The following is a 61,744-nucleotide window of genomic DNA, read 5'->3' as shown; positions in this document are numbered from 1 at the left end:
CATAAAACTTATCCATAAACTTAACTAATTGTCTTGTAAGAACAATTCAATTGATAGTTGCAAAAGATATTAAATTATTGTAAGTGGCCATTTTGAACTCGTAACATTCTATATATTTATCATTAAGGGATAAAAATTTGATCATTAGAATAATTTACCAAACAGATGTAGTTATCGTACTAAACACTACACATTTAATTAGTAGCCTATTTGTTACAAATTTTATTGCTACACCCGTCCATAAATATATATATTTTAAAAATGAAAATTTCTCTATAGACCTCCCAACCTTCTAGTCCACCTATGGTGAAAAACCCAAACTACCCCTGACTTTGGAAGTTCATTTCCGAAATGCAAGAAAAAGGCGTTTTCGGAGATGCATCTCCGAAAGCGCCTTTTTTTTTGAAAAAATTGTCTTATTTCGGAAGTTCATTTCCGAAAACAGCATTTCGGAAGTTCACTTCCGAAATACTGCGCGTTCTGCAGATTTAACAAAACACTCCCCCTCCCCCATTCATTTACCCTAACTCAAATCAAAACACAACCCCTCTTCAAATTTTCTGCCGAAATCAAGTGTAAGATCAAAGAGCATTCCCAAGTCTTCTTCCAAACTCATCATCAAACACTAATTGGTAAGTTCTACATTGTTTTTTCAAGTTTTAGATCTATTTGAATAAACTCTAATAGGGTGTTTAGAAACTGAAAAAATCACATTAAGATAGGTTAGTACTGATATTAGGATGTTTAGTAGGCATAAAAGTAGTTTTGGTTTAGGTTTTTTGGGTCTGCCATTGGAGGCTGTATTGAAGGTCTGCGCAGGGGTGTTTCGGAAGTTCATTTCCGAAAACACCTCCATCCCAGTTTCGGAAATGAACTTCCGAACTGTATCAGAAGTGCATTTTTTGTTTGTTTTTTCATTTGTCTCGCATATTAATCGATTTCAATTGTTTACAGGAACATGTCAGGCAACCAGCCAGCACGCATCAGACAGGGCAGGGAGTTCCAGACTGCGTCGGCTAGACGCGAGCGGGAGGCGACGCAGCTGGCGTCGACACGCGGGCGGGGCCGGGGACGCCGTGTGCGCGTTCCACAGGACTTGGTGGAGAGTTCATCTGCTTCAGGCTCTAGGAGTAGGCTGGCTCGGGTATCTTCTTCACGCCAGCGAGAGGAGGAGGATGAGGATGAGGAGGAGGTGATACCGGATGTTGACCCTCCAGTCGGGGAGGAGGAGGAGCAGGAGGTGGATAGCTATCCAGGAGGGCCTTTTGACACTTCCCTGCTGATTCACTACCAGGATCACGTCGCTCGGCGGATCTGGGAGGGAGAGGTATTTTTTTTAACTTAGCCGTTTATTTGTCACCATTTTTTATAATTTTACCGTTTATTTCTCGCTTATTTGTTTTTTTTTGTAACAGGAGAGAGAGCCATTGAAAATGGTGAACCACTCCAGGAAGATTTTCGGTCTGTTTAAACCAGCAACTCAGTGGTTTAACGACCATGTGCGAGGTTCAGGGCTTAGCGGGCTCTGCATGACCGGGTACACCACCATCAGCACCGGCATGCAGGGGGCATTTGTGGAGCGCTGGCACAAGGAGACGTCTTCTTTCCACTTGCCGGTGGGGGAGTTGACGATCACCTTGCATGACGTCCAGTGTCTTCTCCACCTGCCCATCAGGGGGTGGCTGTTGGACCACTCCAGGATCCAGAGGGTCGAGGCCATTGAGTGGATGATGCACTATTTGGGCATGCCGCACGAGGTTGCTCACCTGGAGTGCGTCTCGACTTCTGGGTGTCATGTCCGGTTCAACACACTGAGCCTCTATTTTGAGTTCCACCTGGACGCGGCGGCCGAGGCCGAGCAGGAGGGTAACGACGTATTCAGGGAGTACCACCGCGGCTGCGCTCTCCGGTGCTGATAGATGCATGTGGTAGGCGCTGCATGCTTTGTGGACAAGAGTGCCAGGTACGTCGACGTGGCCTACCTCCGCTATTTCATGGACCTGGATACCGTTCACCAGTGGAACTAGGGGTCAGCTACTCTGGCATATCTCTACCAGAAGCTGAATGAGGCCTCCAACTGGAGGACGAGGCAGTTGGTCGGATCCTGCACACTGCTTACGGTACGTTTTATTTTAATACATTATCGTATTTATTTATTTATATATGTTTCGTATTTAATTTTAATACATTATCTTGTTTCTGTTTCAGAGCTGGATCATCTCCTACTTCTCCCGCATCCACGGCTACCACCTCGATCCTGCGTACGTGGACGCCTTGCCCAGGGCCGCCAGATACGATCTCCAGAGGGGGAACGATGCGGTGGGACCATACCGTGGATACCTGGACCGCACTCTGCACGACGACGTCACCTGGAGGCCGTTCATCGACTACGCTCAGATTGTCCCCTTTGACGGCATTGCACTTTATTCTGGCTGGTTGGCTTGCGGGACCGGCATCATGGTTCGATATCTCCCTGAGCGGTGCATGCGTCAGTTCGGATTCGTGCAGCGGATACCCAGGTCACCCTTTGAGGCTGCTCCCGACACTGTGACCCGAGTGCAGCTCACTGCCATATGGGAGCATTGGGAGGATCATGTGGTACCGCTGGAGTACCGTCTCACTCGGGTCACCCAGGACTGGCACAGTGAGGAGGGATACGTCACATGGTTCTACCGGGTGTCACATCCTCTTCTGAGACCCGACATTCCCGACGCTCCTAGGCCAGCACACGAGGAGATCCTGGAGAACCAGCAGGCCGAGGATGATCACGCCATTGATCTCATGCCGATCTGCCAGCGGATATCGATGATTGGGCGGGACGCGTTGGATCGAGGTATCGTGGAGCGGGGCGGTCCAGAGGCAGTCGCCGTGATGGAGATGATCGTCACTGATGCGGGCCGTGCGGCGACATACAGGCGGCAGAGGAGGTCTCAGGGCGAGAGGTTTAGGCACACCCAGTAGTGGTCGGGTTTATATATTTTTTGTTATCGGATTGTATCTTTAGCACACTATTTTTATTTTTTTCGGTTTGTATATATTATTTTCATCGGATTAGTATTTTTTTTTGTTTATTTATCATATTAGTATTTTCAGTTTATCTATTGCTTATTTTATTTGGCGTTTACGTTTAATTAAAATGCGAGACTGTTTTAGAAAAAACATAAAAAAAACACAGTTTCTGCATAATTCGGAAATGAACTTCCGAAACCCTCCAAAATCTGAACAAAGGTGTTTTCGGAAGTTCATCTCCGCAGACACCCCCCATGAGGTGTTTTCGGAGATGCACTTCCGAATTAAGGAAATTTTTTTTAAAAAAAAAATGCTTCGGAAGTTCATTTCCGAAACAGGGGTATTTTGGGATTTTCGCTGGGGTCACCCTCATAGGGAGGTGGCCAAAGAAAAATTCTTTAAAAATATTACGAAGATTAAGAAAATTGAAAGTGATGTATTAAATTTGTTGGTAATTGATGCTCTCCCTAATAACTATTACAATTTAAAAAGTGGCATTAGTGAGTTCACTATGATAAGTACAAAAGTGACCTTAATCTTAAATCTTAGATGTATAATAAAAGTAAAAGTCAATAATTTTTAAAGTAATTAATGTTTGTGTTATTAGTATAATTTACTAGTATATATTTGATTTAATTCAAAAATATATAATGTTAATATTGATTTATCAAATACTATAACTACGAAACATAACACCTCATAAAAAATGACTGAAATTAAAAAAGTTGATTGAAATAATAAATTTGTTGAGTATTTTGTATAATTTTACAAATTTATTTTTAGAAAAGAGAATTATTTATTATTGTACAATATTATTTAATTTAATGTAATTTGTAGAAAAAGATGCAACTTTATAAGAAGTATAACTTATAAGGATAAAAAATTAATAATTTATTTTGAAATTAGAAAGAATAGAAAAAATTCAAAAGTTCTTATATTACGTAGTAGTAAATTTTATTTCAAATGTATATAAAATCTATAAAATTAATTGTATAACTAACAACTAATTTTGTAATTAAAGAAAAATTAGTTTGTCTTTTAGGTTATGTTTGGATATCATAAAATGAACGGAATGGAGCGGAGGAAAACGAATATACCATTTCATTCTTTGAAAATTTTAAAACGGAACAAGACAAGTTGTTCATTCCGCCCAAATCGAAGGGGAAGGAATATGGTGGTAAGTGGCGGAATGAAATGGAATCCATACCACTTTATTCCACTCCGCTCCATCCGTTTTTAAATTATCCAAACAATACAATATCATTCTATTTTATTTTATTCCACTCCCCCCTATTTGATTCCAAACAAAACCATAAGAGAGAATTGATTTATGTTTTTTTATGATATAATATTTAATGTGTATTGCAAAAAAAAAAATGTAAGAATAAATAGAGTTATGTTGGTAAATAAATAATCAATGTATTTGAAAATTTAAATAAAAAAAATAAAAAGAAAAAAACCGTTGTAAACTCATATAATGTGATGTAACTGAGTACTGTATTTTTCACAGGAAAGGTTTTTAATATTCCATTTACTTTTAAAGAGAGAAATAGAGAGACACCATATAATAAAGTTTCCAACTTTCTTTCTTGTTATAAAGCAAAGATGATTGGTCATTAGCGTCTGTAGCAACAAAAATCATTTATTTTAGTGTATGCATCAATCATCATCATCGTTGAAAATTAATTATTGATCCAAATGAGTCCAACACAAGACCAAATTGATCATCAACTTCACACTGATGATGAACAAGAATCAGAATCAGAATCAGAAGAAGAGGAACCATCACCAAACACACAGAAATGGAAAAAGCACTACTCATCAAAGCACAAAATACTCTTCGTTGGAGAGGGTGACTTCTCTTTCTCTCTTTGTTTAGCCAGAGCTTTTGGTTCTGCTCACAACCTAGTTGCAACTTCCCTTGATTCTCAGGGTAAGAAAAATCAAAACTTTCAACTTTTTTCATCATACCCATTTTGTCATTTTGATGATTTTTTTATTTTCAGAGAAAATTGAAAAGAAGTATAGTAATGGAGTTAGTAATGCGAGGGAACTTGAAGAAAGGGGTTGTATTGTTCTTTATGATGTTGATGTTAAGGTTATGAGTCAGCATTTCTTTCTCAAGACTCAGAGGTTTGATCGTGTTGTTTATAATTTCCCTCATGTTGGATTCATTTACCCTGAGAATAGCTACTGCCAGATTCAGTAATTTTCCTTTTTTTTTCTCTTTTTTCTGTTTTCTTTCTTTCATTTACTATTTTTATACATGTTTATATATCTCATCACTACTTTTATCATGTGATGAAAACCTCACATTGGATAAGATATGTTGAATTTCACTTATAAGCATGTTTTTAGGGTTGACTTAGGTCTGACCTAAATCTGATGTTGGTATGAGAGTCTCTTTAAGATCCATTAGGCCCCTCGTTATTGGTTAGAATTAGAGGTGGCAAACATGCATGTCCGTCCTGTGTAGGTTCATGCTGCCAAACCTCGCCAAAAAATGGGATTGGGCGAACATTGTTGAGGGCGCAGGTCTAAACCTTTAGCCCGCCCTGCGAAAAAATGAGGGTGGGGTGGGCTCGCAGACACTTTATCTTTTTAGGCTAAAATTTGCAAAATTTTATGTTAATGCTTGCACCAGTAAAATCTCGCAAAAAAAACGTGGCGAGGCGAACATATTAGAGGATGCGAGTCTAAAACCTTAGACTGTCCCGCGAAAAAGTGCAAGTTAAAGAGGCATGTCTGACGGACCAGACCAGTTTTGCCATCCTTAGGTATAATTGACGTTGTATAACACTATCATGGTTACATTGTGATCCATGATATTAAGAGTCTCACATCCGATAATATATGACTTGAACATGTGCTTATAAGTGGGGGCAATTCTCATCTTACAAGCCGATTTTGTATGAATGCTTTAGGCTGAAACCACAATTCTTAACATAGTATCAAAAGTCAGGTTTAAGATTAGTTGGATCATCTGCTATCAAGTTTTTGTTATCCGACCACCCACCATTTATTTCTATGTTCTAGATGTTCAGATCCTGAATGTAAAAGAGGGTGTTGAGAGTTCCACACTGGACAATATATAGTTTAGACTCTGGTCTTGGACAATTTTTTAAAACTCTAATTCAAGTATATTCATTCTTAATTGAGGTTGTGAATGGTAACTAATGTATATGAAATTTTGGCCTCCAAACAGGTTGAACAAAAAGTTGATGAAGGGATTTATGGCAAATGCAAAAGCACTATTAAAGAAAGAGGGAGGAGAGATACATGTAACTCACAAAGAAGGTGATCCATACAACAAATGGGATCTTGTAAGGAAAGCAGAAAAGAGAGGGCTGTTGTTGCACCAAGCTGTTCCATTTTGCAAAGATGACTATCCTGGTTATGACAACAAGAGAGCTCATGGGAAGTTATCAGACTTATCTTTCCCCATTGGGGAAGCTAATACTTACAAGTTCAAGCTACAGACATCTCTAATAGCGAAAAGTGTTTCAGAAAAGAAAAGCAAAAACTAGAAATTATTTTGCTTGTGTGAGTATCATGTCAACTTGAAATTGATAATTTGGATCCTGCCTGTGAATATGGCTGTGTTTATCAAGTTTCAAGCTAAAAATACAGTCATTGTTAGCTTTTGGATTGATAATACAGTCAATGTTTGATTCCATCTTTATCTCTATCTCACATTAGTGATCCTTTAACTTTAGAAGTGTGTTTGATTCTACGCAAAAATTGATTATGAATGAAATAATTCCATAAATTTGATTATTATAACAGTGAATTGAATATAAAATGAAAAAGATCCTTATAAAGTAATTTGGTTGTTACAATTAGAGTTAGATTTATCTCAACTTTTAAAAACTAGTTTTCTATAATCTCTCAAGCCGATAAATGTGAATGGCATGATATCAACCTTTAAAAATTAGTTTTCTATAATCTCTCATGCCGATAAATGGTGAATAGTCTGATATCAATTTTTAAAAATTAGTTTTCTATAATCTCTCATGCCGATAAATGGTAAATGGTCAGATATCAACTTTTAAAAACTAGTTTTCTATAATCTCTCATGCCAATAAATGGTGAATGGTCTGATATCAACTTTTAAAAGCTAATTTTTTAAAATCTCATGTCGATAAATGGCGAATGGTTTGATAGGGAATATTTGATAGCAGGTAGTCTAATAAATTTTAAAGGGTTAATTATGCCAGAGGTCCCTACAAAAACGCGACCCTGCACTTTTAGTCCCTGTAAAAAAATTCTTAGAAAAATGGTCCCTGCAAAATTAGACGTCACGATATATTGTCCCTCCCGTTAGTTTTCACTAACGGAGGGTGACGTGGCTTGCCAGCTGTATGTTTTCATTTGACACGTTGGAGCCCCATTATAATAACACGGAAGAAACCCTAATTCTCCCCTCTCACCTATTCATCCTCTTCCTCACCGTCTTCTTCATTCTTCATTGCAAAGCATATTCTTCTTCATCTTTCTGCTTCGTCTTCTTCATTTTCGCGTGAATCTATGGCGTCTTCTTCAAATAGAGGCAATTCGGTTTCAGCAGTTCATTCAATAAGTGTGAGCAATCGTAGATGGAGATTGTGTGTCTACAACGTTCGTATGACATCGTATCATTGCAAAAACGGCCGTAATCGAGGAAGACTCTTCTGGAGATGTCCCTTTTGGCAAAGTGATGAAACGTGCAACATCTTCTAATGGGATGATGATATGGAACCAGGGCATAACATAATGGAGAGTTTAGATGAAGAATGGACAAATGATTCAACTAAGATAAGGGAGATGCAATCTGTTGAAGCCTTGAAGGAGTTATATGAGTCAGCAATGAAGAAGAATGTTGTCTTGCAGATCCAACAGAAGTCAGAGGGATTTTATGGAAAGATGAAGACAATTTTCTTAGCAAATTCGTTCATGGTCAATTTGTATTTGCTAATGAAATGTAAATGTTAAGGATCATGGGCAATTTTGAGTTTTTCTAAACCTGTAATGTGTAACCATTTGTTTCTGAAATTGAATGCAATGTTGTGGCTTGGGTTTAATAATTGTTTGTTAATCATGTTGTTGTTGTTTTAAGAACTATAAGACCTCTAACTTGACTAGTTCCATAGTGACCTATAATCCTGTTGGCAATGTTACAATTTGTGTATGATATGGGTAACCTCTAACTTGACGGGTTCCATTGTAACATAGTTAGTGACCTATAAATTGACTTATATAATTTGATTACATCAACAAATGTATTCCATTATATAAGGCATTTAATTTAGTAGAAATAAGTGTAATTAGACATAACATAATAAGGCATTGTATTTAGTATATGTTTGCAGCATATTAAACTGACTTGAGTTAAACAAAATAATGGTCTCAAAAGATGGTAAATAACCATAACAAACAAGCATAAGCATTTGATTACAAAAAAAGGTTTCCAAAAACTACAAAACAACATGAGGCATGCATCCTTTGTTCACTGAGTTAAGCCTTTGTAGATGTCATCCCATTTCTTCGTCTTGGGGACACCACTTGTTGAATCCTCTATTGCTTCATCCTCCTCAGTGATCACCAATGGGTCATCTGGTTTTTTTCCTGGCCCTGGAATAGCCTTTGTCTTTAGGCTCCTGAGTCCATCACTTTGCCTTTTTTCCAGTTGAAAATCACTTTTACTTTTTTTTGCTTTGGGCCGCACTTCTGTTGAAGATGCTGTAGGTGGTTTGGAAGGAACCTGTCCAACAGATGATGCAGCTGCAGGTTGTTTGAATGGTTTGGTCTTGGGCTTTTTTGGAGCTGGGCCAAAGAAAATTCTGGGTCCATCCTTGGCCTTGGTAGCAGTAGTTGCATTAGATGGTTCAGAATCCTTGGTTGTAGCAATTGGTTCTTTATCCTTTGTTGGTTGAGCATCTTTTTTCTTAATGGGTGAAGCATCCACACGCAAAGGCCTAATGTCCAATATATCATCCAAATCCAGCAAGACCTCTAATGTTTCAGCATCCCATTCATAGTACTTATCAACAGGTGAAGAGTTTGATGGTTGTGTTGTAACACCTGTTCCAGACTTGGAATTCTTTGAAGCTTTGCCCTAGCCATATGCTGCAAGAAAACAAATCAGGATGAGTAATGATTCAGTTATGTAAATAATTCAGTTAAGTCAATTTGAATACCTTTTTCTTGGTATTCACATTTGCTTGGGCTGTTTGACTGGCATGTGTAGGCACATCTTCAGTAGTCACATTATTAGTTGGAACTTCTTCATTTTGCACAGTGTTTGCTGGAACTTCTTCAATTGGTACATTTGTTGGCACACCCATGGCAATAATTTGCTTATTTTTTTGCAAGTCCTTTTGTTGTGACCTAGTTCAAAACAAACTTTGCATCTATGACTAGTATTAGTTCTCTGTCATTTGTTTTGATTAACCTCATCAGCTTCTCTCCTACGTAACTTTTTGGGCCTCCCTGCACCACGTTTGTACAATGGTGGAAACAAAGCTGTCAGTAAAGAGTGCATGGGTAACCTGAAATGAATACCTACCAGCATACGTTGTTGTCCAACTTGCACTCTTCTCAATCTCTCTATCTAATCTCTTTAATGGTTTAGACATTATTTGACCATTGTATCCATCTACTTTTTCTTTAAGGGTTGCAAACCTCCCCATTAAATAATTCCTAATCCACTCAAGCATAGTAATAATTGGCTTGTCCCTTTGCAATAAAATGGTTGCATTAAAAGACTCACTCAAATTTTTCATTAACACATCACACTTTGAGAAGAAAGGGAAAGCATGCTTACACTATTTATTCTTGGGAATTGCCTCCAACCACTCATAAGCTTCCAATTTGGCCTCCTTGATCATAAGCATCTTTGCTTCATGTGCCTCAAAATAGGTAGCCTTGGCAGCTGCCATCATGAGATCCCTGAACAAAGTTCCTCCACCAAAATTCTTTTTGAAGTTTGCATATAAATGTCTTAAACAAAATCTGTGCTCATAAACTGGATACTCCTCTTCAAACACTTGAACCAGTCCCTATTCAAACAACAGGAAACACCAATTTTAAGATACTAAATATTACCTTCAAACAAAAGGAAACACCAATGTTATGAAACTATTAATTAACTAACCAATGTTAAGATACTAAATATTACCTTCTGTTGATCTGATATGAAACACCATCTACCATCTCCAATATCTTCAATAAGTAACTTCATAAAACAGCTCCATGAGTCTTTTGTTTCACTCTCAACTACAGCAAAAGCAACAGGAAGATACTGGTCATTTTGATCTCTGCCCACTGCAATGAGTAAAATACCACCATATTTGTGTTTCAAGTGACATCCATCCAATCCAATAAAGGGCCTGCATGCTTTTGTCAGTGCTTTCTTGGTCCCATCAATACAAATGTAACACCTCTCAAACCTAGGCTTCAATCCTGGGGCAAATGAAGTAGTGTTGATTTTGAATGTATTGCCTGCTGAAGCCCTTCTCAACTCAACACCATAAGACCACAACATACTAAATTGTTTACTTGAATCCCCCTCAACTATTTGTCTTGCAATTTGTCTTGCCCTAAATGCCCTGCACCCTGGGATTTAAGTGGAATACATTTGTCTAATATCTGCAACTACCTCATTCAGTTTCATCTTAGTATTGTTCTTCAAACCATCTACAATAACCTTAGCAACTCATTCTGCCTTAGCACTTTTGTTAAAAAACTTTCTCCCACACTTATGTTTTGCAAATAGTGTCTTTATCCTAAAAGTTGTGAATGTTAATACCCTACTACATAATACTGTATAATTACACTTCTTCTTGTCCTTGCAAACCACCCTGCATCTATTAGAATCATTCTTCTCAAACTTCACATCCCTTCCATTTAGCACATTATGCTCTAGTATGGCATCTTTAAACTGTCTCAAGGAACGAAACTCCATTCCTACTTTGAAGACATAATCCTTGCTCAGTTTATCTTCCTCATTGAACATTATAACACAAGGCCTTTCATCAGAACTATCATCCTCAACCCCATTATCCAACTCGTCTGTCATGTATTCATCTTCAATGACATGTTGCTTCCCCATTTCTTCTGTGACACGCATTTTATTAACTGGTTGACTTGATGCACCAGGATCTGATTGATTTATATGCTCAGCCGCATTTCCATTCACCATATCATCCATTTCTTCAGCAAAACCCTTCATTCTTTCCTCCTCACTATCATCAAAATGCACATCCATTACTGACTCATCACTTGATTCATCCTCACAATTATTCTCATCATCTGCTTTGCCCTTCCCCTTCTCCCTAATCCTATCCATAAAAGTACTACCACCAGGTTTTGGCTCACAATATATCTCAGCATCACATTTATTTGCAACAACAAACATTGTTAACTCAGCAGCATCTGAGTCATCCCTAAATGAAAATATGTCTTCTTCAAAACTACCATTTTCAGGTTTCCACCACATCTTAACAGTTTTTTCATCAAAGTCAGGTTCAATGGTTTTCACTAAGTCACGTGCTTCATAAAACGACCAGTAATCTATGTCTTGGTTATTAAACCCAATTACATCCCCACCTTCGTATCTAATCTCTAGGTCTTTCACAAAAGAACCTTTTGTATAAAACACAACTTTAAAGGTAATCATTTCCTGACCAATACATATTAGGGTAAAAGTTTTAGGTTGACTTCAGATAAAGTATAGACTAAGGAGTATAATACGAAACCCTAACAATTCTAAATTGGGAGAAGTGAGTTTACTTGGGTCCGCGGAGATGGAGACAACAACGATTGTGAGGGACCACGAGGAGACAACAACCAGAGCGAGGGACCACACAGAGGATAGAATATGAAGCACAAAGAAGCTGGGACCACCAATGGAGAACAAAGAACCACACGCAGCTAGGGTTTTGCGTTTGGGGAAGAACGAGAGTGTGACTTGTGGTTACTGAAGATGTGTATTTGATACACTTAAGTTAAAGTTAATCTCCTTTTCCACTGTGGCAATTTTAATTTTTTTCCATGTCAACAATGCCACGTCACCCTCCGTTAGTAAAAACTAACGGGAGGGACAATATATCGTGACGTCTAATTTTGTAGGGACCATTTTTCTAAGAAAATTTTTACAGGGACTAAAAGTGCAGGGTCCCTTATTTATAAGGATTAAAAACATATTTAACCCAATTTTAAATAAAAATAATATTTGATAGCAAGTGGTCTAATAGATTTTAAATAATATAGCTTTGATATCATATTCGATGTGAAACGTTTAACCGCTGTTATTTTTTATTTTTATTTTTTGGTTTGACAAATATGATAATAAACTACTTCAAAAAGAACTTGATTTTTTTGGGTGGGAACTAATGAATGATAATGCCGGTTGAAAGTAAAGATGGAATGGGACAAACTAGTCCAAAGTTGAAACTCTGCATATGTCCATACTCATCTCAAATGATGACTGTCCAAAAAAAAACTTGAATTTTGATGTCGGTGTGTGAAAGAGTTGGTATTCTTATCCAAAGTGGAGATTTCATTTTGCAAATCGACAAAGTCATACTACTGTTTATCAGCTACAATACAATTTCTCTTGGTGTTGTTTTATCAAAGTTTAGTGGAGGAAAAGCAAATGAAATCATTGAGAATGGAATGCTTTTCAGCCTTAGTATGATATCAAATGCTAAAATAGTTAGAATAATCGATTGCCTTAATTCATTCATACAAAATCAGATTATAAGTTAATAGATGTCACTCTATAAATTCTGTAGAAACTTAAAATGTAAATGTAACTAATGTGAAATTTGAGATTTTCTCGATAAGAATTATTAACTTAATAGTATCTCAAATTACTAGATATACGTGATTTAGCTTATCCAAAGACAAGAGTTATATCTACACACTAAGTCAAGCATACAAATAAAAGATATGCATGAAGGTTTTATTCTATGTCTGAAAATTGTATTAAGATAGTCAAAATTGGCAACCATAAAAGACGAGGACCACAAGAAAATGCATGCAATGCATGCACCACTAGCTAAGATAACATGCTTTGTCCAACAACTTGTTGCTCAAAGAACAAAACTTATTATAAATAGGTCTACAGAGTGAAGAGAATGAATAAGATTGAAAAGATGGTGAAAATATCAGCTTTGCTCATTGTTTTCTCATGCCTCTTACTGATGGCATTCACAGTTCTTTCTGCTAATGCAGAAAACTTAAGTGCTCGTACCCCAATAACCCCAATTTCGAAGAACTTGGTTTATTATCCTCAAGGTAAATTATGTTTTTGCACTCATTGTTATCATCAATTTGTAATACCATATTCAAGATTTTACTAAGCTTAAACTAACTTATATATGACATTATTCTGTGAAGGTTGTCGCTGCTGCACGTTCATATTTAAGCCGAGGGTTCAGTGTGGCACAGTATGTTGTGAAGAAGGCTGTTGTGGTTAACCTACGCGTCGCAAAGGTTGAAGCAAAGCACTTACAAGTTCTATATATGGTTTCCTTTCACAGGGAAACATAAAATACTATGCTGCTAAATAATTATGCAGGAAGTCAGATAAATAGATTTTCTGCATAAAAGTTCGTTTTTGTTCTTGATAACTTTAATATAAATTAAACTTTTGTGGTGCTATGTTAATTCCAAACTATTTCAATTAAAAAAATCACTACTTTTGCTTTCAATTACTAAACAACATCCATACTTCAAATTAATAATGTATCTGGTGTCTGACACAAGTCAATGTCTAAAACAAGTCTGTGTCTGACAACGAACATGAAATAAATATGTGTAATAGTGTTTATACAGTCGTCTCTAATATGATACAATGACTTAATAATGATCATATTCTGGGCTACAAACCATGAATCTTTTGAATAATCTAAGCTTAAATACTATAGTAGCTATTCTAGTTCTGGCAGTCTCATAAGAGGGGACAATGAAAAACCCGCTAATGAAACATCTAAATCACATCGAAAGCAAAAAAATCCAATGTAAAGTTAGAAATAATACTAGAACCCGCCACTGATAGGTTGTTTGAGATGCAGATGAATTCAAGCCTTTATCGATAACTCCGACAAGAAAATGACAATCACCAACAGAGGGGTCTAGGAAAGTAACCATACCAAGCCCGTCAAATTCACAGCTTTGTGAATCTTGCATTCTAAGCTGATAGTAACTGTTAAAAGCGTATGATATATTACCCTTCTCGCCAATTTCATTACACGAACCTCCATAGTTAAGTGTCGTGCAATCTGCAACACTACAAGCAATTTTCATATGGTTTACTACGTTCGTCAGATCACTCGAGGGTTTCGCCACACACCATCTAGATGGAAGATACTCAACATTTCTCGCATTTCTCAATTCCTTGTTTCCAAGTCCGAGGTTTAATGAATACTTGGCTTGCCCGTCAAATGAGAATATCCCCCAGTGTCTTTCAAAGTTTCCTGGAAGAGTACTTTTTGCTCCTTCGTCAAGCAGTCCGAAAAGATAAACGTCCATAGGAGGAGCGTTTGGCCTCAAAGGGGTCCCTTTGTTACTCGCAATGTGATAGACAAGGCCTTGGTTGAAAACCCTAGCAGCAGTGATATTTGCACCAACTGCTCCATCCGAAGGCCAACCGATTTCACCAATAACTATAGGCATCTGATTGTATCCGAGTTTACCGAGCGCAGCAACTAGAGTGTCATAGTTTCCATCAAACGCGTTGGTGTACACATTAGAACCATCTGTTACAGCATGACTAGTTCCCTGAAAGAACGCGTAATCTTGAGGGAAATCTCCATTATCGTAAAGGCTAAGAAACGGGTAGATATTAACAACAAATGGAGAACCGTTTGAGTTAAGGAACTGAACAAGTTGAGTCATGATTTGAGTCAGTTCAGAACGAAACGCCCCTTGGGAAGGAAGTCCTCCCGAGGACTCGTACGCATCTGCATTGCAAGGAACAACTATCTTCACATAACCAGCAAGATTGGCTTTAACTAAAGACTGTTGTATATTGGTTACCGCAGGCATGACAAGGTTCACAAATTGACCGTTATAACTCGTAAGAAAGGGTTCATTTCCTACCGCAACATACCTGTATTACATATTAAAAGGTAAGAGGCCTATTAGAAAAGCATCAAAGAAAAGTATATATCACCTATGAAGCACGGACACAGATAGCAGATAGTGAAATTGAATGTAATCACAAGTGTCGGTGTCAGTGTCCTACATTGATCTACATTGACACGGACACATCTTTTTCAGAGGTTTCGGTGCTATATAGCATATCACACCATAGACAGATATTCTGATCTGAATCATTGGTAACAACTATTAATATCATTTCAAAATTGCAACAGAGAACCACAAGATCAACATCACCAACCTATCCATATAACTTCAATAATTAATTAAAACCAACCTATTTTTCATAATTAAAATCATGGTTATTCAAGTTTGAACAATTAATTAACGAGTTTAAAACCAAATCTGAGATATGATTAAAAAAAAACCTGATATCTGCACCCCCTTTAGTGATATAAGCAGAAACATTCTGCCGAACCCAATAATCAGCAGCAACAGAAGAAGAACCCAAAAGAGACAACATTTCATTAGGTATACCAACCATAACCTGAATGCCACTCCCCATCAATGCTTTAAGCACATCAGGATCAGCTTCAAAAAGCTTAACTTTTGAGATCCTGTTGTCTCTCAAAAGATCAACCACTGTAGAGGGTTTCAACCTGTGTGAAGAAAGTGTACCCCAGTTTACACCTATGGCAGATTCTGCCATAGGAACCAAAACCCAACATAGAAACAAGAGGGAAAAGACATCAGTGAAACTAGGTTGTAACATAGGTGAAAGTGAAATGGTTGTGGGATTTTAAGAGTTTGAGATATGTTTCAGTGGTTGAGTTAGAAGAAAAACAGAAACAAAAAGTGTTGTGATGTCAGTGTCACAAAGAGAATTGAGTTGAGTAAAGTTGAAGTTTAGATATATAGAGAATGGAGTGTGTCATCGAGTGCAACGAGGTTTGGTTAATGGTGAAATACTCAAAGGTTTATTATTAAGCGGGATGGATGTGAATTTACCAATATAGTTTAACATTCTATTTGTGTATGTCGGTATCGACAGGAGATTTGTCATTCAAAATTTATTGTTATTTTAGTAGTATGTTTTACTTTTATTCTATTTTACTATGGAGTTTGGTTTATTATACTAACATCAATCCATTGATTATAATGGAGTTTGAGAATTTTTTGTCTCCAAATGGCACAGCTGTAAAAATTAATAACACAAATGTTACGGTTTAAAAAAAAAAAAGGACATACTTTTTTGTCACTCAAGGGGATTTTTGCTAAATGAAATGGCATAAATGATAAATTTATTAAGTTGAAACGTTCTCAGCGTTATCTGTTTTCACTTTCATTTCCAAACACAAGAGAAGAATATCAGTATGTTTGAAGAGACGACGAAACCCAGAATACGGTGAGCTAAAGAGAAACTAATTGCTTTTGAAGTGAATATTTTCATTATTCATCTTCTTCTCGTTTGAAGACTTCATTGTATTTTGATTTCTTCAAAAGATATGAATACTCAAATCTAACTTGTTAAAAATGTATAAAAAAATTGTATTCATCTTCCTTACTGCTTCTTCTACCTTATTTAGCTTGAATATGTCATCGATAGAAGGTTTGAGTGTATTATGCATCATGAGGGTGAGTTTTCTGAGTTTACCAAGTTAAATTATAAAGGATTATAGGAGGTTTGGAATATTGACCTGATTACTGGAGTTATTTTTAAGTGTTGAGTGGTTTAAATATTTAGATTACCCAGTTGTGGAGAGTCTTTGGTATTACGATGAAATGGACTTTAAGAATATTGTTTTGTTGAAAGATGATTTGGGAACTAGGAGGATGAAAATTATTTCAGTGTTGGCTAAGACCATCTATTTATATGTTATGCATCCACTATCACAACCTGACATTATTGAGGAGCAAATGCTTTCCCTAGAATGCAATGTTGTATAACCCAATGATAAAGATGAAGATGTCAAATGTGGAAGTCAACTATGTGGAAGAAGGGAACATTAAATTAGGAAAGAATAATGTAGAAAAAGAAGTTGTGAATGAATAAGTCAATTTGAATGAGGGGTCCACTGTGTTGGAAGATGTTGTGGATGAAGAAGTCAGTTTGAATGAGGGGACCATTGTGTTGGAAGATGTTGTGGATGAAAAAAATAATTTGGATAAGGGGACCACTGTGTTGGAAGATGTTATGAATAATGAACAAGAGAATTTACTTGAGGGACTAGACTGTAACCAGGTAGAAGATGTGAGACTAAACTGTAATAATGAGAAAGATGAATGACTAGATTGTGGTAGTGAAGACAGTGCATTGGATGTAAATTTTAAGATTCTGATAATGGTGTGGGTATGAATAAAGACCTACCAATTGTTGAATAGGAGGTTGGTGAAGAGGATGTTTATGAACAATAATGGAAGGGAAGGGAAATGGGAAGGCAAAGGTAAAGGGAAATGTGAGGGTAAAGGTAAAGGTAAAGGGAAGGATAAAAGTAATACAAAAGGGAAAAGGGAATTTAAAAGACCAACTAAACAATCAAAGTAATGTGAATGTAATGGTGATGAAATTTTTTCTAGGTCGACCACGAAGACCCTGGACGAGCTAATCTTATCGTTTTGTCTTGACTTTCTTTAAAATAAAGGTCTCGTTCCACCACGAATCTTCTAAATGAGTGAAGGTAGTTATTTCTACAATCCTAAGAGATCTCAATTATAAAAGCACATTCAACGGTCATCTGCAAAGAACGAAGAGCAAATGGCTGGTCCTCCCACTATATATAGAGTAGGCGCCAAATCGGGGTAACGAGTTTCAAATATAATTTTCATTTCTCTCTTCTTCTTCATATACTGACTTGAGCATTGGAGTGCTAATCTTGCAGGTACTGCAAATCCAACGCATCGGAGGTTGCGATCCACCATCACCTCCGTTGAAACTTCTCATTTATGGTTCCTAGATGGAACATTAGTGCTATCTATGGAAACCTACTATGGGTTCCTACAATTTTTTGCAAATTCACTTTGTTATTCGATTTTCTGTTTATTGGTGTTTTTAGTTCACTAAATAGATTAACTCAAAAAATATCGAGGACGATTTGTGTAAAAAAACCATAATAAAAGGTGGTAATAGGAAATGAAGATCCACAGTCAAGGGATCAGTTCTGAAGTAAAAAAAAAACATTGGAGTCCCCCTTCGAGTCTCGGAGGAGACCGGGGAAGTTATGCTTTAACCCTGATTCAAGCCAAAATTCACCTGTATAAGGTGCAGCAAAAGCACCTGCTGCCATTACAAATCTTAGAAAGCATGATCCCAAAGTCTATGGATAAATCGCCCAAGCTAGCCGATTATGACAGAATGGAGATCTTGATGAACATGTGAAACTAGTAGACGAGCGATTGAGTTAATTTATGCCAACGACAAATACAAGTGAAAGTTGTATGTCATGACCTTAGTCGGACTAACCCAGTTATTGTTCAACGACTTACCTGATGGATGCATTGATTGCTAGGAAAAATTCGTAAGAGGTTTTCGGCGTATTTCACGGCCCGGAAGCGGCGTCCAATCACTAAGGCCGCTCCGACAGGGATCGTTTAAGGAAGAAAGAAAGCTTACAGTCATAACATCAATCGGTTTACTCAAGTCTTAATTGAAGTAGACGAGGCTCAAGAAGGTCTGTAGTGCTGGATTGTTAAGAACGACCTTTTGAGCGACCATCTTGTTGACCATGCCAAACCTTTTATGATTTTAGAAGAAAAATTGACCACATGATTTAATAACCCTGAATCTAGTGAGTCTCACTCTGGTCGCCCATTTGGAAAATAACTTCATCGATGTCGAGATGACTCTGAATAACACATACAAAGGAAGTATGACAAATACACCCCTCTGACGTTCTCTCGTGAGAGGATCTATCAAGAGTGTGTGAACATTGAATTTCGGAAGGAAAGAATTTAGCCCCCATATCTCGTCAGAGATACATCTCACACGGACATATCAAAATACTGCAGATTCTATAAAAGCCACGATCATAACCCTGATGACTTCGTCAATTTGAAGGATGTGATAAAGAGAGGCCGATTGAGTGAATATGTGAAGGGAGGAAAGAGAGACATGGAAGATTATCCTAAAGGTAAATCCACCACAGCTGGGACAGGCGAGGAGAACAAGAAGGATAACAAAGGAAAAATTTCTATATTGTTGCCATTACAAGAGAGGAACCTTGGGAGAATCTCCCCTTCAAAAGGACGATGAAAAGGAAGATTGCAAAGATGATGGATGTCTACCTAAAGAAGGAAATACGTCTGTAAAAATTCTAGACCATTTTATGTTGGGATTCCAGGACTCAGAAAAATTTAGAGGTATTTTGAATGAGATTTTTCCCTCGTGATCATCATCACAGTTGGGAAGATTGACATCTCAAAGGATCTTCAATGGCAACAACTCTTGTGACATCTTGTATTCACAGCTATTCAAGAATATGAACATGGACCAAAGCAAATTGCTGGTATACGAAGGCTTAAACTTCTAAGCATTCAACATGACCATAACCCGTCCCTAGGGATATGCGGAACTAATAGTTACTGTCAGTAGCGGAGAAGACATCCGGGCAGTAAAATCTCAATTTCTTGTTGTTCCTTACAGGAGTGTATACAATTGCATCTTGGGATGACCTTTTATGGCCATGCTAAATGATGTTGCCTCATCGGTCCATCTCAAACTTATATACCACAACCTACAAGGAGAACCAACCATTATCAATGTTGATTTGGAAGGAGAAAAAAGAATATACCAAACTCTCCAAAAAGATTAGGGATAAGGCGTAACCATGGATCTTAATGTCACTTCCTTCGTCAGAAAGCTCAACAGGATGGGTATCATCCCTTAAAAAGCGGCTAATGAGGCCATAATAAGTGGATAAATAAGTGGTGGTCACCCTGCTTTTTATGTTTCTGGTTCCTCAATCATACTAAGTGCTCTATTAAAGTCATTTACCATTTGTATCCTTATACCATTGTGCGATGAACAAGATAAAATGATGTTTTCTAAGGCATTCTTTTCTTTGTAAATGTGCATAGCAACAGAAAATTCGAGGTATGACCAAAGACATTGATTCTCGAACCACCTGAAGCCATAGGTGTTATCGAAGACACTTTGTATGTTCGGCTAAATTAATCAATTCCCCACATAAAGTCGGGGATGCTCTCGAAGATGCTTTGTACGTCCAACTAAACTATTAATTCCCTACATAAAGTCGGGGATGATGTCGGAGATGCTTTGTACATCCGGCTAAGGTAATCAATTCCCCACATAAAGTCAGGGATGATATCGGAGATGCTTTGTACGTCCGACTAAATCAAACAATTTCCCACATAAAGTCAGAGGTGTTGTTGGAGATGCTTTGTACATCATACTAAAGCAATCCATTCCCCACATAAAGTCAAGCATTTTGTCAAAGATGCTTTGTAGTCCGGCTAAAGCAATCAATTCTCCGCATAAAATCACGACCCACCCCCGTCTGGCAGCTAGCCACTCCAAATGTCATGGTGGGTTGGCCATTCGTCTATCTCTGACCGGGCTTTCACCTGGTGGGGGGAAGAGGAATCCACCCTCCCAGCCCCGGTGACATCCAATAAACTTTGGGAGAGACCTCTCAAGTTCACAGATATGGAGCTATGTATATAGAATCGCACTAAATACCTGAAAACAAGTACCAAAAAGTAATAAATTTGTATCTTTTCTTTCATTGTCATAGTGACGACCAATTAACTTCGAGGGAAGACCTCATTCGCAAAAAGATAAAATCCAGAACCATGCACTTAGGATAATACAAAACACCTCAAATTAACATGTAACAAAGAAATTCCATTTGATATAGAAGTATTCTTCATACATTTTCTATTACATGGTACAAGCAAACAAGTACCAACAAAAAAAGGAAAGAGGCTCTGGCACTCAGGAAAATCTACTTCTATAGAGAAACGACCTTCCCATCAACGACAGTTTGATCCAAAGCATTTTTCAAATGATTGTGAGACCTACTTGTTGCACCCCAAAATTTGCCCACTTATTTATTCCCCGATTGTCCTTCACATTACATTCAGGTGCATACCTCATTTAGGCCATTCATCCATTACATTCATCCATATCATAGTTACTGTTCAAGAAAATTGAAAAAAAGAGCTTCTGTGTGGGAGATATCTTTGGTCAAAATTTAATCAGGAAATAATTTTGAGCATGAAGTATGTGTTGGCCTTGAAGAAATATTCACTGGAGCCTCTTTGGTTGGAAGTTGATTGAGAATTAGATCGGAAACAGATTAATCAGGAAATTCATCTGAAATCAGAAAAATCAGGAAATGTTGACTTTTTGGTCAAAGTCAAAGTCAACTGCTCAATATTGACTTTTGATAGAGAATCGGTCAAAGAAAATCAGAGAAATGATGAAAATCAAGAAATAACTAAAACCTGCCCAAAATGGAAAGTAGTTGAAATGGGAATGTCCAAAAGAGGAAAGTTCTACACTTAAAGAAATTTTGGATAAATTTCATATTGGCTGGGCAGCTGACTTCAAGTCCAATTATCACGTCGAAACTGGCAAAATTTTAAGACAAGATCAACATCAAAAGTGTTCAAATCACAGCCCTCTACAAATTTGCAGTTGGAAGTTTTTCCATTTGAAGCTTGGATCAAGAGATACTGAGGTTTGAAGTTTGAAGGTTCAAATTGTTTCAAGTCATGGTGTTAGGCAAAATGCTGGGCACGCGTGACACATTTTATCAAACAGTTGGCATGCAAACTTTGAGGCTGATTCTAGAGAAACGCAAACATCCATCAGGTTCAAACTTGGCATCATTCTCTTCCTCTATATGCCTTATATCCAACAAGACAAAAATAATGGAATTTGGTTGTGTGTGGAGCCAGATACAAGTTATCAAAGTCAGGGTCTTGGCAAGGTTATGAGTAGACATGGGCACGGGCGGGCAACGGAGGCATTTGATCAAACAGGTGGAGTGCCATATCTAAAGCCCGTTTTAGACAACTACAAGCACTGTTTTGAATAAGTACCAACACAAATATATTAACCTCCATGTCTTCTTTCTAATAATCAAAGAAGCATGGAAATTGGTGGTTTTTGGGTCAAGTTAGAAAGCTCCAAAGTCGCACCCTTAAAAGTTGGTGGTTGAGAAGGCATCGGGCCAAATTTTGCTACCCGCGCGCAGGCACCAGTTCAGTGGTGCCTCTCTATGTTTCAAGTCATTTTCTCCCACTTCCAAGCTTCGTTTTGCCAACCTTCCAACATCAAATTTCCTCTATTCCATGTACTCTCCACATTGGGTCCAAGAGTGAGCTAAAAGATGTCTTAGAGAGGGAGATAGAGATACACGAAGTCAGTATGTTGGCTTAGCATAAGGCTGGTAAGCGTGGACCAGGGCATGCGCAAGAGTGTTTCTTGATATCACCAGGCACATCATTGTATGTACGAAAGCTAACAGATGCTTACGATAAATGAGTAAACTTGCTTGCTAAGAGTAAGAAAAATATCAGCTACACACCATCGTACCATAACACATGAACCCTCACAAGCTCACTCTATAAAAGCCATAAACCTTCACATTTTAAGGGGATTCATTCTTTTTCTTTTTCCAGTTTTGACTCTTCCTCTCATCACTTGATCTCTCTCTCTCTCTCTCTCTCTCTCTCTCTCTCTCTCTCTCTCCATAACAACAACTTCACTTCATCTCTCTCTCTCTATAACAACAACTTCACTTCATCTCTCTCTCTCTCCATAACAACAACAACTTCACTTTCTCTCTCAACCTTCATCTCTCATCTTCAACAAAAGCTCTAACCGTTTTGTAACAAACTCTACCACCACTACAACCTTCATTCTTTTTCAAAGCATCACCACTGAATCTTCTCAGAAATGCATATTGAATCAACCTCGAATATCATCATCATTGCAAGCTACACAATCATCGGCATCATCTCTAAAATCGAAGAAGCTTAAGGAATACAAATTCTCCCCGGAGATTTTGCTCAGGATCTTTCCAAGTAAGTGATTCTTTTCCTTTGCATTAGAAGCATGTATAGGCCTGGGACTCCCATCATCAGGGATTTGGGTTAGGACAATTAGAACCACGATGTTTTCGAATGTTTGTTGCATTTCGTATGATTCTTGGAACGAAAATCTTGCTGTTTGAATGTGTTGGCTGCGTATATGATTTCTACTTGGCACGAGGAGTATTTTAGTGTGATAATCTTGTGTTTTCATTGAGGTAATAGATGTTAGGGTTTAGATTGTGAGCTTAGGTGTGTAATATAGAGGAAGAATCAGGAAAGACCGAGACCGGATTCGGAATCTACGCGAAAAATAGAGTCGGAAAGTGGTAACCTTTTAAGTTTCTGGGCATTTTAATATTTTTCCGGCGAGTGGTTGATCGGAGAAGACGATCGGAACAGTGTTCCGGCGTCTGGTTTTTTTGCATGGGGATAATTCTGTTTTGCACATGTGTCCCGTTCTGATTGGGCTGCTTCCAATTATGTGGTTGCTTTTGTTTTATTCATATCATTAGGAGATAGTGTGTTGTATGCTGATTGGTCTAGTATTCCTTTTTGTCTTATTCTCATTTAAAATCACCTTGACCAATTGATGCTACATTCACATAAATAATCTAGGTCACGTTAAAAGAAACTATAGTTCAATTAATTGGTCACTTTTTGATTTTGATAAAAAAGGACAAATAAAACAAACATTTTTATCAAGTGCTCTTGGATCATGCTTTGGGCTAGGCTTTAGCGCTAATGTCAGTTTCTGCACCCCTTGTATTAGGCCCATTGCGCCAATAAAGAGATTTCAGTTCATCCATAATTGCTTCAACACCCCCAGTTTAGGCAGTTTTTAGGAATTGTTTCAAATTGTTTCCTCTTTAAGTTTTACTTGTTAATTGATTTTTAACTCAAATAAAAAATGAACAAAAATACCTTTTAGATAGATTTAGGTGTTTAGATATTTTTAGTATTTTTTTTTAGATTTTTAGAAATCAGTTTTCTATTTTTAATAAATCATTTCCTCGCATGTGTTTCATTTTGCTTTTATGTTTAGCATGCTTTACAAAATAATTTGATTAAATGCCTTAGGAGTAGAATTTAATTGTCATTTTTTGTATGATATCAGTAGACTAATATACCATATTGTGTGTAAAAAAAAAAGTCTAATTTTATGTTTTGGTTAGGTGTTCATTAGGTTTTCTATACCCGATTAATGTGCATTCCTAAAAGGATAATCATGTGAATTCGACCTATAATTTGCTTTGCATTTATGCCATAGCCTTAGGCCCTTCTTGTACAGTTAATTAGGGATGTTTAGAGGTCCCAAGATCTGGAATTAGATTTTTAAATCGTGTCTTCTCTTTTTACTTGAATTTTCCTTTCTTACATGTAAATAACTTGCTTTTGGTTAACGATTGTACCATAACTTGTCCAAATGACCTATAATTTTGTATGAGACTTCTTGACATGATTCCATGATTGTTTATACACCTATTAGAGGTTATTAGTTACTGACTTCCATCATTTGATTATATTTTTCTAACTTCATTCACAATTTGAAATCGTTTAGTTAGTTTGACCTAGTTTTGTCTAGTTTTTGTTAGAACTTTGTGTTGCTTCAAGCTAATCGACTAACATAGATTGGTATAAGGTCATAGACCTATAAATGAAATGTTATGCTACTGACCACAAGCTTAGGTCATGTGTTCATTTGTTTTTTGATTCGACTAATTGATACATGTTTGTTATTTGTTAAGTGACGATTCATGCGATACTTTGGTAACTTCTTGTGAATATTTTCGTGTGATGCCATGATCCTTTTGTGTTTGATTTAGGACACTAATTTCTTTGGTTTGCTACTGCCCTAGGGCTTTATTCTCCCATTTTTATGCTTTGCCTCTTTTTTCATGTTTTGATTGTTGTTAGTTTAAGAGGCGACGATTGTTTGTTCTTCCTCCACCTTTTGTGGATTGTTTTCTCTTGGGATTCATTGTGTGTAGTCTCTCTAAGGAGTAGACTTGGTTAGGGAATTCATTAAGTCACCTACCTTGCTTTTAGATTTGCTTATCTCTTACCATATGCTTGCCATGTTCCCTTAGGGCGGTGACTCCAATCTTCATTAAGATGAGTCATATAGAACAACTTAGGTTGTAGTCTATGCATGATAACATAGGTAGAGATCCTTTATCCTTGACCTTAGGGCCATTCTTATATGTTAGCATTAGGTTAGAAATGTATGTTCCCCTTTTGCATAACAAACAAAAATCAATAAAACACAATAAAACATTAATAAGGGTTGAAAATTAATAAAAGGGAATGGAAGCTCTCGTCCCTCTTGTTTAAGGGGATCACTTGAGTGGAGATTCCTAAACCTAAAAAAACACAAACCCAGAGTTGATTGAGTCTTCCTTGTTTAAGGTTCACTCGAGACGCTCGACATACTTTTCTCTTTTGCTTTTAAGAGCATGTTACTTCCACTCCAATCCCAGCGTGAGTCTCCAAAGGTTGAGCGGCGGAGTGTGATGTAACTGTTCACTAAAAAACACCAACAAATCCTAAAAAACGTAGAAAATCTTGAGCAGAACTACGGCGCTCTGATTCTTCTTAAGAGGATACGTAGGCATAGAGGCAACTCTAGCGAGCACAATAATTATTAAAAAACTTTAGGTCTAATCATGCATTGCATTAGTGATAGATACACCATTTAGATAGAAACAAACATAGGTGGATACCATCGAGTACGATGGGCGTGAGGGGTGCTAGCACCTTCCCCTTGCGTAACCGACTCCCGTGCCTTGTTCTCTGGTCGAAAGACCTTGTTCTTATTTCGAGTTAGGTTTTCTGGTATTCCTTTCCCGCGATGGGATGAATATATTAGTGGCGACTTTGAGGGGCTCTCCCCAAGTACATCTTGAGGAACTCGCCCAAAGTTTCGCTTAAGGTACTCGCCCCATGGACAAGCTGAAAAGCTCTTTGAAGGTTAGCCCAAGTATGAAGACTGAAAAACAATCAAACTAAATCACCTTGTCTTTTACATGCCTTCTTGCTTGAGGATTGTGTACCACCCTAAGAAAGAACAACCCCATAAAGTAGACAAGATACATTGGTAAGGGAGAGCTTCCCTACAAAGCTCTAAGCCGTCCAAAATGGGCCATGGGATTGTTTGGATCTTAGTAGTCGCCCGCCACTTGATTTTAGCCCACCTGAACTCACTCTCATTACCCACTTGTCCAATAAATGTGGGAGATGACGCGTCCCATCATAACAAACGGGGAGAAAGAGTCAAAGAAGATAAATGTCATCTCCTTGATCTGAAGAAGAATAACTCCCCTACTCTTTACATTTCTAAAAGAGGAGCGGAGGTCACCACTCTTTTGCCATACCTAAAGAATCTCTATAAATACTTCAATTTTAAAATTGAAGAAAAGGGAATCGTTTTCACCATAAAAATAAAAACACTTGTATGGAGTTTGTGATCATTCTGCTTAAGTTAATTCTAAACATCATCATGAGTTCTACCCTTATTGTACTATTTTAACAAGTACAAGCTTAATTATTTCGAAGTATAACGATAATGTCATTCTTATTTTTCTTAATATCATATGATTCCCATCAAACAATAAAAAGAAATGGCGTGCTATTGAATGGTTGGAACACTTTACAAATATACTAATAGAAAGGAAAGTGATACACTATTCCATCTCATTATATTGTTGATTTCATACGCCATTACACAACAATCCATTCATATACACTACACAATAAATTTGACAACTTCACAGTAAAGATCAAAAATGGAAAACACATAAGAAAATTACATCTCTTGCACATGTTTTCAACTGGCTTTAACTTCTCCTAAGCTTTCAATTTGAGTATGTCCAACCTTTTTCCTCAAACAATTGGCTAACTTGACAGCATCTACGCCATCTCCAATTACCAATAGCTTGTCTTTTTCATCTCCCTCTAATCCCACAAAACTCACGCCTGTATTTAACCAATAATAAAACTTTAGTAACATAATAACTAACACTAACTAGAAAAGTTGAATCGACACGAACCGTTTGCTGATGCGACAACCTTAAGTGCCTTTGTGCGACACTTTTGACAGTTCATGGAAACCTTCATCACAATCTTTTGCTGCAAACACAAACACAAACACAAATACATTAAAAAAATGTCACTAGCAAATTTAAAGATTAAATAAAAAAAAAAAAGAATTCACTTAGAAAGTGATGCGATTGTATCTATTATATATACCTTCATGTTTAGAGATATAGATTAAATTGTTAAGAAACTTAAGTTACATTTTGTGCATTTTATATAAGTATGAAACTTGTGAGCAACGCCAATGCAAGTCAAGTCGTGGATGAAACAAACAAGGTAGTTTCATCAATGCAAAAGTCATAGATGTATTAGTTGAAGAATGCATGTCTCATAGTTAAATTTGGAGTTGGTGATGTGATCGCATTGAATTTTAGGCTTGATGTGTTCAATACGCGCAAGAGAATTTTTTTGGATTTTTTTAATTATAAAAGGATTGACATCAAGTCAACCAATAGAGAAAAGGTTTATATATAATAATCGTAAGTTATATAATAAATATATTGTTTTGGCTTTATCCAACAAGAAGCTGGAATAGCTCAGTTGGTTAGAGCGTGTGGCTGTTAACCACAAGGTCGGAGGTTCAACCCCTCCTTCTAGCGTTTCCTTTTTATTTTTTCAATTATATCACACGTGTTTGTTTTCACAGAACTATGACGGAAAGAATGACCGTGGAAAGAAACTTGTATCCAAAAAGGCAAACTGCGCGTGGGTCCCATGACAAATTCAATTCCTTTCCTTCGTGAATGTTCTTTCCAGTTTTCTATAGTCTATATCATACTGTATTTTAATTCACACTCTTTTTTCCATTCAATAAATAATATAGTCATTTTGATTTCTAATTTTTCTTATATATATATATATATATATATATATATATATATATATATATATATATATATATTTAAAACATTTTTTTCATCATTTATCTTTTACTATATATTTATTTTGATTTTTTTTATTTTTTTAAAAGGGAGCAGTATTCCTTATATTATCCAACAATTTATTCAAATGCTCAGTGTTGATATGTTTAAATTTATGATTGATTATAAAAATAAAAATAAAAATGTAAGAACATAATATTTTTAGGAGGCAATCTTTCAACTAAAAATAAAATTAAAAAATAATTAATTAGTAAAAAGACTAATTTCACTCAGTTGATTATAAATTAGATGAGTGTAGACAAAGTTGAACATAAATAAATCAAATCATTCCCAGGTCTATTAAGATCTATCATCGTCTTCAAAATCTTAGACTTAGTTAAAATATGATAAGACTGGACAATTGAGTTTTAATGTCATACTTGGTGTTGATAGCGCCACTAAACAAAGAAAGTGAAGATGGTAAAACTACGACACAAGATAGGTGGGCCATAAAAGACAATAAGTCAATAATTGACTCTCATATCCCAAAGTATAAGGAACACTCACGAATTACTCTTGTAAATAACTTAAAAGAGGCAACATTTTTATAGGTGTTTACTCGTGTTTTTTTGTATGTAAATCACAAGTTTTAGTTCACTTAAAGGATTAAACTCAAAAAAGTTCTAAGGACATTTTGTGCGACAAGTTTGAGAAAATGTATATGTGCTTAAAGGTTTAACGTTTGAATTTAGAGCAATTGGATAGAAATTTCAATAAGTAAAATGTAGAATTGCTTGAAAGGATAAAGTAAATGAAGAAAGATCGTAAAAAACAATTGCATAAAAATGCTTAAATTAAAAGTGGGACACAAGTTCATATATTTTTCACAATTTTTTTATCTTTGTAACTCGAATGTGTGAATTGTAAAGAGAGTAGAATGAAAATGTGAACCTAATTTCAAAAAACGAAATCTACTTATATATATACTAAGTACATTAGTAACTGTCCACGACAATTACTTCTTCAAATTTGACATGCCGCTAATTACACGAGCTTTTGTCTTATGATGTGTTTCCACGTGTGTTTGGTTCTTGAAATGCCTCAAACTGCTATCACCTCGAAATTATCTTCAAACTCTCTAATTGCCTATGTCAAAAAGTCCTCCTGTCAAATCTTATGGTTTGGTGTCGAAAGATATAGCTTAGCAGCCTGCATTTAACACTTATATCTATATCATATCTATATTACTTGTAGAACAACCCGAGTCAAAAATCATATGCTAATAATAGGCAAGAATTTTGTGGTTATTATGATATTTTTCTATATAAATCAATTAAGCTACTTTATGCATTTTATTTTATTTATTTCATTTTATTTTTTATGCATTTCATATTGTAACAACCCAAGACCCCCACACATCATATTTAACACTCTTTAAAGTAGTTAAACAATTCATAATTGAGAGATATAAAGCTCATTCCTCGTCACAATCGATTGAATACAAGGGAATCACTATTGAGAGCTATCAATCAATACTCAGCTAACTTTCATTAAACTAATTTTTTCCCAATGATATTAGAAAGTCCATTACATATTATCTAATATCTCTCACCAAACTCACAATGCATTAGCACGAAACATTGAGAGTTTAACTGACGACAACATAAAGCTTTATGAACTTAAGCTTGTTACAAATTATCCTTGAAAAGAGATCAAACAAAATCAACTAGTATATAACGAAAAGATAGAGCACTCAAAGAGAAAAATTGTTGTAGAGAGGAGCAACAAACAAATAAATGAGTCAACAGAAAGAGGAGGATCCACCGAACGAAGAGAATCATCACACAAAAGAACCACATCAAACCGAACCAATCCATTCCAAACCAAACAGAACATAACCAAATCAAACAAAATAAAACAAACCAAACATAACCATATCAAATCAAATTAAAAAAAGTCAAACAAAATGAATTCAAATCGAGTCAAATCAATTTGAACTAAATCAAATTAACCAAACAAATTCAAACGAAACTAAGTCAAATCATACATAACCAAATCACCATGGAAATAGAAGAAAATGAAGGTTGTACATGACCAATACATAAAGCAACATAGAGAGGGGAAAATGAATGGTATACATTACCGATACTAGAACCAATAATCAGTGAATAACCAAAGTCATATATGATTCAATCTCTGTCTTCAAGCATACCAAATAAGAGATAAAGTGTCGAGAATAATTTAGAGATTAAAAAGAAAGACTATTTTTTATTTAATAGAATCAATCATTAAAAATCAAAATAAACATATTCTCAAAATTTCAAAAACTCAGAAGCGGATGACATCAAGGATTCAAAGGTGATCAAAATAAACTTTAGATACCTTGCTAACAATAGATATTACATAGTAGGGAAGAGAGGAAGAGACTAGAATTTCAATAATATGAATAGTGTAACTTGTAAAATTTAATTTAAAAAAGGAAATTTAATAATAGAAAAACTAATATAAAATGAAATGATTTCTGATAACAATCCTGACTTTCTTTATGTCTGCCTTGTGCTGTGGAGAATAGATTGTTGTAGATGAATATGCAAAAAGCGTCTCCAATAGCACCCCTGTTTTTCTTCGTATCGGGCCTCTATCTCGTCAGATGTACCCCTGAGTTGTTGTTACTACAGGGGTGCATCCTGTACTTTTTTGTGATTTGTGTGTAGTAACGGCGAATCTAGGGTACATCCGACGAGATCAAGGCCTGATACGAAGAAAAGTAGGTGAGTTGTCAGAGACGCTTTGCACGTCTGACTATAACAATAAATTCTCACAATCCAAAGCACGCACAAAGAAAGTAAGGGGTGTTGTCGAAGAAAAATATATTTAAAATTTATCTTTTCATTTTATATTATTTTTTCTATTTTTTAACAAATCAAAATATAATTAATTAATAAATATTTAATTATAAATATTATACTAAAAAAATTTATATATATATATATATATATATATATATATATATATATATATATATATATATATATATATATAAAAGAAGTAAAAAACAAAAAAAAATATTTTTGTATTATTTTTCCTTTTTTAATTAGTTTTCATTATTTATTATATTATTTAATTTTTTAAAACATTAATACATATTAAATAAAAAAAATGGCTCACTTTGAGATGTCTCTACTTTTATGATATAAGAGTTATTTAAAAAAAAAATTTAAGCAAGAATTTAATATAAAGGAGAATTAAGGGTTCTCCAACCTTGATACACAATAAATGGTCAAAAATCTACAAAAGACGATATTACAAATCAATTAAAATTACAACATATAAGACCAAGAGTCTTTGCTAAATTCGTAAAAATTACAATTGAAATATGCAATATCGCCAAAAGGAGACCACCTTCAAACCAATATTTTAATTGTTCAAACCATGTTATTTAATTAAAAAAAGCAAAAAGGTGGCAAAATGCAAATAAATTTTGAGAAGGTGGCATATTGAGAATTTTTTTTCCCAAACATGACATTGCAATCAAAGATTCCATATTTTAAGTGTAGAAAAAAACTGTTTTTTTTTAATGTACACTCCTTTAAGTGTAAAAAAAAAGTTCTTTTTTAATGTATACTTTTAAAATGTTTATGATGATTGAGAAGAGTTTCATCAAAGTATTTATTCCAAAAAAATTATTTTAAAGACAAAATATTATATTATAAAATAAATATGAATAAATAGCCCATTAAAATACAAAGAATGTAATTATTTAGTACAAGATATACCAAATAAAAATATTAATGATAAGAGAAGAGAAATGGATAATGATAAAACTATATCACTAGCAAAAGATAAGAGAACAAAACAAATCACCAGCAAAAGGACAATGTAGTAATAACTGTTTCTGTGAACTCCACACCAAACAAGAATCAAGCTAGATCTCAAGCCAACAACAATACCATCAACAAATCAACCAAGAAAAGAACTAAAACCACAAGCACTCATAGAGTGGACCAAAAAATTTTGATCCACTGTTGGTTGAGTTAGAGGATAAGGTTCTAAAATCATTTTGAAAAGGTGTATGAGTAACGCATTCAAAATCATAAAGGATTCATGAGCGCTAAATCCTAGAACGAAACACAAGCTTGTACGTGACAAACCTATTAGAAAAACTCTGGAATCTACCAGAAAGACAAAAGTATTGTTTTAATTATGATAAAAGATAACCTTGACGATCAAACCCAAAAGTGTTTAAATACATAAAAGAAACCCTAATGGACTTTCAATCCAAAATAGAAATAAAACGAAAAACTGTGGAAAATATTGAAATTCTATTTATGGGCCGGATTCCCTATTCAAAAAGGTATAATAATAGATATTCTGATATCGAACGTCAAACTTGCACAAATCCTATCAAACCTTTCTGACGCGCAACTTCTTTGATACGTGCAACCAGTCTTCCTACATCAATGAGTTCCCTTCCTATCTACCCAAAACCATTTCCAAATAAAAAAAAAATACATTTTTTCTTCCACTTCATTCACGTTTGTCGAACAACCAAAAAGTATAATGTAACTTTAAGTCCTCCAAATGGTCTAAACCATAACATGTCAAATCATAGCAAAAACTCCCTAGTCTTTGACCTACTTCCTAAAGAGAGAAAATTCTCAAAAAGAATAATGAGATCCATAGGAAGTGCTATCTGTAACACCCTTCTAAACCCCGTGAAAATTAATAAAATAACTCAGAGTAAAACATGAAAACAAGGGTGCCACAATTCCATTTAAAATAATTTACCATAAATCCATTGTCATGCTTTCACTAAGGAACAATTCATCATAACTCATAAACATCTCATGTTAACACAGCGGAAAAATCCATCATACGGATAGGCATAACATCATCTATGCAATATCCCACAAAATTAATACAATAACAACATAATAGAGTATCATCTTAGACTCTAACTAGCGTTCCCCAATGTTACAATATCAGAGCATGACACCGACGCTATACTTAAACATACTGGCCTATGAGCTATCCTCACCAAAGCCAAAAGCCATTACTCGCCAATCTAAAAATGTCAACAGTAAGGGTGAGTCTCATCATAATTAACAAATGTTATAAGGTTTTAAAGCGATAACACATCATAGTCGCATTATTCACCAAATTGTTTCATAAACAGACATTCACACAAGTTTCATCATCATAAACAACCAACCAACACATCATCAATATTTATAACACTGGAATACATCCAATCATGTTATAAAAAGCATGCATATGTATGAACTGACACTATGCATGTGGTACCAACATCATCCAATGGGAATAACCCATGACCGATCCAACATCATCAAGATACGGCCCTGCCAGCACAGATTCCACACAATAGGAATCATGCCCTTTACTGATCCAACACATCATCATGGATACAGCATCATCAATGAATATGAATGAATGCAAACATACATGAACATACTTATACCATCGTCAAGTCTATGAGTAACATCATCAAATACTCATTTCATCATCATCATCATCAACATCATCATCATCATCAAAGTATGTTTATATACATTAGCATCATTCAAATACAATCAATCATCATCATCATCATTAAAGAACATACATGTATCCACATCAATCATCATCATCAATAGGGAAGAACATACATGTATCCACATCATTCTAAAACAAAGCAATCATCATTATATAATTCCCAACAAATCATCACATCATAATGTTTTTCAAAACAACATCTTATATTGTCATATTTCATCATATATGTCAACAATACGTCATCCATCCAACAGACAATATATTCACATCATACCCACATCATCACAAAACTATCTCATAAGATTCATCATACCAACAAACAAATCATCACAGGAATCATGTTTTAAACATAGCTTGTATCGTTACATCTCATCATATATATCCACAACACAACATTCATCAAAACAAGCAAAATCGTGATTTAAAAATAATCTTGAGCTACTGCTCATTTCATTATCCTAACATTAAAGAATACTTCATAAACTCCATCCTGCTCGAAACGGCACTTAAAACAGGCCAACGGTTCAAAAGATACGCATCTTTAAACTTTTCAAAATTATTCATTTTTCAAAAACCTTCAGCCGTAACGGGTTACGGAAAAAGCGTAACGGGTTACGAAGAACAATTTTTCCAAAACAGTTTCAGCCGTAACGGGTTACAGAAAAAGCATAACAGGTTACGAAGAACAAATTTTCAAAACACAGTTTCAGCCGTAACGGGTTACAGAAAAAGCGTAACGGGTTACGAAAATAATTTTCAAAAACAGTTTCAGCCGTAACCGGTTACGAACAACACCGTAACCGGTTACAAACTCGTAACCAGCCCAAAAACCCCATTTTTCACAGCCGTAACCGGTTACAAGCCCGACCGTAATCGGTTACATCACCTGTAACAGCAAAATAAGCACTTTTGACAGCAACTTATTCCCATCCAACACAAACCAAATCGAATCATATCGACCATACACGAAAAACAGAATCAATTCACAATTATTCCATGTCATTTCATGCCTCAACAACACATTCAAACACAATCAAACATCACAAACAAGCATTTACACATACTTTATCAATTTGAAATACAACATCATCCAAATTGACTCAAATCCCTAACTCTATCATATGACTCAATCGATACGAATTATACCTCTATTCTATGCTATCAACCCCTAACCCGATAATAGATGTTAACCAGATAAGTCCCCCCTTACCTTAGCCAAATTCTTGAATGGGTCTTCTTCCTCTTTGATTCTCTTTCACATTCTTCAGCTCCTCTTCTCACAACTTCTTGTTTTCACGTTCTAATTCTTTCTCCTCTTGTTTTCCTTATTTTATGAAAAACATAAAATTAGAAATGGGCTCCTTCACACTTACACCCCCATATTACTAATTCCACCATAAGGCCCAACAACTTAACATTTTATATTTCTTTCCACATAATCCCAATAAAATGCTAATTCAAATTAATTAATTTAAAAATTTAATTAAACTAATAAATAAGAAATTTTGGGATGTTACAACTCTCCCCCACTAAAGAGTTTTCGTCCTCGAAAACATACCTCAAGTGAAAAGTTCCGGATAGGAGTCCTTCATCAGACTCTCCAGTTCCCAGGTAACATTTCCCTAGTCGATCCTCAAAATTCATCTGACATAACCAACAAAAGCATGTCTCATGCATTCAATCGCAGCTCTTACGTTGCATTCGACCACCCCAAAGGTGTACCACTCGCTATATCTCCAAAGGTTAACGACAGTGAAACGTCAAGGTGCGATCCATACAATACGCTCAATAATTGAATAATATAATTACACAATTCATGGTATGATCACAATTGATCAATAATGTAGTAATGGATTCCATCTACCGAACGTACCAACCTTAGACACACTTTTCCATCTGAGCGATAAAGTAATACTTACACTTTTCACCAATCGCTTCCTTCAAGAAACTCAATAATAATATTCCTATATCATTGGATTTCAACTATTTGACTCCTCTTAAGTCACACTAGCAATTATCCAACACGTTACATTCCGCTTTTTGTTGCACTACTCTGATTACTCATTACAATCATCATCACCAATTAGATTTTCTTAGTTTTACCCAATTCTGAATCTCTTTACTCATTCATTTAAAATCCTCCTTTACCACACATGGTACTAATTTACCACTTAGCAATACTTACACGCACTAAAAACAAAATTCCTGATTTACTTCCCTTATTAAAACATTCTAACCATCAGAACGAGTACACAGAAGTAATCATGATCACACTCATCAGCCTCAATATACCATTGCTTACAAAATAGCTCAAAATGAGTCTCGCTCTCTACTAAGAATCAAATCAACTTCATCCTTCATAGGGTATAATTCCTCATTATATCTGGAAATCTACATAACACCTTACAACAGCACAGAAATTATTATAGCATCTTATAGTATCAACTTAACGTCTTAACTTCGCCGAATACATACTCGTCAACCTTGTGCAACCACAATAACATATTCATCATCTCGGCAATTATTCAAAAAAGTTCTAATTCTATGATACAACATCGTTACATCCACTAGATCCTAAATCCAACATATAGATCAATACATGTTCTCCACGTAGGCTCCCGACGTATTAATTCCTCACTGCCCACGAGTAGTACTCATAATATTACTCCACCTCACACTTTCGTTGTGCGACTCCGATTACCCGTCTTAAGTCACCGTCCAATACGTTGCACTCTTTCGTAGTCACTTCTTCATAAGTTCCCACAATATGGTGAGTGATTATTCTCACGGCTTAGCATTCATCACATCTTATACCATTAAGGTAACAAACAATCTCACACCATCTATATGATTCCGTCTACTATTAACAAGAGAATAAGGGGGATCAAGTCCTCAATTTGTCAATAGATAGCCGACAATCATATTTAAGCATAAATTGTCGTTACTACATAATAGTGTCCTTTCTGAGTTAGCACTCAAACTTATTAACATCGTCGTAGTCCAATAATTCGCTACGGTGTCCTTCTTCTAGAATACTCTTTCAAAGTTTAGCAACATCAGGAACACAAACGCGGTTCCCAAACTTCATTACACCATTCTAGTCAATTCTGAATTCACCGCCTTTACCTTGGTAATTCAAAGTCAACTTACCGATCAATTCAACATCAGCTTTCTGACCTTCTCTAATCTCGTCAAGAATACCACTACTCAGCTTTAGCATACCCAATCTAACACTATTAGGGGTGTCTTCACATACCAAACTCAAATCTCTAAATTGTTCAGTTAAATCCAACTCTTTCACCATTAGCACCGACATATTTAAAGACTTCCTACGCAACGCATTAGCACAACATTTTCCTTACCAGGATGGTAATTCAAACCAAAATCATAATCCTTAAAAAAATATACTCTAACCATCCCTGCTGCCTCATATTAAGCCCTTTCTGATCAAAGAGGTACTTCAAACTCTTATGATCACTAAACACTTCTAATTTCGAACCATACAACCAATGTCGCCACAACTTCAAAACAAAACCACGGCTGCCAACTCCAAATCATGAGTCGGATAATTCCTTTCATGCCCTTTGAGTTGTCTCGACGCATAAGCTACTACTTGCTGATCTTGCATCAATACACCACCCAAACCCATCAGTGATGCCTCACAAATACGACTTCAACCGTTCTAAAGTTTATCTCACCTTTAATACTAATTCACTTCTCACTAAAATCCATCGACACTCAAATCATATTTATTATCGAACATCTCATCAACTTATTCATCAACAACATGTTCTACTCAACATCGTTTCAAACAATTGCGATAGTAGGCATTCCTATTCAACAAGTTTCACGCTTCCTTAACAGACTTCAGAATATCTCCTCATAGGATCACCCTACTGTATTTATAACTCTCCCATAAGTTAGAACATAATCTCTCCTCTTCGTAGGTTCAAACGACACGTTAATCCGACACTCGGAACTCAAGATATGAATTTTCCATCGTTATCTGAAATGCAACATCGACATCATGCAGCGACGCTCTATACGATATCCCCAAAACTCTTCAAATGGTATATTCAATTCTTAAAATTACTTCTCAACAAACCTTTCAATTATTCCTTCAATCCGTTCAACGCTGACACTGACATCCCGTGCAATACCAATAAACAAGTCTAGTTCTCAGAACAAGAGTAACCGCAACTTCACCTCTTTCCAACATCATTCTGTCACAATTAAATGTGTTACAGCTGCTGCAAACATTTTTATAAAAAATTTCATCTCGTTATCTTTCCGACACTTCAAACGGAACTCAAATCGGATGTCCAGAACTCCAGTTATGAATTTTTGAAGTTTCATAAAGATTCAGCAACTTTCCCGCGTTTTGCTTGTGGAAATTCCACTCCGAAACTCATCCTCTTCAAATCAATCGCATTCTATGCAGCCCCTTATCATATCTCTTTGCTTCCAAAAATTCTTACAACTTGAGCAACACATTCCATCACCGAAGTTCGTTTTCTGAAACATCACGACAGCAATCCTCTTTGCAAACTTGCAACTGAACCTCTTCCGAGACGTAAGGCTACTCAACTGACAACTTCGCAGTACACCAGCAGAGCTGATAAATTTAAACTTTCTAAATTCCCTCTCTTACAGATAGTCATCAATTACATCTAATCATCCTCCTCCAAGATGCTCCAACTTCATTACCAGCCAAGTCTTAATTCCAAGTCACCTTCGATTCGGGAAACAACAACTCCAACAACGCTTGTACTGTTGCTAACAACAGCCTACTGAACTAATCATCTTACAACTGAAACATAACCGAGAAGTGAAGCTTCTCCCCCACTTGTTTCAATCCAACACCTGCAACAAAACAATTAAGTACAGACAATGATTCACTCACATGTCGCGTACCAAAGGATAAAACGCCGACAGTATACAACTGTCGCGCAACTCAACTGACTCGACAATTGGCCGGACGGACCGACCTGCTCTGATACCACTATTGTAACACCCTTCTAAACCCCGCGAAAATTAATAAAATAATTCAGAGTAAAACATGAAAACAAGGGTGCCACAATTCCATTTAAAACAATTTACCATAAATCCATTGTCATGCTTTCACTAAGGAACAATTCATCATAACTCATAAACATCTCATGTTAACACAGCGGAAAAATCCATCATACGGATAGGCATAACATCATCTATGCAATATCCCACAAAATTAATACAATAACAACATAACAGAGTATCATCTTAGACTCTAACTAGCGTTCCCCAATGTTACAATATCAGAGCATGACACCGACGCTATACTTAAACATACTGGCCTATGAGCTATCCTCACCAAAGCCAAAAGCCGCTACTCGCCAATCTGAAAATGTCAACAGTAAGGGTGAGTCTCATCATAATTAACAAATGTTATAAGGTTTTAAAGCGATAACACATCATAGTCGCATTATTCACCAAATTGTTTCATAAACAGACATTCACACAAGTTTCATCATCATAAACAACCAACCAACACATCATCAATATTTATAACACTGGAATACATCCAATCATATTATAAAAAGCATGCATATGTATGAACTGACACTATGCATGTGGTACCAACATCATCCAATGGGAATAACCCATGACCGATCCAACATCATCAAGATACGACCTTGCCAGCACAGATTCCACACAATAGGAATCATGCCCTTTACTGATCCAACACATCATCATGGATACAACATCATCAATGAATATGAATGAATGAAAACATACATGAACATACTTATACCATCGTCAAGTCTATGAGTAACATCATCAAATACTCATTTCATCATCATCATCATCAACATCATCATCATCATCAAAGTATGTTTATATACATTAGCATCATTCAAATACAATCAATCATCATCATCATCATTAAAGAACATACATGTATCCACATCAATCATCATCATCAATAGGGAAGAACATACATGTATCCACATCATTCTAAAACAAAGCAATCATCATCATATAATTCCCAACAAATCATCACATCATAATGTTTTTCAAAACAACATCTTATATTTTCATATTTCATCATATATGTCAACAATACGTCATCCATCCCACAGACAATATATTCACATCATACTCACATCATCACAAAACTATCTCATAGGATTCATCATACCAACAAACAAATCATCACAGGAATCATGTTTTAAACATAGCTTGTATCGTTACATCTCATCATATATGTCCACAACACAACATTCATCAAAACAAGCAAAATCATGATTTAAAAATAATCTCGAGCTACTGCTCATTTCATTATCCTAACATTAAAGAATACTTCATAAACTTCATCCTGCTCGAAACGGCACTTAAAACAGGCCAATGGTTCAAAAGATACGCATCTTTAAACTTTTCAAAATTATTCATTTTTCAAAAACCTTCAGCCGTAACGGGTTACGGAAAAAGCGTAACGGGTTACGATGAACAATTTTTCCAAAACAGTTTCAGCCGTAACGGGTTACAGAAAAAGCGTAACGGGTTACGAAGAACAAATTTTCAAAACACAGTTTCAGCCGTAACGGGTTACAGAAAAAGCGTAACGGGTTACGAAAATAATTTTCAAAAATAGTTTCAGCCGTAACCGGTTACGAACAACACCGTAACCGGTTACAAACTCGTAACCAGCCCAAAAACCCCATTTTTCACAGCCGTAACCGGTTACAAGCCCGACCGTAACCGGTTACATCACCTGTAACAGCAAAATAAGCACTTTTGACAGCAACTTATTCCCATCCAACACAAACCAAATCGAATCATATCGACCATACACGAAAAACAGAATCAATTCACAATTATTCCATGTCATTTCATGCCTCAACAACACATTCAAACACAATCAAACATCACAAACAAGCATTTACACATACTTTATCAATTTGAAATACAACATCATCCAAATTGACTCAAATCCCTAACTCTATCATATGACTCAATCGATACGAATTATACCTCTATTCTATGCTATTAACCCCTAACCCGATAATAGATGTTAACCAGATAAGTCCCCCCTTACCTTAGCCAAATTCTTGAATGGGTCTTCTTCCTCTTTGATTCTCTTTCACGTTCTTCAGCTCCTCTTCTCACAACTTCTTGTTTTCACGTTCTAATTCTTTCTCCTCTTGTTTTCCTTATTTTATGAAAAACATAAAATTAGAAATGGGCTCCTTCACACTTACACCCCCACATTACTAATTCCACCATAAGGCCCAACAACTTAACATTTATATTTCTTTCCACATAATCCCAATAAAATGCTAATTCAAATTAATTAATTTAAAAATTTAATTAAACTAATTAAATAAGAAATTTTGGGATGTTACACTATCTACCACCCCACTTATAGATCATATAACAAATAATACTGACTAAATTATAAGTGACAAACAAGTGGAAATCCAACTCTACCAAACCACCACAAAAAGGGAAAGAGATACCAACTAGATCAACAATCACCCTTCTAATAAAAAGATTATGCCTAAATGGGTACCTATCAAGTAAAAGTTCCCAAGATAAAACAACCACTTTAGAAGGGGCCCAACTTCCCCCAAATGAGTGGAAGGCACAAAATAGTAGGAGAAAGAGAGAGGTTGAAGGAGTTACTAATATCCAACAGAGCATGGTAAGAATAGGACACTAAGAAACTCTCATCTCTAGCAAAATTCCAACTCCATTGATCTTTATCCAATGAAAAATTATTGCCTTGAAAAGCAGAAAGGAAATTAGCAACAACAAGTTCCTTGTGAACAAAAAAAGGCCCCATCCAACTAAAATTCCAAGCAAGAATCCCATATTTCCACTGACCTATCTGACCCACACTCCCCTCAAGAAAACCATAGATAAAAAATAACCTAGAGAAGCCATTTTAAAAGGAATGTCTCAAAACCAAGGGTCCGACCAAAAGGATATATGAAAACTTTATCCCACTTTCTTAGAAACATAATCAACAAACCAATTAGAAAAGGTCTTCTTATTTTGAGCCAAGGAGAGACACTTATTTCCACTAAGATGGAGTGTTTTAGAAACTTGAATCTCTACCATGTAAAATAATAAATAGCTGAAGCACCATATCTAGAAATAAGAATATCAAACCAAATACCAGAGGCTCTAAAGATAAGTCCATGTTTCTATTTAGGAAAAGAGCTTAATTAACTAGACGGAGATCCCTGAACCCCAAAACACCTTTGATCTTAGGTTTTGTTCTGTACTGGGCCGAGCAGGCCCAACCCTTGTTACCAGCCGAGCAGGCCCAATTCCCTTAGGCCCAATTGCTGGGCAACCGTTAAGGGCTGCCCCCGCGCAAAGACTCCGGCCGAGCAGGCCCAAATCTTTTGGGCCCACTCACTGGATAACCACCAAGAGCTATCCACGCGCGAAGACCACGCGTCACGTCTCAGCGAAGGATTCGGTCAACCATCTCCGAACCCTACGCTATGTGCATCCAGAACGTGAGTCTCCTGCTGACTCAGCCCTAGCACGGGACGTTCTGGCAGTTCCCTAGCACGTGGGCCTCCAATTGGATCTGGCCCAATTAGGGAACCTTGGCCCAGCGCTGGGGGCTATAAATACCCTCTTTCACTAGAGGGTCAGGTATTTTATTCTTCACTCTCAACCCTCATTCTCTGATAGCTACTAACTTAAGCATCGGAGAACCTTGCAGGTACCCCCCCCCCATCTTGCTCTCCAAGCCAGATTCTGCTGCCTTGACGATTCTTCTGATCAGGTACGATCAGTGGCGCCGTCTGTGGGAATCTTGCTCCCCCTTCTTTAACAAAGATTAAAGCATAACCTTTCACGATCGTCATGGCTAACAACAACATCCCAAGCTCCGACCCCTTCCTCCTGGAACATCTGATCGAAGATTCCACTCGCGAGGTGACGAATCGCCGCCGGCAAGAAGAACCTCAACATGCCCTTGCCGAACAGGGAAGGTCGAGACAGGAGACTTCGCAACCTAGGAGGCAGCGGGTCCAGAACGTCCAGCAGCTGCAGGGCCTCCAACAGGTTCAGAATGTCGAACAAAACCCTCCTGAGGGAAACGTTCAGAACGGGGAAGACCAGCAGGCCCGAACCCACAATGGGCCTGAGCGCCCCCAGAATGAGAATGAGACCGACGCCAGAGATGGGCACGCTGCTTCCTCATTCACCCACACCTCCGACAGGCGGAGGACCTGTCATGTAGAAGAGGAGGAACCGCTCAACATCCCAGAGGATGCTGACCCCGTCACTGTCCTCCTGCTCAAAGAACTGCAAAAGACTAACAGCCTCCTCCGACTTCAGGACGACCGTATCCACGAGCTGGAAAGGAAACGACGGTACCGCTCCCCTCCGCGGAGACATTACCGGTCGCGCTCCTATTCCTCCTCGCGCTCACCTCCGAGGAGGCACCGCCGGCGCTCCCCATCTTCTTCACGCTCGCCACCCAGAAGACACCGCCGTCGGAGGTCATATTCCCGCTCTCCACCGAGAAAGAGCAGGAAGAACCAGAGACCAGAGGCCACTGAAGCAAGAAGCCTCTCCCCCGAGCAGGGTCATCAGGGCCCCTCCAAGGCTGTGCTGAAACCCCGCGAGCGTCCCTCTCCTCGGGATAATCGCGCCGGTCCCAACAATGACCAGGAAAGACCCCGGCGAGGCAGACATTCAACTTCACCAAGACCAAGCGACGAAGAAGACTTCCGCAGCCCTCTGTCCGAAGACATCCGAAGAGCCCGCCTTCCTCGAGGGATGGAAAAACCCCCGGCGTTGGACCAGTATGATGGAACCACTGACCCTGACGACCATATTCGGAGCATCGAAGCGGTCATGGACTACCACGTCGTCAAGGGCTCTATAAGGTGCCGCATCTTCCCGACCACCCTCAGGAAGGGAGCAATGACTTGGTACAGAAACCTCCGCCCCAACTCCATCCATTCCTGGACCGACCTCAAGGAACTCTTCCTGAGCCATTTCACAGCCTCCCGACGACAACCAAAATCAGAGGCCAATCTCGAGGCCGTGATACAAGGGCCCAACGAACCTCTTCGGGATTATCTCGACAGGTTCAACAAGGAGGCCGTCCAAGTACAAACAGAAGACTACATGAAGAGATACCTCTTAGAACGGGGACTTCTCCCCGGCAGTGACTTTAAGAAGGCCATTAAGATTGAAAAGGTCCACTCCATGAACGCCCTCCTTCGCAAAGCTCAAGCGTTCATCGCGTTCGAGGAAGGAGAGGCCGCTGCCATCAAAGCCTCGCGAGGCAGTGACGCCGCTCGCAGTTCAAACTACGAGCACCCAGGTTCGAAGAGAGGGCATGAAAAAAGGAAAGACGACAGATCTCTCGACATCAAAGAGCGCCGAGGACCATCTGGTCGCTTCAATGACTACACCCCTCTGAACACCTCGCGGGAGAGGATCCTGGCCGAATGCCAGAACACCGACTTCAAGAAATCAAACATCAGGCCCCCAAAGTCGAACCCCGCAAGGCCGGGAACCGACAAATCAAAGTACTGCAAATACCATAGAAGTCACAGCCACCTGACCGAAGACTGCATCCACCTCAAAGATGCAATTGAAACACTGATCAAGGAGGGCCGCCTTTCAAAATACACACAGAAAGGGGAACCTTCCCGAAGGGACGACCACAGAAACTCTGACGAAGGGAATTCACCGGATAACAGGCCCCTACAAGTAGCACTGTCCGTCACTCGTCCAGAGGATTTCGTGCCATCAGCCGGGATCCTCACCGCACTTAGCAAATGGGAGAACTTCCCATTCACCATGGTCGTCTCCAACGACGGGGACCCAGGCTCCCTCACCATCAGTTCAGTCAAGAGAAAGTTCGATGAGCTGCTCAGCGCCAACACAGACCTCGGCCCTACACTACGAAAATTTCGAGGAAAATCTGAACCAATCACCTTCTACCTGGAAGAACTGCCCGGCGGAGCTCCAAACGCCACGATTCCTCTGCTCGTCCGAGCCAGAATGGCGAACTTCGATGTTCGACGAGTCTTAGTCGATGAAGGCAGCTCGGTCGACATCATGTACTCCCATCTCTTCCGGACACTCCAGCTGGACGACTCGCACCTTACTCCCTATGTGGGTTCAGACCTTCAAGGTTTCAACGGAGCTACCACTAAACCATGGGGTTACGTCGAGCTGATTGTCACCTTCGGGGAAGGGGAGGCTTCTAGGCAAGTCAAAACCAGGTTCTTGGTGATCGACTGCAAAACCCTGTACAACTGCATCATCGGACGCCCCACTCTGGCCGAACTGACCGCCGTACCCTCCACTGTCCACCTGAAGATGAAGTTCTACACGAGGACAGGACGAGTGGCCACCATCAACGCCGATATTGAAGCAGCCAGAAGAATCTCCGACGCCTCCATCAAAGGATTAGAACTGATCGCTCCGCCGACCAGCTCCAACAAAAAGCCAAGGGCCGAAGACAAGCATCCTCGAGAAGACCAGCATCAGACAACCAACGTCAGCTCAGTCGACCTGGATGCCCGGTTTGCAGAGGAAGAACTAAAGACTGGGGAAGAGACTCGGTCGAAGTCACCTCACCCCTTCCGACCAGTTCCGGACGGAGATTTCGAGCTGCTCCCCTTGGGCGAAAACCCTGACAAAGCAGTGAAAATCGGTAAAGGGATCCCAGACCTTCCGAGGAAGCAGCTCATAGCCTGCCTTCGAGCCAATGCTGATCTGTTCGCCTGGAGCGCCGCAGAAATGCCCGGACTCGACCCTGAGGTCGCCTGCCACCACCTCTCCATCGATCCAGCCGCAAAGGCCATAGTTCAACGTAGGCGTCGGTAGTCTCCCGAGAAAGCGGAGGCTGCCGAGAAAGCTGTAAAAGACCTCTTAGAGGCAAATTTTATTTCCGAGGCCAAGTATTCAACTTGGCTCTCAAACGTTGTACTTGTTAAGAAATCTAATGGAAAATGGAGAATGTGTGTTGATTATACTGATGTTAACCGGGCATGTCCAAAAGACGCCTATCCTTTACCAAACATTGATAGACTGGTCGACAACTCGGCCGGCTATAAACTATTGTCTTTTATGGATGCTTATTCAGGTTACAACCAGATCCCCATGGCGAGGAGCGACAAGCAGTACACGGCGTTTATGACCGAGTCGGGCAACTATTACTACAACGTAATGCCCTTCGGCCTCAAAAACGCGGGATCCACGTATCAACGGATGATGAACAAAGTGTTTCGTGGGGAGATCGGCGACACCCTCGAGGTATACATGGACGATATGATCGTCAAATCTCGAGAAGACACCGACCACACCTCCCATCTCGAGCGCGTGTTCGAGCAGGCCAGATCCTGCAAGATGCGCTTCAACCCAGAGAAATGCACTTTCGGCGTCCGGGCAGGAAAATTCCTCGGTTTCTATCTGACCGAACGAGGAATAGAAGCCAACCCGGACAAATGCCGAGCATTCTCTGAACTCCCTACTCCTAACAATAAAAAATCCATCCAAATCTTAAACGGGATGCTCACTGCACTTTCACGTTTCGTCGCGAAATCCGCCCAACACGCCCTCCCTTTCTTCAAACTGCTACGCAAAGAAGCAGCCTTCGAATGGTCCGAAGAATGCGAGCAAGCACTTGCACACCTTAAGCAAATACTTTCCGAACCGCCCGTCCTTTCTCGACCAGACGACAACGAGCCTCTGTACCTTTACCTAGCCGTTTCTAATGAGGCCGTCAGCGCGGCACTGATCCGAGAAACCGTAGACGGACAAAAACCCGTATATTTCACCAGCAAAGCCCTACAGGGACCCGAGGTGCGATACCAACAGATCGAGAAAGTCGCCATGGCCCTAGTAATAGCGGCCAGAAGGCTACGATACTACTTCCTCGCCCACACAATCTTTGTTCGGACGGACCAACCCATCAAGCAACTCCTCAGCCGACCAGACATGGCCGGCAGAATGCTAAGATGGTCCCCCGAGCTTTCAGAATTCGACGTACAGTATGAAAGCAGGAAGGCACTAAAAGCACAGGCACTGGCGGACTTCGTAGCCGAGATGACCTTTATCGCCGACTCGCCCGACATGGCCAAAGACAAATGGACCATCTACGTAGATGGCGCCTCGAGCAGCTCGGGCAGCGGGGCAGGCATTATCTTGGAAAACGACGAGGGACTTATCATAGAAATATCCTTAGTCCTATCCTTCAACACATCGAACAACCAGGCCGAGTACGAAGCCCTCCTCGCAGGCCTGAGGCTCGCCGAGGACGTAGGCGCACGAGAGATCAAGATCTATACGGATTCCCAACTCGTCGCATCCCACGTCAGCGGCGACTACCAGGCCAAAAACGACATACTCGCCGAATATCTCGCGCTCGTCAAGGACAAGATGAAGAAATTTGCCAAAGCAGAAGTCGAGCATATTCCCCGAGAGCACAACTCGCGCGCCGACATACTATCCAAACTTGCGAGCACGAGAAAGAAAGGGGGAAACAAATCGGTTATCCAAGAAATTCTGCCCAGGCCAAGTATAGGCGAAAGCGCGCAAGCTCTACAGATATTCGCCATCGGAGACAACCAATGCTGGATGACCCCAGTGTACAACTTCCTCACGAAAGACGAGCTCCCCGCCGACGCGAAAGAAGCTTCAGCAGTTAAAAGACGAGCATGTTCATACACTATCCTCGAAAACAAACTGTACCGACGAGGTTTCTCCATCCCCCTCCTTAAATGTATCGATGCCTCGCAAGCACTGGAGGTGCTCCAAGAGCTCCATGGTGGAATCAACGGCCAGCACCTCGGCGGGCGGTCACTAGCTAGGAAAGCCCTCAGAGCCGGCTATTATTGGCCGACCATGCAGCAGGACGCCAAGGAACACGTCAAGAAATGCGAAAAATGCCAGCGTCACGCCGACATGCACCTGGCTCCGCCGAACGAGCTCAAATCTCTCTCCTCACCTTGGCCTTTCTCCACGTGGGGAATGGACCTCCTCGGACCTTTCCCGGTCGGATCCTATCAAAACAAATACCTGGTGGTCGCTGTGGACTACTTCACGAAATGGATAGAAGCTGAAGCGCTCGCTAAAATCACATCCCAAAACGTACTCCGATTTTACAAGCGGAACATACTCGCTCGATTCGGAGTCCCACAGGCGATAATAACCGACAACGGCACCCAGTTCACGGACAGAAAATTCCAGGAATTCGTGGCCAAACTCGGGACGAGGCAGCACTTCACTTCGGTCGAGCACCCCCAAACCAACGGACAGGCTGAAGCCGCCAACCGGGTCATCCTCCGTGGGTTGAAGAGAAGGCTGGGCGAGGCGAAAAAAGCTTGGGTCGAAGAGCTACACAGCGTCCTCTGGGCGTACAGAATGACCCCACATTCGACCACGGGCGAAACACCGTTCAGGTTAACCTATGGCACCGAAGCCGTGATCCCCGTGGAGATCCGAGAACCATCTCGTCGGACTGAGTCACCTCTCGAGGAAGAACTAAACGACGAAGCTATGAGAGAAGAGCTCGACATGGTCGAGGAAATCCGAACAGGATCCTCCCTCCGTGAAGCAAAACTGAAACAACAGATAGCCTTACGCCATAGCACTAAAGTTATCAAACGCGGATTCGAAATCGGAGACTTGGTCCTCCGCCGAAACATGAAAGATTCGCGCGAAGGCAAACTAGCCCCAAACTGGGAAGGACCGTACCGAGTATACGATAAAACCGAAAACGGTGCGTATTACCTCGAGAACCTTCTCGGCGAAAAACTAGCTCGACCTTGGAATGCTGAAAAACTCAGACGCTACTACAGTTAGAAACAACCTAACGCTACCTGACCGCTCGTGACGAACACGAGGAAAGCTGGGCGAGGACTCGCGCCATGGTACAAGCGCGTATGCTCCACGACAGCTTCAGTCGGATAACCCTACCAGGAGGCAAAGCCGACTACGCGGCGGGCCTTACACGCAGACCCTCCGCGGAAGTACCTGCACGGCAGAACCCTAGCTCGCGATGGGATCGTTCACACCGCGAGCACCTGGCCCCGATCGCGGCCTCGAGCTCGCTTATAGCGCACACCTGCTCTGCGCACCCGGACCGTTCCCCTCACGCCCGGGCCATAAACCTCGGTCGAGCACAAGCATTATTCGAGCATAGACATAAAACATTCAAACGATAAAATCAGATAAGCACAAGTAAATGTTGAAACATAAAGCACAATGACATTAAAATCCGACCAAACTGGCCGGGATATCCAAATATTACAAACATTATCCGGGCATCGCCCCATTAAAAACATTGGCACGCAGGCCACAAAATATTGGCGCGCAGGCCACAAAATTGGCACACAGGCCACAACCAAGAATAAACAGATCAGACATCACCGTCCTCATCCTCGGCACCGTTGTCCTCACCCGGGGGCCCCTGCTCGTCTTCCCAGTCCTCGAACTCCGGGTTTGATTCAATTCGCCCGTCCACGACCTTGTGATATGGACCAATGCCCTTCGTCACCAGGCGCGGGTTGAGAACTTTCAGCTGATCCACGGCAGCTTTAAAACCGACCCCCAAGGTAGCGACACAGTCGATCTCCAGCTCCCGAACCTTGCCCAGAAGCTGAGAACGCGTCACCAAGGCTTTCTCGTCCTCATCCTCCTCGGCAGTAGGGAAATGAGCCCTCTCCAACTCAGCAATTCTCTCGCGGAGCCTTTTTCCCTCGGCCTCCAAGTCCGCAACCTTATTACGCTCTTTTACGAGATCCTCCACTATGCCGCTCTGGACCTCATACTTGTCCTTGTACTGTTCGAACTCGTGCTCCAGCTCATCGTATTTGATCTGGAGAGCATCGTAGTCCTTCTGAGGACAAACATTCTGAGCATTAAGAGCCAAGGCCAAGGCGGCCACCCTCATCATCCCTTCGAGGTCCTCGGACAAATCCTTGTCTCGAGCCACCCGGTCCCGCCTGACGATGTGCCTCACCTCCTCGCGCTCGAGGAAAACATTTTTCTTTGAGAAGATTCCCCTATGCAGAGTACAAGAGGGCAGCACTATGTCTTCCTCGGAGGGGTTGTCAATGATAAGAGGACGAAGCTCCGCGGTCCCTTCATTCTTTTGCTTCTTTCCGGCTGGAGAACCACGCGAGGTCGTCCCAACTGACGAAGGAGAGCCACTGTCAGGGACACCCGCGGCGGCCGCCTTGACCTCCTCGACCCGCGATCGTTTCACAGACACCTTGATGGCCCCTTGTTCTTGGCCCGCATCTTCGTAACTTTGTCATGCAAGTCGGCCATTTTTCCTGCAAAATAAAGAGTTAGAACCAAAAAGGTATTGTTTGAACAAATAATAGCTATCTCACCTAACAAAATCATAGCGTCCCCGTAACTTCCGCACTCGAGGATAGCTTTGGTGTTGATGTGCCGAGGCTCCAGCATAGGGCCTCCATCTTCCTCGAATAGGGGATCCCCGTTGGGATATGTACATATTGCCGGTCTAAACCCGTCCACGAAGGAGGCGAGCCGTTGATACGCCCCAGTATCACGCTCATTGAGGTCCTCGTCACGGAAGATGAAATAGTCGGTCCCGCGCTCGAAGTGGTCAGGCTGCCACTCCAACGGAAACCGAGCAGACGGGCCCACTCTCCTCACCCCATCCTCAATATACTCGCGCTCCTCAAACAAATGATTCTCGGCATCAGGAGTGAGCGGCTTGATTATAAAATACCGACTCTTAAAATGCTTGATAGAGTCCTGGTAAATGGCGAACAGCTTCTTCGGCTGCTTAAACGACACCCAACTCCACTTGCCGTCCGGGTCACGCAACCTCTGCAAATGAAACACTCTGAAGAAAAAGGGCAGAGTTGCTTCGACCTCCAAGTACCCGCATACGATCTCAAAGGCCCTTAAGAACGCTAAAGCGTTGGGATGAAGCTGAGACGGGCAGAGGCGCAACCAACTGAAGACGCTCCGTTGCAAATGAATGAAGGGGAGACGGAGACCAGCCTCCTTAAAAACGAACTCATACATTGCGAAACGGGGACCGGGGAATTGCGAGCAGATCCTCTGGTGAGATTTGGGCACAAAGGCGCCCCAAGAAGGCTCCTCGTCTTGGTCAAGGTCCTCGATGACGTTAAAGGCTTCCTTGGGACGACTCGTGAAGCGCGATGCAATCATCCTCGGAGCAACGGCCACCCATTCTTCAAGTGCCCTAGGGGAGGTCTCGACGACGGGAACGTCCTCTTGCGAGCCAACAGCTTCGTCCCCATCTGAAACGTCGAAGACGACATCATCCTTGTTCTCATCGGCCATTTACCTGAAAAGCAGAGGAAACCGTGAATTCGACTGGTCAAATCCACCCTTCCACCGCAAGTCAAGTGAAAGGGCGAGGAAAAGGGACGAGGAAAATTCCCCCAATCGTCAAATGGCCGACGATCTAAAGCGCCCAGCATAATCGTCGCACGCACCGGAGGTCGGCAAATTCATGCCCTCACCGAGACATGCAACCTCCACTGCTCGTGGCCTTCATACTACTCCCTAGTAATCCTAAAAGCTGGACGTCTCATTCAAACGTTCTAGCTCTGTTCACTCAAAACTCACTCGGCAAACGCATGGGAGAAACGATTATCTTCTAGGTTTCCTCGGTTAATTCATAAACCTTGCTCGTCACACTCATCAATCGCGCCCTCTGCACTCAAAGCTAATACATAAAACTTAAATAAAGATATGAGGGAGACGAGGAACTTACTTGAAGAAAGCGAAGAAGATATGGACGAGACGAGGAGGAGAGCAGTGAGCGAATCTTGAAGGCTTGGAAAATGTTAAGTGTCAAATGAGTGACCTCCTCACTCCTTATATAGGGAAAGAAGGCCAAAGGGTGTCATGATGGCCTAGGCAGCCTAGGAGACGCCATCATTGCCTACACCCCAAAGGCGGCTCCCTCCACGAAAGGCTGCCACGCGTCCCAAAGGTCTTGGGAACTCCAAAAGACGCCGCCTATTTCCATCCCTAAAAACGGCGCAGTAATGATTACAGCCCATACAGCTGACACCTGTCAATCACGCTGACGAGTGGCAACCAAAACGTCAAAAACCAAAGGCAACGGCCGACCAAAATCCTCGAGTAGCCCAAGAATTGGAAACGTTACCCGTGCTCGGCTAAACCTCCTCGTCAAAGTCACCACCCTTATAAGGCTAATGACTTGGGGGGCTCCTGTTCTGGACTGGGCCGAGCAGACCCAACCCTTGTTACCAGCCGAGCAGGCCCAATTCCCTTAGGCCCAATTGCTGGGCAACCGTTAAGGGCTGCCCCCGCGCGAAGACTCTGGCCGAGCAGGCCCAAATCTTTTGGGCCCACTCACTGGATAACCACCAAGAGCTATCCACGCGCGAAGACCACGCGTCACGTCTCAGCGAAGGATTCGGTCAACCATCTCCGAACCCTACGCTATGTGCATCCAGAACGTGAGTCTCCTGCTGACTCAGCCCTAGCACGGGACATTCTGGCAGTTCCCTAGCACGTGGGCCTCCAATTGGATCTGGCCCAATTAGGGAACCTTGGCCCAGCGCTGGGGGCTATAAATACCCTCTTTCACTAGAGGGTCAGGTATTCTATTCTTCACTCTCAACCCTCATTCTCTGATAGCTACTAACTTAAGCATCGGAGAACCTTGCAGGTACCCCCCCCCCCCCATCTTGCTCTCCAAGCCAGATTCTGCTGCCTTGACGATTCTTCTGATCAGGTACGATCAGGTTTACATACATCTACCTATTTAACTCATAGGATCTTTGAATCTCCTTTTACACCTCTCCAAAACAATCTTCTTTGGATCTGAATTATTTTCCTGCAAATCTTATCCAGCAATTTCATAAAAAAACAAATAAAAGACTGGGATTGCATTAAACATTGAATTAAGAGGGACAACCTGAACCTCTAAGCTAACATACTTCTGATTCCAATAATTAAGCCTTTTTTATAGCATACTAACCAGAGGATCCCAAATTGCCTCTCAGCTTGGAATAACCCCTACTAGCAGCCTTACATATTTACGCACAAGGGACTCATTCTAACAGTGAAGAAGGTCACTAACATACTCTAAAAAAGTAGGCTCCACATTAACCCCTATCAGAATAATCTTAGAAAATTTCACCCAAAGGCTTAAAGCTAGCTCAAAATCTCTAAGAATAGCCTTGATGCTCCAAACATTATCGACTGGCGGATCAACTAAGATGACAGTATCATTCATGTACTGAAAATGAGAAACCACCAAATTAGAGGCTCATAATCTAAACCCTTAGAGAAGATTCAACTCTATTTCCCTACTAATCAAACCACTAAGACCTTCGTTTACTAGCAAGAAGAGAAAATGACCTTTATCGCTTTTATACTTTGTATGGTTTCAGGGCCTTATTGATTTCTAGAATTATATGTTGTTAGGTTTATTATTCATAGTGTTCTAATAGTTAAACTTGGATCTATGTTAGATCTTATCCACTAAATATTTTTTCTGCTAATTATATCTGTATAAACTTGTAATATTAGTTTCTTAGGGGAGAATAAGGATTTGAATGGTCTAGAAATGAGAATTGAATAGACCTTTCAAGAAATTAGACCAATTAAAAATTTACTTTTGAAAATTAGAGCTTAAAAATGTTTTTGTGTAGCAAAAATTTTACGTACAAAATGCATATGCTTTTTGGACGGAACAAATTGAAAACTTAATCAAAAACCAAAAATCGATGATAGATGAAAAATATCAAACCAATCAATATCCCGATTGAATAAAAATCAATTTACACGGGATGTGTAAAAAGAGTATTTTCAATTGAGCAAGAAATATAACATTACAATTTTCATGATTAATCAAAAGTAAGAAAGTTTTAGAGTCTCAATCTAACAAAACCTAAATCTTATTTACGAAATAACTGTTAATGCGATAAACCCTAATATCATGATATTCTAAGAAAACATGAAATCTAATATCCAATCCTAAAAGATAGTATGTCGGATTTATAGTGGTTCGAAAATTCGTCATTACTTATGCCTAATCTAGTCTCTAATGGTTGCTCGTGAAAATTTTGTTGTTCTTCCGCTATGATTTTGACAAGTTTCACATATTTGTTTAGTATAATCACAATCAAATAATGTTGAAAGTAAAGATCATCAATTTGAATCCTCTTTGATTGTACACAACTTCTGACACTAAATTCTTATTAAATCTTTACTCGACTTTGACTTTAATCTTCCATCCTAAAGAATGCATCTTTAAGCTTATGTTATGTAGTAACCTTTAGTCAATGCCACTTGTTTCTTGAGCCTTGAACTATTTGAAGATATGGAATACTTCAACTTGTATGTAGTCTTTCACTCAACTCTACCAAAAGTAATTCTAAAGAGAAGAAACTCATTTTTTTATTGGATTTGCCGATCCCAGTCACAACCACACACACACAGAGATGCCAACCCTGGAATCTTTAAGGAATCATCACAAAATGATCCTCCTCAAATATCTTACACCATAAGATGAGAATTTAACCCAAATAACAACAGGTGATGCTAGAGGTTGAAGATGAAGATAAATTTCGGTTGCAAAACTCAAAACAAAATTCAAAATCATTTTTTAAAGTCGAGAGAAAATGTGTGTTGTGAATTCTAAATCATAAAGTGGGTATGTATGTTATGAACAATGTGAACAGGATTTTAAAGAAAGATTTATATATGTGTTGGAGATTAAGCACAAGAATGAAAGAAAAACGTCATTTGATTCAAGTCACAGGCAAGAAGTATGACTCGAGTCAAGAGAGTGAATGATTTTAATTAAGATCCAAGAACCAATAAAAATTGCTCCCATGATTCTATTCAACCAAAAACTTATTGTATGAATTTGATTTGAGTCAAGAATGTTTATGATTCAAATCAAACCTCTATGAGTTGAGTCATGCATTGTTGTGATTCAAATAAAACTCACATAGGCAAAATCCTATTTCTTATAAATGTATTTGATTAGAGTCATGCAGTTTAGTGATTCAAATCAGACTCATAGAATTAAAACCCTGATTTTTCCACAAAGTTTGATTCGAGTCATGAGACTGTGTGATTCGAATCACATTTCAATATTTTCAAATTTTCATCAAAATGAAGTGCTATTATGAGTCGGGATTTGGCACAACTTAAACCATTCATAAATGTGCTTCTTGATTCAAACCTTGGACTATTTGACTAGAAGCATATTTCTAGGTCTTTAATCAAATAGTTTGATTTAGTCATGTGTAAAATGGATCAAGAACTCAACCCTATAATGCACAACTATGTGAGGAGACTCGGTTATGACAAAATCAAACCAAAAACTAAATTGACAAGTAACAAAACATAAATGGGAAACCCTATGAGACAGAGGCAACTTTAATTAGTTTTTTCTCTTCAGAATTTAGACGACATACATTGGGATGACCGACTAAATTGTGACACAAAACACGATTATATATACCACAAATCACATTACATATCCATGTATTATTCGTCTTATGGTACCCACGGAACTTAAAAGGACATCCACATTTTCTCATTAGGTGTCATCGTGTTTCAACTTCTGGATAGGTTCTTTGTACTTGTCACTTGTTTCTCATCTCATCATAACAAATGGTTGTCTTCTATTTGAACCAAAATCCAACCTCCCGATAACAAAGTCGAACCGTAACTTGACAACTTTTGTGCAGACCTATTAAAGCATATGTTCACATAAAACAAACACCTGTTTATTGATATATAATTTTCCAACATCAAACTGAATATCACCTGGTTTAACATCCTTAGATGCAATAGCTTTTGTGACAACATCAAAGTGCAACATAACTACATCCAATAAAACAGAAGACAATTTAAATTCACCATTAAAGCAGTCCAGATTTCAATTTCTAGAACATTCGTAAAAAAATATGTATTTCAAAATTCGAATGCAGCGTTCACATTTTAGACAAAACTAAACCAAATTTCCTCACCAATGATCTATGAAATACATGTAAGTTATCTGTAATTCCAATTTCTCTTGTGCCTTTTGATGTCAAAATATAGTAGAATATTGCCTGCAAATAAAAATCTTGGATGAGATTTATATAAAGTTTTTCAATATTAATGTTATGATCATAAAGACACGAGTACATGCAAGGTTATGCAAACTTAATTTTCCCGTTTGGTGTTTCCGAATACTGTTTGGTCAACCTTCTTTTTCTATGTTTTTTTTTTGCTGTTGGTTTCTTGGTGCATTTGGTGGAGTAGAAATGATATTGTTTTCAATAATAAGAGTTGGATTATTGAGGATATTCTTAATAGTAATAAATCTTTTAGTTGGAATTAGTTTTCGATCATTGCCGAAAGAGGTTTAGATTTGGATAAGGCTAGGTGGTTTTGTAAGCTTGCGGAGTTGATTGATGGTTAATTTTGCCGCTTGTAGCTTTCCTTATGTGGTCTTTTGTTTCGTTGTTTTTGTATTGAGTTTGCAACCCTTGTGTTTTTCAATACAAAGTTGCTTATAAAAAAAATTGAAATTCCAACATTTTAATAGAAAAATGAAGATGTCTCTGTAATAACTACGTTCATATTTTAATCTACTAATACTACGACTATGTTTTTAAGTTTTTATAAAGTGTGTAATCACTGTATAGGATGTAGTCAACCCTGAACAAATATTTACAACATAAAGTTAGAAAGATAATTTAACTCTAAAATTATATCCGACACCACCTCTCTCCCCCCCCCCAAGCTATGCTTTTACCATTATACCCTTGTTTAAAGTCACTAATTTTCAAAAAATATACGTTTCTACCGGAAATTTTGAAAAATACCGGATTTTTAAAAACTTCCGTGACTTTTTACCGGAAAGTTTGAAAAAATTACCAAATTTTTCGAAATTTCCGGTATTTTTTTGCAAAAAAAACTGTGATATTATAAATTTGAAATTTCCGGTATGTACCGGAAATTTCAAATTAACTAAATTTTCCGATATGATGTACCAAAAATTTTCTTATAACTGAAATTTCCGATTTTTTTGCAAAAAAAAAAATAAAATAAATACTGTGATACCATAAATTTGAAATTTTTAGTATGTACCGGAAATTTCAAATTATCGATATACTGAAAATTCTTTGTATCTCAACATTTTTTAACAAGAATAAAATTAGATTAAAAAAATGGGGGTGACAAGTTAATTCCTGAGTTAGAAAATGTCATATGTGTAGTAGGCCCAACTTCCAAATTATGTAGGCTCATGTCCTATCCTTGGGCCCAAGTTTAGGTTAGCCGACATGATAAGTAATCATGTCTATATGCTATCACGTCTTTAATGCAACTTTTATCCTATGATCAACAATGACTCATAAACTATATCTTATAATTATTTTTATTCTCTCCAAAAAAATAATTATTTTCATATTTATATTTGAAAAATATAATTTTAAAACTTAATACTAATAAAACATTTATATGATTGTGTATTACCCTTGAAAGTATAATTTAAAATTTAATAATACAACATTTATAATATGATAGGAACGTGTAAAGTATGATCGTTTTCGTAGGGAAGAAGAAAGTTGTTACGAAGAAGGAAAGAATTTAGAGAGAGAAACTGAAAAGCAAAACGTATTTTGCCTCGCTGGAAACAAACTCTATAATTCGATTTTGACTCTCAATTATCGATTCCTAATTTTTTCGTTCTCTTCCTTTTCCTTCTCCCTTTTTCCCCTCTTCGCTTTTTCTTTCTTTCCTCTTCCTTCTCGTTCTCTCTCGCACACAGCAATGTCTTACGCATATCTCTTCAAGTACATCATCATCGGCGACACTGGTAATCATCTCAATTAACCCTCTCTAATCCCTTTTTATTAATCTTAATCTCAATTAATCTCTTAATTATCATCATCGTTAAACCTTGATCACGCCTGTGCGTTGAGTTCCCAGCTTCTGTTCCCGATCGGGTTTTGTTCATAGGGGTTTTTGTTTTTGGGAATTATTCGATATAATATTATGATAATTGAAGATATTTGATGTTGATTTGATTCTCTTGTGCTGTTACATGCTAACAATTTTGATTAATGAAATTTGATTAATGTGTAGATACGTTTATTTATTGTGTTTTATTGTGATTGTGTTATGGTACATGCTTTTTGAACTTTGAGTTCTAGTTTTTAATGAGCATGATCGATTGGGAGCACTTGAATTCAATTGCTGGTTAGAACCTAATTGAGTGTGTTATAAGTTTGCTCCTCTTAGTTTTATTTTGTTTTTGATATTTGTGCAGTTTAAATTTTTTGATCCTTTTGTTAAAAAATTGTGTAGGAGTGGGAAAGTCGTGTCTTTTACTTCAGTTCACCGACAAGCGCTTTCAACCCGTTCATGATTTGACCATTGGTGTTGAGTTTGGTGCTAGGATGATCACGATCGATAATAAGCCAATCAAGTTGCAAATATGGGATACGGTTTGTTCAGCTCTTTCTTAAATAATTACAACCTGTTCAATGTTCATACTTATTTACAAATCTGTGGAACATTTATTGCTGTTGTTATCATTTTAATTGAAGACGTTTTGGGGTGCTGTTTCACCTTGAAGGTTTCTATTTGGTTGAACATGATATTTATATTATTGTTTTTTGTTGAATCACTGGCTGGTTTTCATATGGAGGATTATGCAGATAGGAACCATATTGGGTAATGGGCCAACGGTGGATGTTGTTGTTTGTCATATTTGTAGTATATCCCTATAACTTTGATATCCATGTCATTTTGTTTTAAAGAATACCGTGCTGAACATGAGTTTCTCTAGATTGACTACCGAAATAGATCCTCTGTTAGGCCCTGTAATAATTCTCTTAATGCCCTTTAAGTTTATTATAGGAAGAGGGTAAAGGTTGTTGCATATGTTTGGATTCGTAGCCAAAACCCATAAACGCACGCTCACTTTGCCAAACTTGATAAGCTTGATTTGGCTATGGTATTTAGTTTTTTGGTATTTGAAAGAAAAAGCAGTTGTTCTTCTTAAAATTGATTCCACTTGAAGCATCACTTCGCAGATTTTGCAGTGTCTACAAATTGATTCTGCACTTTTGAATTTTGACTACAATGCATGTCTCTAATTGCCCTTCATTTCTCTACTCTTTTTATAAGATGGATCTCATTTAATCACCTGGGAAAAAAACTGCATATTATGGGTGAAGTGATGGATTTTTAGATGATCTTTTCGAAGTTACTTTTGTTTATCTTTTTGATATAATAGATTTTATTTACCTAATAAAACTGGTAAGATAATTATGCATGTAAAGAAGGTTGGTCTGTAACAGTTTTGTACATTATGCTGAAAAAATAATATATATGTTAAAATCCATTTTGGTAATTTACGAGCTGCATTTATTTATTAGGAATAGTCAGTTGGGAGCAGCAGTTAGTTATTAGGATTTAGGAATAGTTAGTCAGGATTGTTCAAATCTGTATGCTGGTCCTATGGTTATAAATATGGTCATTACCTCCGTGGAGTTAGGAATTCATTTACATAAGAATTGTATGAACAAGAGAATGCTCTAGTGAGGAGATTAGATTCCTTTGTGTATGTTTTCCATTTGTCATTAATAAACTCACAGGGACGAATAATTCCCTTTTAAACCCAACCCATCTTGCAAACAAGGAACCTAACATCCTCTCATAGTGAAATTTTATGTGACCTTGTTTGTTGAAATTTTGCGCTATATCTCTGTCTATAATGATCAAAAATCTTGTCAGTGTTCCACTTATTATATAAAAAGAGATATAAAAACAATATCCAGTCCCTTTTCAGCATAGAATAATTATCCGGATTTCAGGGAAGGGAAATATTCTTTATTTGTTGGTTGAGTTTTATGAATTGTGTACCTGAAGGTACTGAACTTCCTCGTTATATTTCAGGCAGGTCAAGAATCCTTCAGATCTATTACAAGGTCGTATTACAGAGGGGCCGCAGGTGCACTGCTTGTTTATGATATAACCAGGTATCCTCAAGTTTAGATTTCTACTGTCTTAGTTTGAAATCCCAAAATACAATAATTTTTTTCACTTAAAGAAGCAATACATTGTGGGCAATAATTAAAATTGCCGGGACAAGTCATGGATGGAGTCACTCATGCTAGACTGTGAGTTACTCGGTTCGCTTGTCTCTAAAATAACCTCACACTAAAGTTTTGGGAAAAAAAGGAATAAAAGAGAGACATTATCGTATGATGGCCCTTAGCAGAGAATGATTTTCTTTTGGGTTATTAACTTAATCTACCATCATCTTGCAATCCATCTCACGGATTACATGCAATATTGTATTTTATATCTTCCATCACTTGAAATATGATTTGTAAAACATTTTGGTCTGTTTATTTAGAAGATTAAACTGTTTACCTTTTATAACTTGGGCTAAATTACTTGGAATTTTTTTAGGGAAGATGAGATGTGTGCTTCGAACAAAAAAATCAGGTTATTGAAAAGCATTTTGATAGAAAACATTGAGTTCTTATATGCTTAGGAGATATGTCTTTTGAGTGTATCCAATTTGAGGGAGCTACTTAATATGTAGGACAATTTTGATGCATGGATATATCTACGTAGTTTCATGTTAGAACTCTGTGTTATTTATTTTAACTAAGGTAGTATAAGTAATGCTGACCCCGTGTCTACCAATAGGAGGGAGACGTTTAATCACTTGGCTAGCTGGTTGGAAGATGCAAGGCAGCATGCAAATGCAAATATGACAATTATGCTGATTGGAAACAAGTGTGATCTTGCTCACAGACGGGCTGTAAGCACAGAAGAAGGTGAGCAGTTTGCAAAGGAGCACGGGTTGATCTTCATGGAGGCCTCAGCAAAAACTGCTCAGAATGTTGAAGAGGTCAGAAGTCACCTCATACACTTTTTTTTTCTTCGTTTATTTCCCATCTCCCACAAGGAAAGTCAGACTTTGTAGTTTGTACATAACTAAGTTCTTAGGTTGAATATTTTGGAAAACTGTCTATGTAGGAAAATTTTAATATGACCTATCCTTTTACAGGCTTTCATAAAAACAGCAGGAACCATATACAAAAAGATTCAGGATGGAGTTTTTGATGTATCAAATGAGGTTAGCTTTTCTTATTTCATCAATTTAGATTCGTCATTCTTTACCTCGACTGTTTTACCACTTTATGATTATAATGAGAAAAGTGTAGTCTCCTGATTCAAGAAACAAGTCACTGATAATTTCTATATGATTGCAGTCTTATGGAATAAAAGTAGGATATGGTGGAATTCCCGGACCATCTGGAGGTAGGGATGGCCCTTCTGCTGCTGGTGGAAGCTGCTGCAGTTGAAGTAAAACAAACATATTGCAACCTGTTTGTTTCAAATGTAGTTCTTTATGTACTCTCTTCTCTTTTGGGTTTGGATATATGAAAGTATATACGTTTGTCGTGGGTTGATTAAATCAGATAATTGTATAATGGCCTATTTTAAATCTTCGACTTAAACTGACTATTTGTTTATATTTGTGTGCATAGTTAATTGATTTGTTGTTTCATTTTTCTGTTGAAATATAATTCTTGGTATTATATTGGCCCCAAGGGCCAGAAATATGTCAAAATGCTATTGATAAGATATTGGCAAAACTCATTACTGAGTTTTACAGCACCTTATCTGCAGGAACTAGAGGAGCAATACATCCTACTCAGTAATATATTTAATATGGGAATAAGATGTGGACATGGTTTGTTGTGTTTGAAATTGCTCTTATATTATTAATGCATCAAGTTTGTAGTTCTTTATGACCTTATTCAACGAAATAAAAATGTAAATTGTTTTGTTTATATAAACCCTCCTTTTTCTTCTTTGTTCATTTCTTAATTCTGATGTTTCTATCTAATTAACTTAGTTGCTTATTAGAAACTGACAGATCTCAAGATTGTGTTACTTGTCTTAATTATTGGCAAATGTCAAATTATTTTGTTTATAAAGTCTCAAGTCCAACTACACATAATGGTTTATATACTAATACAAAGTTTTAAAAACCGATTATGTTATTGGAGAGATATTCATTGAACCTTATGGCTTTA

At 38.4% G+C, this 61,744-nt stretch overlaps 5 protein-coding genes, 1 long non-coding RNA gene and 1 other non-coding gene across 8 annotated transcripts; 5 read left to right on the top strand and 2 right to left on the bottom strand.

Annotated features, from left to right (window-relative positions):
- Positions 1 to 4,562: 4,562 nt before the first annotated feature.
- LOC131599828 (uncharacterized protein At4g26485-like) lies at positions 4,563 to 6,691 on the top strand. Its single transcript, XM_058872085.1, has 3 exons — positions 4,563 to 4,942; positions 5,016 to 5,214; positions 6,215 to 6,691. Exons 1-3 carry the CDS (start codon positions 4,708 to 4,710, stop codon positions 6,534 to 6,536), a joined length of 756 nt encoding a protein of 251 aa, XP_058728068.1. The 5' UTR covers positions 4,563 to 4,707; the 3' UTR covers positions 6,537 to 6,691.
- Positions 6,692 to 13,007: 6,316 nt separating this feature from the next.
- On the top strand, positions 13,008 to 13,703 carry LOC131595367 (uncharacterized). The gene is made up of 2 exons (XR_009281839.1): positions 13,008 to 13,287; positions 13,390 to 13,703. It is a non-coding gene; the product is annotated as an uncharacterized LOC131595367 (long non-coding RNA).
- Positions 13,704 to 13,783: 80 nt separating this feature from the next.
- LOC131595366 (glucan endo-1,3-beta-glucosidase 5-like) lies at positions 13,784 to 16,064 on the bottom strand. Its single transcript, XM_058867707.1, has 2 exons — positions 15,522 to 16,064; positions 13,784 to 15,103 (listed from the first exon to the last, which is right to left on the bottom strand). Exons 1-2 carry the CDS (start codon positions 15,863 to 15,865, stop codon positions 13,987 to 13,989), a joined length of 1,461 nt encoding a protein of 486 aa, XP_058723690.1. The 5' UTR covers positions 15,866 to 16,064; the 3' UTR covers positions 13,784 to 13,986.
- A 10,740-nt stretch (positions 16,065 to 26,804) lies between these two features.
- LOC131595365 (heavy metal-associated isoprenylated plant protein 47-like) lies at positions 26,805 to 27,501 on the bottom strand. 2 transcript variants are annotated; one of them, XM_058867706.1, is made up of 3 exons: positions 27,397 to 27,501; positions 27,198 to 27,276; positions 26,805 to 27,123 (listed from the first exon to the last, which is right to left on the bottom strand). In XM_058867706.1, the coding sequence occupies exons 1-3, from the start codon at positions 27,400 to 27,402 to the stop codon at positions 26,975 to 26,977; spliced, it is 234 nt and encodes a 77-aa protein (XP_058723689.1). In that variant the 5' UTR covers positions 27,403 to 27,501; the 3' UTR covers positions 26,805 to 26,974. The 2 variants fall into 2 exon arrangements, with proteins under 2 accessions (XP_058723689.1, XP_058723688.1); XM_058867705.1 differs by lacking the exon at positions 27,397 to 27,501 and having other exon boundaries at positions 27,198 to 27,363.
- Positions 27,502 to 27,768: 267 nt separating this feature from the next.
- On the top strand, positions 27,769 to 27,842 carry TRNAN-GUU (transfer RNA asparagine (anticodon GUU)). Its single transcript has one exon. It is a non-coding gene; the product is annotated as a tRNA-Asn (tRNA).
- Positions 27,843 to 42,518: 14,676 nt separating this feature from the next.
- Positions 42,519 to 48,860, top strand: LOC131597997 (uncharacterized). The gene is made up of 2 exons (XM_058870652.1): positions 42,519 to 43,549; positions 48,857 to 48,860. Exons 1-2 carry the CDS (start codon positions 42,519 to 42,521, stop codon positions 48,858 to 48,860), a joined length of 1,035 nt encoding a protein of 344 aa, XP_058726635.1.
- Positions 48,861 to 57,224: 8,364 nt separating this feature from the next.
- On the top strand, positions 57,225 to 61,212 carry LOC131595364 (ras-related protein RABB1c). Its single transcript, XM_058867704.1, has 6 exons — positions 57,225 to 57,495; positions 57,987 to 58,126; positions 59,583 to 59,665; positions 60,345 to 60,549; positions 60,709 to 60,777; positions 60,914 to 61,212. The coding sequence occupies exons 1-6, from the start codon at positions 57,450 to 57,452 to the stop codon at positions 61,004 to 61,006; spliced, it is 636 nt and encodes a 211-aa protein (XP_058723687.1). The 5' UTR covers positions 57,225 to 57,449; the 3' UTR covers positions 61,007 to 61,212.
- The last annotated feature ends 532 nt before the right edge of the window (positions 61,213 to 61,744 follow it).

This window comes from Vicia villosa, linkage group LG4, assembly GCF_029867415.1.
Source record: "Vicia villosa cultivar HV-30 ecotype Madison, WI linkage group LG4, Vvil1.0, whole genome shotgun sequence".
NCBI classification, from domain to species: Eukaryota; Viridiplantae; Streptophyta; class Magnoliopsida; order Fabales; family Fabaceae; genus Vicia; species Vicia villosa.
This window is presented reverse-complemented; position numbering and strand designations above follow the sequence as displayed.

Excerpts from the sequence above, each read along its gene's own strand:
- LOC131597997 (XM_058870652.1), top strand. The coding sequence starts at position 42,519 with ATGGCTAACAACAACATCCCAAGCTCCGACCCCTTCCTCCTGGAACAT.
- LOC131599828 (XM_058872085.1), top strand. The coding sequence starts at position 4,708 with ATGAGTCCAACACAAGACCAAATTGATCATCAACTTCACACTGATGAT. Across the intron at positions 4,943-5,015 it reads AACTTCCCTTGATTCTCAGG|AGAAAATTGAAAAGAAGTAT; the intron begins GTAAGAAAAATC and ends TTTTATTTTCAG. Across the intron at positions 5,215-6,214 it reads AATAGCTACTGCCAGATTCA|GTTGAACAAAAAGTTGATGA; the intron begins GTAATTTTCCTT and ends GCCTCCAAACAG.
- LOC131595366 (XM_058867707.1), bottom strand. The coding sequence starts at position 15,865 with ATGTTACAACCTAGTTTCACTGATGTCTTTTCCCTCTTGTTTCTATGT. Across the intron at positions 15,104-15,521 it reads AAAGGGGGTGCAGATATCAG|GTATGTTGCGGTAGGAAATG; the intron begins GTTTTTTTTTAA and ends TATGTAATACAG.
- LOC131595365 (XM_058867705.1), bottom strand. The coding sequence starts at position 27,306 with ATGTATTTGTGTTTGTGTTTGTGTTTGCAGCAAAAGATTGTGATGAAG. Across the intron at positions 27,124-27,197 it reads GGTTGTCGCATCAGCAAACG|GCGTGAGTTTTGTGGGATTA; the intron begins GTTCGTGTCGAT and ends GGTTAAATACAG.
- LOC131595364 (XM_058867704.1), top strand. The coding sequence starts at position 57,450 with ATGTCTTACGCATATCTCTTCAAGTACATCATCATCGGCGACACTG. Across the intron at positions 58,127-59,582 it reads AGTTGCAAATATGGGATACG|GCAGGTCAAGAATCCTTCAG; the intron begins GTTTGTTCAGCT and ends GTTATATTTCAG. Across the intron at positions 60,550-60,708 it reads CTGCTCAGAATGTTGAAGAG|GCTTTCATAAAAACAGCAGG; the intron begins GTCAGAAGTCAC and ends ATCCTTTTACAG.